General features: G+C 40.4%; 2 pseudogenes; both read right to left on the reverse strand.

Annotated features, from left to right (window-relative positions):
- Positions 1–32,948: 32,948 nt before the first annotated feature.
- Positions 32,949–34,089, reverse strand: LOC149119328 (uncharacterized; annotated as a pseudogene).
- Positions 34,090–43,860: 9,771 nt separating this feature from the next.
- LOC149119329 (heterogeneous nuclear ribonucleoprotein Q pseudogene) lies at positions 43,861–45,499 on the reverse strand (annotated as a pseudogene).
- Positions 45,500–72,089: the final 26,590 nt, after the last annotated feature.

The following is a 72,089-nucleotide window of genomic DNA, read 5'->3' on the forward strand; positions in this document are numbered from 1 at the left end:
CCTCTGCAACCACATGGGAGACCCAGAAGCAGCTCCTGGATCCTGGCTTTGACCTAACCCAGCCCTGGCCATTGTGGCCACTTGGGAAGTGAACCAGCAGATGGAAGTCTTTCTCTCTCTCTCTCTCTCTGCCTTTCAAATAAATAAAAAGATTTTTCAATATCATTCTCAACAGTAACATTTTTAGTAACAGTAATATTTTATTAAATTGTTCTACAAATATTTTCTTTATTTTCAAAAATCACTAGGCCACAAGCAAGTTACATGATGAGGTCAAAACATCGCAACTTCTTAGATTAATATCAATAATTCAACAATGTTTATGAGTCTTAAGTTTTTAAAAATGTCTTACATTTTAAAATTTTAAAAATGTCTTTCCATTTACATGGAAGTAGACTTTTAGAAGTTTGTTGAGATGTGCATAACCCATGCAAAGCACTACTTCCAATTCCAACATCCTGCTAATGCACACTTTGGGATTCAGGAGATGATGGTTTATATAGGTGGATCCTGCCACTAATTTGGGAGTTGTTCATGGCTCCCAGCTTCAGCCTGGCCCAACCTGGCTGCTGTTGACACTGGAGTAGTGAACATGTTGATGGGTGCTATCTGCATGCTTTTGCCTCTTCCTCTTTTCTCTCTCTCTCTCTCTCTCCCTCCCTCTCTCTCTCTCCCCTCACCTCCCTCCCTCTCATCTGTGTGTATGTGTGTGTGTGTTCTCTGTGTCTCTCAAAAAATATAAAATTTTAAAAATGCCTTGTCCAGGATTATTAGTTCCAGTATAATGTATCTGAATGACTATTGAAGTATCTGCAGGCTGGTGCTGTGGCTGACTAGGCTAATCCTCCACCTGCAGCTCCAGCAACCAGGGTTCTAGTCCCGGTTGGGGTGCTGTTTCTGTCCCTGTTGCTCCTCTTCCAGGCCAGCTCTCTGCTGTGGCCCAGGAAGGCAGTGGAGGATAGCCCAAGTCCTTGGGCCCTGCATCCGCTTGGGAGACCAGGAGAAGCACCTGGCTCCTGGCACACTGGCTGCAGTGGCCACTGGGGGGTGAACCAATGGAAAAGGAATACCTTTCTCTCTGTCTCTCCCTCTCACTGTCCACTCTGCCTGTCAAAAAAAAAAAAAATGAAGGGGGTCAGAAATTGAAAGCGGCTGTGCACACCAGGCTTTTCCAGGGAGTAGACCAGAGGCTGCAAGGGAGAGAGAGCACGTGGGTAGGAGAGCAGCTGTGGGGCAAGCCAGCAAGCAGGCTCCAGAGGCAGTCAGAAGGCCTCACACCAAGAGACATTGGGTGAACAAGGGCCATGTACAAGCCTTCACAGGCCAGAGCCACAGGGAGAGGAAAAACCGTGCAGGCAGGAATGACCACAAAACCACATGGTGTGGGCAAACAGCAGAGGAGCTGCTAAAAGGCTGTGTGACTGGAGGCTTGGGAGGGCAAGGGCAGGCCAGAGGGCTCCATGCTTTTTATGCACTCCCCAAAGGGGCGTGATTAGTTGTCTGCTTGGCAAGTTGGGGATAAAGGTGGAATACATAGGGGTTGGGGGCATAGTTTTCCAGCTCATGACTCTGGTTAACTTAATCTTGTATGCCTGCTCATATCAGGGGAAGTGCTTTTGCTGCCTGAAGACTTCCTTTTGAGTCCTTTCTCACTTTTTCATGATAAAGCTGTTCTCACACAGTCATGACTGTGGAACAAATCATAGTTCTGCAGTGTCTTCCTCAAAGGAGTGTTGTGGGTCAGAGAGTTGCGAGGCTGTGGGCCAGTTGTCATTCATCACTCCCTATGCATGGTCTCTGGCACATCCAGGACTGAAGGTGGAAGGCAATTAATCTTGCAAAGAAACTGCCACCTTTTGTGGGCCAGAAATAGTATTCTTTTTTTAAAGGTTTATTTGAAAAGTTACAGAAAGGGAGAGGCAGAACAAGGGAAGTCTTCCAACCTCTGGTTCACTCCCCTAAATAGCCACAATGACCAGGGGCTGGGTGAGGATGGAGCCAGAAGCTTCTTCTGGGCCTTGGACTAGGGAATAGGGATCCAAGGACTTGGGGCATCCACCACTGCTTTCCCAGATGCATTAGCAGGGAACTGAATTGAAAGTGGAGCAACCTGGATTCAAACCATTGCCAATATGGGGTGGGTGGCTTAATTCATAGTGCCAGGCCCCAGCATCTGCTATTTGGACTGTTTAGTGTATTAAGATATCTTTGTGATGGGGCTGGCACTGTGGCATAGTAGGTAAAGCCACTGCCTGCAGTGCTGGCATCTCATATGGGCAGGGGTCCAAATCCCAGCTGCTCCACTTCCAATCCAGCTCTCTGCAATGGCCTTGGAGAGCAGTAGAAGATGGACCAAGTCCTTGGGTCCCTGTACCCATGTGGGAAACCCAGAAGAAGCTCCTGGCTTTGGATCAGCACAGCTCTGACCATTGCAGCCAATTGGGAGTGAACCAGCGGATGGAAGATCTCTCTCTCTCTGCCTCTGCCTCTCTCTCTGCCTCTCCTTCTCCCTCTGTGTACTTCTGACTTTCAAATAAACAAATAAATCTTTTTTAAAGATATCTTTGTGATTTTAAGGTAGTTCCTATCTTTACTCTTAACATTAGTATCTACAGTGTGAGGAACTGAGGAAACTTCAGTAATTTGGATGCCAAGTTTAAATATTATGTCAATAAGAATGTTACTTGTTTTTATCTCATTTGGTTTGCCTGTGGCTACTAGAGGTTTGCCTGTGGTTTTATTGTATAAAAATATATTCAGCTGTAGTTGTGCTTTCAAACATGTCCACTTACTGAATTTTTCTTAAGATTAAAAGATTGGAAGACATGGTTGAGCTACTTCTTGCAAAGATTCTTCCACTGCTGGGAAGCCCAAAACCAGCAAGAAAAGCAAACAACAAACTTTCATTAATTAAATTGAGAATCCTGTGCTCACAAACATGAACAGCTGAGCTGGAAAGGGGACCTGATATGTGCCCTCTTAACTGCAGAACTTCTCTTGCAGGCCTCCCCCAGAGGAAGCACTGCTGTGGTCAGAAGGATTCGAGGAGCTGCTGGCCAGCAAATGTGAGTTAACCTTGAATTTGATCTACTGCAAATATTGCAAGAGTCTAAAAAGGTTGTGTCCCCACAACAAATGAGCAGCTCACAAGAGGATGAATGGACTCAACAGTCACAGGAGCCCAGACTGCCTTTTTCTCCCCTTATTTCTGAGCATATTGACTGCCAGTAAAGAAGACAAATTAGCCTTAAACAGTATAGTATAGTGGCTGTGTTCTCGATTGAGCTTGAGTCTGCTTTTTCATTGCATATAATGTTTACAAGATGCTTAGTTCTGAGAGAATTTGTGGTTCCCCTGTGGACATTTTTTTTGCATCAACAGCAAACATAAGTATTTGTCTTTGTACTTAAGCATTTTGCCTACCGGCATCTTTGTTTAAAATTTGGTAAAATTTTATGTAAGTTATGTAACTTTCATGTGCTTCATTTGTATAGGTTTTGGAACATAGTGATACTTCCCTCTCTACCCTCCCTCCCACCCATGCTCCAATTCTTCTTCCTTCTCCCTTTGCCGTTCCCACTCTTAATTTTTTACAACGAGCTAATTTCAGTTTACTTAATGATCATACAGTTAATCCTACACTAAGCAAAGAAGTTCAACAAATAGTATGAAGAAAAAAAAATACTGTTCCTCAATGAAAGACAGGCTGTAAGTGATTAATGAATCTCAAAATGTTAATTTCACTCCAATGCACTACATTTCAGGTACTCTATAAGTTACCTCAGATCAGGGAAAACATAGTATCTGTGTTTTTACAACTGACTCATTTGACTAAGTATAATGGTTTCCAGTTGTATCCTTTTTGTTGCAAAAGACATGATTTCATTTTTTACAGGTGATTAGTAATCCATAGTGTATACATGTCATGATTTCTTTATCCAGTCAACAGTTGATGGAGGGCTTGATTGATTCCATTTTTTAGCTCTTGTGAATTTTGCTGCAGTGAACATGGTGGTACAGATAAGTTTCTCATAGACTGATTTCTTTTTGTTTTGGTAAATTCTAGAAGTGGGATGGTGTATCATATTATAGATCTATATTCAGATTTCTGAGGTATCTCCATATTATCTTCCATAGTGGTTGCACCAATTTACATTCCCACCAGCTGTGGATTATGGCACCTTTTTCATGACATCCTTCCCAGTATTTGTTGTTTGATTTCTGTATGAGAGCCTATTGGGTGAAATATCATTGTGGTTTTAATTTGCATTTTCCTGATGGTTAGTGATCCTGCGCATGTTTTCAAATATCTGTAGGCCATTTGAATTTCCTCTCTTGACAAATGCCTGCCAAGCCCTTTGCTCATTTCTAACTGGATATTTTTGTTGGGTGATACAGTTTGGATCCAGGGACATGGCATCTTTTTCTTCTGAGCTGTCATCTCTTAACTCATCTCCTTGCCTCTAATCCTTCCTTCATGCTACTGCATGAATTATTTTCACAAACTTGAGATCCTATATCTTCCAAATATTGTCTGGTCTGGTCATGATGGATTATGAGCCAAAAATCAGACCTTTGCTTAATTCCATTTCCTCAGGTTACAGTGCATTTCTTACTCCAGGTGATTCCTCTTTTAATCTATAAGGCCAAGAAGAGGCTCTTTTGAGTTGTTACAATCACCTTGAATGACTGCAAACTTCACCTTAACTAAGATGCTAAAAATCAGGTTAAATTTGTGTGGTTGGGTCAGCACTGTTGCACAGTGGGTTAATTCTCTGCCTGTGGTGCCAGAATCCCATATGGGCACAGATTCTAGTCCTGGCTGCTCCTCTTCAAATCCAGCTCTCTGCTATGGCATGAGAGAGCAGTGAAGGGTGGCCCAAGTGCTTGGGCCTCTGCAAGACCCAGAAGATGCTTCTGGCTTCTGGGTTCAGATCAGCTCAGCTCTGGCTGTTGTGGCCATTTGGAGAGTGAACCAGCAGATGGAGGACTTTTCTCTCTGCCTCTCCCTCTTACTGTCTGTAACTCTACCTCTTAAATAAATGGATAAAATCTTTAAAAAAAGGAAAAGACATTGTAGCCACCATGTAGTAAATTACTTTCTTATGCTGTCAAAAAACATCTAAGCCATAATTGAGGAATCTGTACATGTCAAAGCTTACTGATTCAGTGGTGGGGATGCTCTATAATATCAGGCTAATTCCTTTAGCTGTGATTTTGGGCTTGAAGAAGCTCCTGGCTCCTGGCTTTGGCTTGGCCCAATCCCAGACAGTGTGGTCATTTGGTGAAGTGAACCAGCAGATAGAAGACCTCTCTCTCCCTCTCCCTTTCTGTCTCTCTTTCTACTTTCTCTGTATCTATGCATTTCAAATAATAAACCAATCAAAAATATATTCTCAAAATGTAACTGAAGGGGCTGGTGCTGTGGCATAGCAAGAAAAGCCACCACCCGCAGTGCTGGCATCCCAAAGGGGCACCAGTTTGAGATCTGGCTGTTCCGCTTCTGATCTGGGTCTCTGCTATGGCCTGAGAAAGCAGTAGAAGATGGCCCAAGTCCTTGGGCCCCTGCTTCAAAGGAAGGAGACCTGGATGAAGCTCCTGGCTTCAGATCAGCCCAGCTCTGGCCATTGTGACCATTTTGGGGAGTGAACCAGTGGGTAGAAGTCCTCTATTGTTCTCTGTCTCTGAATCTGCCTCTCTGTAACTCTGCCTTTCAAGTAACAAAATAAATCTTTAATAAAAAAAACATGTAACTGAAAACAAATCATGTAAATAGCCTAGGTGGGACTGAACAAAAATATCCTCAGGCCAAGAGCTTTCTTTCCCCAGAAGATCCATTGAAGGAATAGCCTTGATGCCTTGATTGTGTTCGCTTGTTTACCCTCCAATGTGAATTTGTTCTTTCCCCTTCATATATTCACCACCTCATCAAGGCTTCATTTGTGCCATGCCAGTTTTACTTCATAGTATTTTTGTGTTCTCTCAAATTAGATTGTCTTTTCCAATTCACCTTACATATGGAGCCAGATTTCTTGTTTTTTTTTTTTTTAAGATTTATTTATTTGAAGGTCAGAGATATACACAGAGAGAAACAGAGGCAGAATGGGAGAGGGAGAGAGAGAGGGAGTTCTTCCATCAGCTGATTCACTCCACAACTGCCCACATTGGCCAGAGCTGTGCCAATGTAAAGCAAGAAGCCAGGAGCTTCTTCAGGGTCTCCCACTCAGGTGCAGGGGCCCAAGCACTTGAGCAATCTCCTGTTTTCCCAGGCCATAGCAAAGAGCTGGATTGGAAGTGGAGCAACCAGAACTCAAACCAGTGCCCATATGGGATGCCAGCACTGCAGTTGGTGGCTTTACCCACTACCCCATAGCACAAGCCCCAGATTTCTTTTCATAAACACCCATTTTACCATGTATTATTCTCTATTCAAATATTTCCCAATTATCTTAGAGAAAGTACTAGATTTAAGTTAATGAATAAGATTCTGATCATACAGTGTTAACTTTCTAGTTAACCCAGTGACCATCACCCCTTAGGACCTCAGTTACTTCACTCTAAGGGAGTTCACTGGATCCCTAAAAACACTTCCAGCTCCAAAATCCTGTCTGGTTTTGGATGTTCCTTGGAATCTGTCCCTGCCCTGACAACTTTATTTTTTCCCCAAAAACATCTAACATAAAATCATAACTTCAATGTATTTGCTGCCCTCCCTATTAGAATAAACAAAACCATCAGGATTTTACTCATGATGACCTTCTGTCTGGATTGCTCCCCCTTTTCTTAATTTTCCCATATCTGATCCATTCTTCAAGACCCAGCTCATCTTCTTAAGGCACAACAGTTCATTAATCTCTGGCCCAAGCTCACATTCAAAATATATTCATTGAGTGCCTATTCAAACAAGGCCCTACTGACACCCAGAGGAATAAAAGAAATTTCTGTCTGTGTGAAACATATAATCCTGTGGGGTCAAAGGTCATGAACAAGTTACCAAATAAAGCAACAAGGTAGTTATGGATTATGACAAGTGCTTGTGAGAAAAAATAAAACAAACTAAGTGATGAGGCAAATGGGAGACTTGATTGCCTGGGAAGGCACATTCTATATGCTCCATGAATTTGTATTGACTGAATAAACTACAGGCTCTGCCTTTTAATAACAAATCCTCTTTGAATAGGATAGATGTGAAAGTTATTTTAGCTAGGTCACAACTTTTTCTTAGTTCCAAAACAATTTTTGTCTATAAAAATAATCAAAATATGTGATATTTTAAAGTTAGAAGTCATTTGTTTATTTACTTTTTAGAATTTATATATGTAACAGGAACAGATTTGATGTATTTCATATATACAATCTTAGGAACATAGTGATACATCTCATTCTCCCTTTGTTCCCTATCTCCTCTTCCTTATTCCAAATGGTGACATCCACCAAGGCTGGGCTGTGTTGAAGGATGCTAGGAGACAGTAGCTTCATCTGGGTCTCCCACATGGGTTCAAGGACCCAGGGACTTGGGTCATCTTCTGCTGTTTACCAAGTCACATTAGGCAGGGAGCTAGATTGGAAGTAGAGCATATGGGATATCAGCATTACTCCTAGCAACTTAACCCGCTATGACATAATGCTGACCCCTTTTCTTCATTTGAGTAGTTATAGTTGCTATTAGAGTTTTCATTTTGTTGCATGTAATTCATTGCTATTTTATTGGTTTCAGGATTTTATTTTTGTAGATTCTTGAATTTGTTTTATTTTACAAAGACAATCATTTCTTTTGCAAATATAGGCAGTTGAATGTATAATTGTCACCTTAAACCCTGTCAGATAATTCTAACATCTCTGCTTTCTCATTGTTGGTATCTACATATTGGGTTCATTGAAGTTGAGATTTGCCTGGCTCTTGGTATGACAAGTGATTTTCTGAGTCTGAGTGAGTAATTATGGTAAGAACCTACATCCTATGTAGCCAAACATGTGGCAGCTGGTTTGGGCTGTGCTTTTTCTATAGAGGTGGTCCTGCTTTGTTCTCAGATTGGAGATAAGTCCAGGTTCTCTGCTGGCTTATGTTGACACCCAACAGGGAGAGACAACCCTACGCAGATCTGTCTTGTGAGGCTGCTCCTTTCCTAATCATTTGGCTTAGGAAACATAGCTTTTGTTGGGACATTTTTTGGTCTTTCTCTTGGAATTTCTGGGTTACCAGTTGTTGGGGTCCAAGTGTGACATATATTAGGCAAAAGGACAAGCTAGACAACTTTCCACCATCTCATCTCATTCCTTGGATCTAGTCTCCGATTGTTTGCCCTACTTCTCTCTACATTTAAGTCCTTTTTTCTTTTTAAAGATTTATTTTTTCATTTGAAAAATGGTTACAGAGAGAGGAAGAGAGAGATCTTCCATCCATTGGGTCACTCTCCAAATGGCAACAATAGTCAGGGATGGGCCAGACTGAAGCCAGGAAACAGAAGCTTCTTCAAGGTTTCCCTTGTGTGAGGCAGGAACCCATGACCATCTTCTGCTGCTCTCCCAGGCACAGGGAACTGGATAAGAAGCAGTTGGGACACACAGTAGTATCCAGATGGGATGCCAGCATTGCAGGCAGCAGCTTAACCCACTATAACACAATGCTGGCTCCTACATTTCAGACTTTTTGTTTGTTTCCTCCATAATGTAAAAACATTTTAGTTGTATTCAGCAGAAAGAAATAGGGAAAAGTGTGTGTGTTCCATCTCCCAGGAAGTGAACATCTCTACCATTTTTTCTTTTTAATATTTTGCTTAACATATTTCAACAAAAATTGGTTTATTTTTCAATCCTGCATGTTCATTTATGCATTTCTGCATAACTGAATCATCAGATAGTCATAGTAGCCTATGACTCAGGACTACCATCTAAGAGAAAAAAATTTTAAAGATCCAAAGGGAGCAACACATAATTATATCCAAGAGTAAATGATTGGTTCAGCCCTTTCTTTAGAGCACAGATTAGCTCTTCTAACTTCCAGCTTCAGCAAGGCCACTTGGAGAAGGGAAACTATAACCAGAGACAGGGTGGTGGCTTTCTTAAAAGAAAAGATTAATTTATTCATTTGGAAGGCACAGTTACAGAGACAAAAGGAGACAGAGAGAGATAGGAGAGAGAGAGGAGAGAGGAGAGAGGAGAGAGGAGAGAGGAGAGAGGAGAGAGTAGAGAGGAGAGAGGAGAGAGGAGAGAGGAGAGAGGAGAGAGGAGAGAGATCTTCCATCTACTTGGTCACTCTCCAAAAGGCCGCAATGACCTGGGCTAGGCTAGGCTTAGGCTAAGAGATTTTTCCAGGTCTCCCACATGAGTGCAAGAACTCAGGGAACTGGGCCATCCTCTGCTGCCTCCCAGGATCATTAACAGGAAGCTGGATTAGCAGTGGAGTAGTTGAAATTCAAACCAATGCCCATATGGAATGCCAGAAGTGCAGGACATGCCTTAACCTGCTATGCTGAAGTGCTGGCCTCCCAGAGTGATGCCTTTAAGAGGGAAGGGATCTGTCCATCACAATTCAAGGCTGTTGCCCAGGGGACCCAAGTCCTCAGACCTTCCTTCAACTTCAGAACCACCCATCACTCTGGTTGAAAGGAAAGTTAGCCCTTCAGCTCACCGCCTTGTGTATGGGCTTGCAGTTGTCCAACATAGCTCTGCATCAATGCACTCCACTGGAAATCTCTGCAATGGCCCAGGATATTCACAGGCAAGCCTTGCACTCCACAGGATGTAGGTTTTTTTTCACCCTGATATAAAGTGGTGAGGCAGAAGGGAAAATCCACCCACTGCCATGTTACATCCCAGTTTACATCTACACTTTCACAGGCTGTGAATTCCTCAATGAATATAAACTTGGCCTTATTTTTCTTTTCATGCGCAATGTTAAGCACAATAAGAAGCACAAGTTTGATGACCAATAGAGTTCTGTAAATGAACAAATGTTAAGTCTGTCCTATGGAGAAATGGTAGATATTAGGACCTACCAAAGATTACCTGCATATTTCTATTTTGATTAGGAAAATATTCTTGGATTGCTAAAACATACTGTTAATCACTTCCTGGCTTTCATTACTAATTTCTTCTAATTTATCCATGACTACTAACCTAAGCTTACGCAACAAAATGTATGCACACTTTTCCTATTTCACAAATCAGCTGGCAAGGATGACATGCATGCTGCTAACTCCCTACTGTTTTAATGAATGACATAAGGCTTCCAAGTCAGATAATAACAATGCTACTCCCCTGCTCCACCTCTCAGCTCAACCCTGAGTCAAGGAAGCACATCCTGGAATAGTGTGCATAGTAGCATACTAGAAACAAGATTGATTTAGTGATCCTGCAATGACTGATTTTAGAAGCAGGAAAAAAGACAGAAATCTTAATCAGTCACATCAATCTTTAACCCATGTAACCCTCATCAACAGCAAACTCTTCCTGAAAACAATTAACAATATCTTTTTTTAAAAAATTACCTCCTATGAGTTTACTAGTTACTCAGTAAAATTAAAATAATGAAATGGGTATTACCCAGAGATTAAAATGAAATAACTAAGAATTGGGAAATAGTTCATAGCACCAGGTATGCCAGCTTGGAACAAAGACATTCCATATCTCCTCTCAGGGCAGGGCATGCTGGATAGCCTATTGATAAAACTGTACTTGTCTTCCTCCAGCCTGAGGCAAAGAAGGTCCACAGTGAATCAGATAGCTGTAAAAATCATTGTCCACTCAGCATGGTGTGCCGGCTGCAGTGCACCGGCCATGGCGGCCATTGGAGGGTGAACCAATGGCAAAGGAAGACCTTTCTCTCTCTCTCACTGTCCATTCTGCCTGTCAAAAAAAAATATCATTGTCCACATCTTTCTCTCTTCCTAATCCATTACATAAGTTTGATTTACAATTGTTCATTATTCAAATATCATTTACAACCAAGAATTATTTTTGCTGAATTTAACAATGAAACTGCTTTTAGCCATTAAGTCAGTCATTTTGTTGGAAGACATAGACATAGGTTTTTTGATTTGTTTTGTTTTGTTTTGTTTTATTTTGTTTTGTGTTTTGATTCTGTCAGTGAGGCTGCTGATGACAATAATGCATGAGTAACCCACTGAAATGCATCATCAAAGATTCAGGAACCACTGAGGAACTAAGAGATTGAGGTCTCAGAGGGGATACTGTCTGCACAACCCAGACAGACAAGGAAAGAGAATGTTTAAAGACAGATAGATATCAGTGCTTAAGTAAAAATATGTGTGAGCTCAATTAAAATAACTTTTAAATACAAAGATTTGAAAATACAAAATCATTTAGATGAATTATAAATGTAATGTGTACAAACCATGGCTGTTTTCTTTTGTAAATGATAAAATTTTAAAACAATCCTGCTTTACTGTAACATTAGCAAAGCTACATAAAATTGATAGCTGTAGTATCAAATTAAGTTGCCAAGAGATTAAACTTATCAGTGGATTGATTTCATTCCTAACCAGACTGTGTGTGTGTGTGTGTGTGTCTGTGTGTCTGTGTGTGACTGGTGGTGGGTAGCAAGGTGATTAACTACCTTCTACAATAACTAAAGATATAAACTTGGATTGACAATTATATTGGTGCCTTAAAAACCCAGAAAATAGAGATGTTACATAAACCTCTAAGGGTGAGTGTCAGTGACCAGTGCTCCTTTTCCTCTATACAGTTTAGGAGAATTCTGGGTTACATAATAATCTCTTTACTGTATAACAAATGCCTTTATCTTTTGCCAAATTGTTATACTTTCCAATTTGAATTTTTCCTTTTGATTGTGTTCAATTTGCAGTGGATAATATCTTTGTTTTATAAATTTAGTTATTTATTTGAAGGCAGAGTTACAGCAAGAGAGAGTGAGAAGGAAGAGATCTTTCATCCTCTGGTTTTCTACTCAAATATCTACAGCATCGCAGTGTGCCAGGCCAAAGCCAGAAGTGGATAATCTCTTTAGTCATTAATCTAAAATAGAAAGTTTAATGACATATGCTATGATAAAATCCAATAAAAGAAAAAAAAAAGCAATTAATGTTGCTACCTATAATTTTAGTTAGTCTATAAATATTGTATAACTACAATATACAATATATACTATTGTACAATATTATACACAATACTAGAAATATACTATCAGAAATGAAGCTACTGATATTCAACTATTATAAATAAAAAATTGGTAACTATACTGATTCTGAACAATAATAGAGTGATTCTATTTTTAAATTTAAACATTTTCATGAACTCAAATGATTCTTTGTAGCTCCTAATAAGCCCTGGCAGTCCTATGTTGTTTAGCACTTCATCTTCAGTGCCAGCTTGATATTACACTGCTAACAATGCAGTAGAATTGAAGACCTGACAGTCACAAAATGTTTCACAGTCATGTGAACCTTACTTTAAGTTAGGAATGTATAGAATAAATCCTTTAAATAGAAAGATGGTTTTTTTATGTTACAGGGAGAAAGAACTACAGAGGTAAAATGACTTGCTGGTGTCTCTTAGCTGTTTTGGGGCAGAAGCAGGATGATTTCTCAGGTTCTGACCACTTCCCTTTATACTACTTGCCTCAAGTAGATGGAGCCCATAATTTTAAGGGCAACAAACTTAGGCACAATGAACTCACATGGATTTTTTAAGGTTACATGACAAAGAAGTATCAAAGTGAAATGTAAAAATCATTGTCCACTCAGAGCAGTGTGCTGGCTGCAATGCACCAGCCACAGCGGACATTGGAGGGTGAACCAACGGCAAAGGAAGACCTTTCTCTCTGTTTCTCTCTCTTTCACTGTCCACTCTGCCTGTCAAAAAAAAAAATCATTGTCCACATCTTTCTCTCTTCCCAATCCATTACATAAGTTTGATTTACAATTGTTCATTATTCAAATATCATTTACAACCAAGAATTATTTTTGCTTAATTTAACAATGAAACTGCTTTTAGCCATTAAGTCGGTCATTTTGTTGGAAGACATAGACATAGGTTTTTTTGTTTTGGTTTGGTTTGTGTTTTAATTTGAGAGGCAAAAAGACAGAAAGAGAAGGGGTATTCACCCTCTGGTTCACTGCTCAAATGACCACAATGTCCAGAGATGGTTGAGGAGCAGTGAACCCAATCATTTGAGCTATCACACTGCTGCCTCTCAGAGGCCAGAACTGGGAATCACACCCATTAACTCCATTGTGAGACATCGGCATTTTAACCACAGGCTAAATGCTGTCTTCCAGACATGCTTTTTCATCAGTCATTTGAAAATGAAAGTTAAGTCAGACCTGAAATCTAAGATTTTGGAGCCCTCGGCATGTATAGGCAAGGTTATGAATGAGAGTTATTTAGGTGCTCAAGAGTCTGAAATATAGAGAATAAAAGAGACCAACATCTGTGACAGGATGTCAACATTTGGGAGATGTGTTGTGCTCCATTAAGAGACTGAGAAAGACAAGTGAACAGATAGCACTAGCACCAAGGGAGAATGCTATTCTAGATGCTAAGGAGAAAAATATTTAAAAATAAATTTATTTCTTAAAGATTTACTTATTTGAAATGCAGAGTGAGGGGGAGAGATCCATCTCCCATCTGCTGGCTTACTCTCCAAATGGTCACATTGGCTGGGGCTGGGTCAGGCCAGACCCAGGAGCTGGAACTCCATCCAGGTTTTCCATGTGGATGGCAGGGACTCAATGACTTGGATCATCTGCTTCTTTCCAGATGCATTAGCAGGAAGCTGGATGGGAAATGTAGCACCTGAGACTCAAGATGGTGCTCATATGGGATGCCAGCATCACTGGTGAGAGATTAACCTATTGTATCACAGTACCAGCTAGGGAAAACAATTCAAAATGCCAGAGAAATATAACTATCAAAGAAATGTCAAATAAAATGCCAGTGATTGCATTATGGTGCAGTGGGTTAAGCTACCACTTGGGATGCCTACAACACATATCAGAATGCCTGGGACTGAACCCTGCTTCTGCTTCTGACCCAGCTTCCTATTAATGTGTATGGGTGGCACCAGATGATGGCCCAAGTACTTAGGTCTCTAACACCCATGTGGGAGATCTGGATGGAATTCCTGGTTCCTTACTTCAGCCTGACCCAACCCCACCTGTTCTGGGCATTCAGTGAGTGAATCATCAGATGAACCACCCCCAACCCCAGGTTGCACTCACGCTCTCTCTCCTTTTCCTCTACCTCTGTCCCTCCCCTTCCTTTCCTCTCTCCTTCCTTCCATTTATCTCCCTCCCTGTCACTCTGCCTTCAAATAAACAATAGTGCCTGCGGTGCCAGCACTCTGGGTTCTAGTCCTGGTTGGGATGCTGGATTCTGTCCCAGTTGCCCCTCTTCCAGGCCAGCTCTCTGCTGTGGCCCAGGAGTGCAGTGGAGGGTGGCCCAAGTCCTTGGGCCCTGCACCCACATGGGAGACAAGGAGAAGCACCTGGTTCCTGGCTTCAGATCAGCACGGTACACAGGCCACAGTGGTCATTGGGGGGTGAACCAATGGAAAAGGAAGATCTTTGTCTCTCTCACTGTCCACTCTGCCTGTCAAAACAATGTTAACAGGCCATTGGATTTATGATATCCATAATCATCTGACTAAAGATTTGTATTTTATTCTTCATGAAATATGAATATTTTGTTTTCTTAACCACTTTTGTACATGAGAGTAACAACATAAAAACTGTTCTCCAAGAAGTTTGATCTAATCACTTCACATAGGATAGACTGAAATGAGAAGAAATTGCAAGACAGAATACAGTTGTGCAGATAAGAAATGAAAATCAAACTACAGTGATATCATTAGGGACAAAATGAGGAAGGAAATACAATCAATGTTTTGGCAAGAAATGCAAATATATTATTTATAGAAAATAATAAAAATATATGATTTGTTTTCAAAAACTTGTGGAGAATTGAATTAAAGGATCTTTTCTTTATACAACAAATTTTAAAATCCATACATGTAAACAGTTCTCAAAAATGTTATGGAAAATGCATATTATGCAAAAATGATACATAGAATACAAAATATTTTTTAAAAATCTATTTATGTGAACAGCAATTATACTGGCAGTTGGCAGGGAGAAGATACAGAAATTCCATTTATTGTTTCACTTCCAAAATGGCCAGAATAGCCCAGTCTGATCAGGATGAAGCTGGGGACCAGAATTCCATCTGAGTCTCCCACATGAGTGGTAGTGGCTCTAGAAGTTGAAACCTCTTCCTCTGCCTTCTCAGGTACACTAACAGGAAGCTGGATTAGAAGTGGAGCAGCTGGGACTCCAACTGTACTCTGATGTGAAATGCCAACATCACATGCTTAACTTACTGCAATTAACAGTAAAACTTGTCTTCAAACAGTACTTTATACTTTCTGTGTCTGTGTGGATGCAAACTGTTGAAGTATTTTCTTAGTATAGAGTTGAGCTCTGTATATAAAGATAATTAAAAATGAATATTAATGAAGAATGGGATGGGAGAGGGAGTAGGAGGTGGGGCAGTTTGGGAGTGGGAAGGTGGGAATGGAGGGAAGAATTGTTAAATTACAGAAGTTGTACCTATGAAATTTATATTTATTAAATAAAAAGCTTTCTAAAAATCTATACTAATAAGAATTATTATAATAAACTAATAAACTTAATAAATGGTGTAAAAATTCTTGAACACTTAGAAGACCTATTGCAATCCAAGTGCCAGAAGTGCTGGTATCAGGGATGCCTTGGTAAAGAAGTAGGGAACTGGGCAGGTCACTCAAGGGAGTTTTATGCACAAGCCAGGCAGCAATGTTTTAGCATTGAAGAAAAAAGGGTTAGTTTGAAAATTACATATTAACTTCCAACCGGGAAATCAGTAATTAAGTCAAGGTGGAGTTAGTCATTTTTAAGCATTTATTTTACTTAGTTGAAAGTTGAGAGAGGGAGGGAGAGTGAGGGAGGGAGGGAAGGAAGGAGGGAGAGAGAGAGATTGATCGATCTTCCATTCTGCTGGTTCACTCCCCAAAAGACTGCAACAGCCAGAGCTAAGCTCATCCAAAGTCAGGAGCCAGGAGCTTCTTCTGGGTCTCCCATGTGGGTGCAGGGGGCCAAGGAGTTGGGCCATCTTCTACTGCTTTCTTAGGACATAGCAGAGAGCTGGATCAGAAGAGGAGCAGCCGAGACTGGAACTGGCACCCATATGGGATGCCTGCACTTCAGGCTGGGGCTTTAACCCACTGCGGCACAGCGCTGGCCCCAGAGTTAGTCATTTAAACAGGCATGTAGTCAAATCAGTAATGGCAACCTCTTCATTTCCAAACACAGAAATTATTTTAAATGGCTTTAGAGATGTACTTATCTAATACTGTGGGTGAGTCCCCAGTGGTAACAAGTTGTAATGACCACAGGCCAGTACTCCCTGAGGCAGCATGGAGACTGCAGGAGAAGAATGCAAAACACCTGAACCAGCCAGCCCTAGATAAAAGTGTGTGTGCAGCTAATGCAAGACTCACAATCTTTAGATGACAGACGCATGTTTCACAACCAGAAAGAGAATAAAACTACCTGAGAAGAAGAAGAGAGATAGGAACAGGCACAGAACCTTGGGATTCTAGGGTGTAGCTCCTTTGGCCCTCTATGGTTACCTTCCCTTAACACACAGGCAGAGCCTGAAGCCTTATGATACCCATACCCTCACCCCCCATAAAAAAAAGTTAGGGAGCTGACACTGTGGCATAGCAGGCTAACTCTCCATCTGTGGCACCAGCATTGCGTATGGGTGCCAGTCCAAGTCCCAGCTGCTCCTCTCCTATGTGGCTCTCTGCTATAGCCTGGGAAAACAGTGGAAGATGGCCCAAGTGCTTGGGCCCCAGCACCCCCATGAGAGGCCTGAATGAAACTCCTGGCTCCTGGCTTTGGATGGGCACAGCTCCAGCCACTGCAGCCATTTGGGGAGTGAACCAGCAGATGGAAGATCTCCTCTGTCTACCTCTGTCTGTGGATCTACCTCTCAAAAAATGAATAAAATCTTTTAAAAAAGAAAAAGTCAGAGGGGCCCATGGAGAAGTGGTACATCCTGGATGAGTCCTTGGAGAAGAGGGCAGAGCAAGCCCAGAACTCACCCAGAAGTGCCTGGGGACAGTGTTTCCACTACTACATTTTAATGGGGACAGCAGCCACCTGACCAACCCCCACCACTACGCACACACACACTGCAGAGGCTAATTGGTGAATCCTTCCAGACACCAAGGATTGGGCTGGTAGAGCTGCAGCTGAGAGAACAGGTCCCACTCACAGATGGGGACAGGCCACCCCCCACCAAACACAGGTCAGGTCAGAAGCCTCTGACCAGCTGGGGGCTTTCTTCCCAAACTCATGGCCTGGGATGGATGCACTGAGGAGTTGACTTTGTAGCAAACCTAGGAGTTTGACTTGAGATACTGGACAGCCCATTGTGATCACCAAGTCTAACATAGTTGTGGGCAATACTAACAGAGGTATCGAAGGCTGGGGGAGGTGACAGGCATGCTCTGCTGCAGACCTGTGACATAGGAGCAGGGACTCCAGGCCAGGGAAAGCAGTCCCTGAGGTTCCCAGCCTTTCCTCTCTCCTCAGTGACCACTCCCCAGGCCACCTCTTCTCTGTGGCCACAGACAGTTTTGAAAGCAGTATCCTGGGGCAGGGGCATTTAGCCATTACTGAAGGGTACTGCAAGGGCAGGGAGGGAAGGGTGCAGAGCATATCTCTGAGTGTTTAGTCCAGAGGGAGCATTCCTCCTAAAATGTTATAGAACTGTCTGCCCCAAGCAGCCCTGCCATGTACCCATGGCTTTGATGGTAGTTTGTTAATGTCTCATTCAGAACATACTTCCGGCCATTGCTATTGGACAAGAGATGGTTGGTGAGAAAATTCTTCCTAGACTTTTTAAAGATTTATTTATTTGAAGGGCAGAGTGACAGAGAACAAGGAGAGATCGTCCATTTACTGGGTCATTCCCCAAATGTCTGCAAAGCCAGGGCTCAGCCAAGTTGAGGGTAGGAACTCCATGCTGGTCTCCCACATGAGTGGTAGGAACCCACATACTTAGGCCATCACCTGTTGCCTCCCTGGTGGGGACAGGGACAGGGTATGTCACCCATATTCTGGAGCCAGCCCAGCCCTCACCTGGTGGAGTCTGCAGAATTCAGGAGCTCCCCATGGGCGAGTCCAAGTTGAGGGACCAGGACAGTCAGTCCTAGCAGGATCCACCCATTCCACCTCCCCCTTCTCAGACACTGGGCCCTAAGCTCTCCACATTTCCTGCTTCTCAAGTCTCCAGCTCCCTCTTTGCAGAGGGGAGAAAGCTGAGCCACCACAGGGACACTTTGCCCAGTGCAGCCTGGAAGAGACTGTAATATGACAATCTCACGATATCACGTGGTTGCCCCTCCCCCGAAGGGTGCCTGGTTGGACAGTTTGCAAAGCGGGTGGGCATGGATGATGTCATAAAGCAGTAGCTAATCAGTATGCTCCCTGGCATAGTGGGTGTGGGGGACTGTTGCCAGGTGAGGGGAGTGAGGAACTGGGCTGGGGTCCGCAGCCGCAGCCTCTACTGCTGGATTCCCCAGTGGCGGGGTCACCTCCATGTTCCTGTGCAGCCCTGGTGATCTGAAGCCGCACTCACTTGGGTGAGATAGAATTTCCTGCCCTACTGGCACTTCATTGACTTCTGGGCCTTTGCCTTCTCCATGTTGTGGAGTCATTTCTCTGTTGTGTTGCTAGTGTGCATACCTGTGTGTTTAATATGCATTTGAATAATGTTGAAGATATTACATAATTTAAATTCCTCTTGTAGATATGTGTTTGCTAGTTTGCCATTTGTCCTTTAATGTTTTCTGTTTGTTTCTTGCTGTGACTTATAATGAATGTCTCCCTGGTAGTCTTGCTAAATTCACTTACCGGTTGTATTTGACTTGGGGTTAGAGTGGATTATCTCGCCATATAATGGTGTCTTCCACATATATTGAGTTTTATTGCTTAAAAGTTGATATTCAAACTTTATGTTTCTTTTTTGTTAATTTCCTGACCACTCCTCCAGTACAGTGCTGAAGAGATGGGGAGAGAAGGCAGTCACATCTGGGTCTGTTCCCAGGAGAAAGCTTTCACTGGCCCTGTATTAAGTAGTGTGCTGTGCTCCATTTTAGACTATCTTGATCACATGAAGGAAGTCACTGTGTTTTCCTGTTCTGCTATAAATTGATTTACTTTCTGATTGGATATTGAATTTTATCAAATGCTTTTTATTATTTAAGTGGTCATGTAATTTCCTCGTATTTTTCACCTACCTGGATGATTTATAGGGTTTGTTTGAGAATGCTAAAAATCTTCAGTTTTTAGTGTAGCTCATTTGTTATTGATCTATTATGCTTTCCTATATGATTGAACTCATATAATCATATTTTGCTCAGATATATGTACCACAGTTTATGAATACCCTGGTCTCATTTGCATCATATGTGTAACACTAGCTTCCCAAAACAGATTCAAAAACATTCTGTGTATGTCCACTTGGAACAAGTCAGGGAAATTCAGTGTTTTTCTATCTATCTATCTATTTATTTATTTATTTATTTTTCTCTTAGAAGTGTATAATGTTCCATAAGTCTGGGCCCAGATTTTTCCTTGTGGAACATTTTTCTTGATCGGTTGGTTTGGATTTCCAAAAATTTGTTCAACTTATTAAATTATATAGGAATTTTCCTATTTCATCTTATATTTGTGTTTTTAAAAATTGGATTTCAAAAAAATATAGCAGATTTTTAACTCTGGAGTCAATTTTTAAATAATTTTCTAGTTATATAAGGTAAATAATTTCATGTATTTCATAAATACAGATTTAGGAGCATAGTGCTACTTCCCACCCTATCCTCCTTCCTACTTCCTGTCATATGAGGAATCTCCATACTGTTTTCCACCAACAGTGTATTAGAGTACTCCCCTCACAATCTCCACCAGCATCTATTGTTTTTTGGTTGCTCTATGAAGCTGTTCTAACTGGGGTGAGGTAAAAACCTCAGTGTGGTTTTTATTTTCAGTTCCCTGATGGCTAGTGATCATAATCCTTTATTCATGTGTCTGTTGGCAATTTGAATTTCATCTCTTGATAAAAAATCTGTTTGAATCCTTTGAACCATTTCTATTTATTTATTTATTTATTTATTTGACAGGCAGAGTGGACAGTGAGAGAGAGAGAGAGACAGAGAGAAAGGTCTTCCTTTACCGTTGGTTCACCCCCCCAATGGCCGCTGTGGCCGGTGCACTGCACTGATCCGAAGTCAGGAGCGAGGTGCTTCTCCTGGTCTCCCATGTGGGTGCAGGGCCCAAGCACTTGGGCCATCCTCCACTGTACTCCCGAGCCACAGCAGAGAGCTGGCCTGGAAGAGAAGCGACAGGGACAGAATCCGGCGCCCTGACCAGGACTAGAACCCGGTGTGCCGGTGCCGCAGGTGGAGGATTAGCCTATTGAGCCATGGCGCCAGCCTTGAACCATTTTTTAAGTGGATTGTTTATTTTGTGGTTATTGTTGCATTTCTTTATCAGTTACATAGTTTGGAAATATTTTCTCCCATTCTGTTAGTTGCCTCTTTGGAGTCAAACTTTTATTCATAAGAATTTCACAAAACCTTAATATCTTGGTGAGTTCTATGAGCCCTGTAAAGAATAGCACTGTTTTCATTTCTTAAATGGCCCTGACCTCAGCCCCCAGACCCCAGACCCTCAGCCAGCACCCCCTCCTCAGTGCCAGCCCGGTGCCCACGAGCCCCCTGCCTGACTGCCGATTCACGGCAGAGCCTCCCGGGGTCCGACCATGGCTGCCCCCGTGTGCCCGGCCCACAGTTCCAGCCTGGGCAGCAGCCTGGCAGTGGGCAGGGGAGACTGAGGCTGGCGGCGGCCGGTGCCTGTCCTGGCCCCACACATCCTCGCTCTTGCCTCCTTCATGGGACTCCCCCCACCCCACGGAAGGGACAAAGCCACGGAAGCAGTTCTCATGGCCACGCCGCCAGCAGTTCCAGTTTTCCCGCCTGGACCCAGCCAGCCCAGTGTAGACACTGCTCCTGTAGAGGCCTCGGCCCCACTGGCCTCCGATGCTTCCAGAGACAGGGACCTCAGCCCTGCACAGCAAAGCCAGGTACCAGGGCAGCCACACACCGCACTGTGCTGGGGGTCTGGTGGTGGGGTGACGCAGCTCCAGGCTCCTGCCGAGGGCTGGGGAGGGGTAGGCACACAGGTGCCCCCAGGACGCACCTCTGCAGGAAATGCCCCCCTTGACAATGTGCCTCCCGGGCTCCCTGGGGGAGGCATAACCCCCCTGAACGGGAGCCTGGGCCTCTGCTGTGGGCACCCCCCAACTCTGCTCCAGCTGCACTGGCCTCCTAGCTCCATGCTGGCCCAGGGCCTTTACCCAGGCCCTGCCCTCAGCCCCCTTTTCTCTGCCCATTTCATCAACTGCCAGGTCTTAACTCTGAGGCTACCCAGGCCCACATGGGCCCCTGACCCCGGCCACCCCCACCTGTCCTTCTCTTGAGCACCTGAGATGGGGCCGGGATACAGTAGGTGCATGATAAATGCTGGCCAAGGGGAGACCGAAAGCTGAAGCTGACCCTGAACTCAGCACCAGGGACCGGAGACCCCCCACCCCCGCCCAGCAGCTGCAGGGGACAGGGCCCTGGTGCCACGGCCATGAGACCCAGGCCACTTCCCAGAGTGGGAGGAGACTGGGCCCTGGGCCTCCAGCTCTGAATCCCCAGGTAGAGGCCCCGGGCTTCTTCCCACCCCAAGTCGGGCCTGGAATCTCTCCCTCCCCCATTGGCGGGGGTCACAGCCCCGAGGGCTGTGGCCTGGCCCTCTAGAAGCTTCCAGAAGGGCGCCCAAGCTTAGCGGAGCTGCCCCATCCCTGCCCTACGCGTCCACCCCAGGCCCTGCCTGGAACCCCCGGGGCCACCTGCCCACAGACCCACACCCCCACACCCCCAGGCCACAGGGGCCCAGCCGAGCTGGCCACACAGCCCCGGGGCCACGACGCTGGCCCACGTGGGCCTGGTGCCCACTCACCATCCACCACATCTTGGCTGTCATGTCCTAGCCCAGCTGCCACTTTACCGCATCCTCGCTGGCCTTGCTGGGCACCTGGGAGCCGCTGACTCTACCCCCGCCCCGCCGTGGGCTTGGAGCACAGGACCCCCATGTACTGGGACCATTGGAGCTGGAGGGGGAGAGGAAGAGAGATGGAGAGGGCAGCTGCGATGGGAGCTCAGATGAGTGGCCACCCATGGCACCCTGCTGCAGGGGCAGCCACAGCTCTGATTGGGAGCAGACCCCCGCCCCCACCCCCGCCCCGGGAGGAGCAGCTGCTCCCAGCCCCGCCTCCTGCTCCTCAGCTCCTGTGCCAGGCCTGGCGCACAGGGCCCACTGAGCAGCGGGACCCCTCCCACCACCTCCCAGGGCCCCTTCCTGGAGCCCAAGGGCCAGGGCCGCAGCCGGGGAGGGAGCGCCCTTCATGCAGAGAGGGGGGTCCAGGGCCCCAGGCCGCGGGCGCTGGGAAGGCCGTGCACCCATGGGGCGCCAAGGGTGCGCCCGGCCTGCAGGGAAGGACCTCAGGGGACCCCGGGCGCTCTGGGGCGGCCACAGGGCTTGGGGGGAGGGGCTGGGGGCCGGAGGGCGCCCCCTACTCCAATGCCCACCCCAGGACGCGTCTCCCCCAGGACCGGCACCTCCTCCCTCTCGGGCCCGGGGCTCCAGAGCTCGCCCGGGGGCCCAGCAGGCAGCGGAGGCCTGAGAGGGAGGAGGCACCTGGCCAGCACCTAGCCCCGCACCTGGCCCCGCTGGTGCCTGCGACCCATTGAGGAGGCCCGGCCCCCCGCCATCATTTGCCTCTGAGCCTCGAGGTCGCTGCGCATGATGACCCCAGGGCTTTGCTGGCCTGGGGAGGCAGGGCCGGGGCGGGAAGAGGACACGGTGGGTGGGAGAGGAAGGGGAGAAAGGCGGAGGCCACTGCCCACCTCCTCCCTCGGCACATTTTCCTCCCGTGGAGGCCGCGGCCCAGCTGCAGGGCCGGGTAGGGCGAGGACCCCAGCCCAGTGCCTCGCCCGCGCTGCGCTGCACATTCGCTAGGGAGACCGCGAGCATCTCCTAGAGGGGGAGGCGCGGGCGGCCCCCAACTCTGCGGCCTGAAACCCTCCAGGGGCAGAATCCACGAACTGGGCGGAGCCTCCAGGCCGCACTCAGGGCCCGGGGTTCGAACAGCGCCCGGACCGAACGCGGGCCCAGAGCAGAGCGCAGGGCGAGTGGAGGTTTGATTAAAGAGGCAATGGCTCCAGGAGCCTGCAGGGCCGCATCCCACGTGGGTGCGGGTTCAAGTCTCGGCTGCTCCCTTTCCGATCCAGCTCTGCTGTTGCCTGGCAGAACAGTATAGGATGGCCCGGGTCCTTGGTCCCCTATGCCTGCATGGGAGACCGGATGGAGCTCCTGGCTCCTGATCTGCGTGGCCATCTAGGGAGTGACCCGGTGGGTGGAAGACCTCTCTCTCTGTCTCTGTCTGTTTCTCTCTCTCTTTCTCTCAATTACCACTTTCAAATCAATCACTCTTTAAAAAGTCAGATCATGTCAGCATGGTGTGCCAGCCACAGTGCACCAGCCGCGGCGGCCATTGGAGGGTGAACCAATGGCAAAGGAAGACCTTTCTCTCTGTCTCTCTCTCTCACTGTCCACTCTGCCTGTCAAAAAAATAAATAAATAAATAAAAATTAAAAAAAAAAAACTCTAAAAAAGTCAGATCATGGCCAACAATTCCCAGCCACAGACCCCAGAAGTCGCGGAAACTCAGACAGCAGAGGCCGGAGAGAAACTTCTGGGGGTGGGGGGAAGGTGGAGAGGCCGCGGGGGGCACTTCGTAGGGGGAGAGGCTGTCCCGGGACCCCAGCTCCCTCCCAACCAGGGCCCCACCCGGACCGGGAGCCTGCAGGGAGGTCAGGGGTGACCACGGCAGGCAGGACAGGACAGGGCAGGGGCGGGGTGGGGGCAGGTGGGCAGCAAGCGGGGACAGGGGGTTCCTCCCCACCCTGCCTCCGGCTGAGGGCTTCTCCGGGGAGGGCAGCGCCAGTGGTGTTGTGCAGGGATTGGCTTCCTTGGCACTCAGGCGGGCGTGGGGCTGGAGCCGATGTGGCCAGGGCCCAGCAGCTGGCCTCTCTCTCCCTGGCTCAGGACACTCTGAATGGTGGCCCCTGGTGACCACAGCCCCGCAGCCGGCTCTGCTCAGCCTCAGCCGGGGCACGGACACCTGGCCCTTTAAGGAAATGCTGCGGGGGTAGCTAGAAGTCAAACTGGCACTCATGATGTTGGGATTATGGATGGTGGTTTAACCTGCTATACCGTGATGATGGCCTTTTATCCTGCCCTCTTGCTAGGTGACAGACATTGTGGTTCTGCCAGGCACACTTACAACAGTTGGAACTAAGTTCTCTTCACTTACACTGTCAACATCTATTTCCCAAAGTATCCTTAGCAGGGATTAATCTGAAGCATCACAAAGGATATTTTTTTCATTTAAAAATGTTATTTTGATAATATATTAACAAGTAATGACTCCCCTATGTAATCCCACTTAGATTTCTCCTTTTCTCCTCAGATTCTAGAATTTTCAGAGTAGCTATTAGTTTTGCTGATGGAATGACTGAAATGATCTGAAAGGAAAACAATACAGTGTTCTATTGGAGCGACATCATTGTGATATCTTTTTTAAAAGACTTATTTATTTATTTGAAAATCAGAGATACAAGGAGAGGGGAGGCAGAGAGGGAGAGCGAGGTCTTCCATCCACTGATCCATTCCCCAATTGGCTATAAAGGATTGGAGCTGCACTGATCCGAAGCCAGGAGCCAGGAGCTTCTTCCAGGTCTCTTGTGTGTGCAGGGGCTCAAGAACATGGGCCATCCACAACTGCTTTTGTGTCACTTGAACACTCTCTACATCCACTGTTTTGTTATCACATATATGGCTTTGCTAGAACTTTCTCTACTGGATGATACTGAGGCAGGGGAGAAAATGAGAAAGTGATAAGCAAAAATTTCCCTTTACCATTACAACTCTGATGGACACTGCTGCCCTGCAGCATCCAAACCGACCTAGTGTTCCACTTCCTGTATTTCCTAAGGTTCCTAGCATTAAATAAAACCAACCACACTGTTTTACTGTTAGATTCTGAAAATTGATGATGGTAACTGCCAGGATTTTTTTTAATCAATTATTTGTTTATTCTATAAGATGATTTATTGGGCCCAACAATTAGTTTAAAATATAGTGAATCCCTGCTCTCTTTTCTTTGCTCCCCCATCATCCTAGGGAGTAAATGCAAATCTGTGTCTTTAAGTCATTTGCAAAGATGCTCTTTTCATCCAATGCAAACTTGAACCTCCAGTGTACAGCTGGACTCTGACATACTCATAGTATATGTCCACAATTGGGAAGGAAGAAAGTCATCCTACCAGCACCTCACAGGTGCACTCTGCAAGCTCAAGGTGACAGCACATAGTTGCTCTGTGGTGATGTGATGCTATCCAGCACTATGAAAATTTCTTGAAAAGCATACACGGCTAATTTTCTCATTGTGTTGGGGACACATAATGACATAGGGATTTGCCTCACATACAATAAAATTTATGTTAACTAATGTTTGAAATGACATACTCAGTGTTTCCTCTATAATCTCATTCCCAATACACTGGAGAAGTGATTCCTCTGTGAATATTTGCAAGGAAACTATGTATTTGTATTAATTATATCACTTTCATTTATGATATTTTCTGCTCCATCATTTACCAAATAGAGAATAAAGTCTGAGATTTCTATAGCAGCATTTTGACATATTTGATACAATTGTACTTGGACAATAGAATTTCTTAAGAAACATTTTAGAAAGGTTTTAATGGGATTTTTAAAGAGTTAGAAATACGTAACTAGTCCTGTCAATTGTTTTATCATCATTCATTCAATGCTCACTGCATGGACATAAGGGTAAGTGCCAAATCATACCATTGAAAAATCTTTTGCTGTATTTATTTTGTACTTTTTTATTATGATTAGCTGAAAGTTGCATAGAATTAGCTGATTTCTGGGTCAAAAAACCAAGCCATTCATACATTTCTTGATGCCCCTCTTCCAGTCCAGCTCTCTGCTGTGGCCCAGGAGTGCAGTGGAGGATGGCCCAAGTCCTTGGGCCCTGCACCCACATGGGAGACCAGGAGAAGCACCTGGCTCCTGGCTTTGGAGGTGAACCAACAGTAAAAGAAGACCTTTCTCTCTGTCTCTCTCTCACTGTCCACTCTGCCTGTCAAAAACAAACAAATAAATTTACAATATTTTTCCTGGCATTTCTTTTTTAAAATGCCATGGTAAAACCATGCTTCCCATTTACATTCTTATATCAGTATTTAGAAATGAATAAAATATAAAATATAATTACTCTTCTATTAAAATTGAAACACAAGATAAAGGGTGGACAGTATGCTTTCCCATAAAACCCTCTCTTGGATTTTCTTCTTATACCTTGACCTCATTGAATTGACTACTGAAGAACTTGACTTTTGTTTATGTTCTTGCTTTGTTCCCCTGGCTACAAACTGTAACATAGTGGTTTCAGTTAAGCTTTTGATAATGTCATCAAATCAAAAGCTGTCATTGATGTGTGACTTAGTTAAATCATGTTTCCATCTCTAATTTCCATCTCTGCTGATGTTGGTCACTCAGATGCCTTATCTATTTGACTCTAGTGGCTCCAGGCTTTCATAGGGCTCCTGTTTTTCCAGGCATAAAGAGTCAGTAAGTTCCATCTTCCAAACCCTTTGAGATACTATGGTTTACTGAATAAGATCTGGATGGCAATACCTTCAAAATCTATACAATTCACTTGGAAGATGCCTTTAACTTGCTGTGGTTTCAGTAGTCATCTGTGGCTGTTGAAGTCAGATGCTATTTTATACTTCCTTTGAATTATGTTTGATTTTATAAAGCAATATGTAAAGGATACTGTGCTATCAAAGAAAATCCATTGCTGAATGAGGAGAATGTCTGACCCAAAGCTTCAGTTTAGTAAGCTACACAGTTAAGAAAATAGGTAAATGCTGCATAGTAGACTCCCTGACATGATACAATAGGTTACAGGAAGGCCCCAGTTAAACCAAGCTTAGGAGTGTGCTGGCCTGCGGCATAATGAACTGGGTTTTCCTGAAACAGAGAGTGGGAATGCGGGGGACAAGGAGGCAAAGAATGGAGCCATGACAAGTCCTGATCAAGGCTCCTTTATTGAACAAATCCAGTAGTATTTAAACATGACCAGTTATTTACAAGAAGGAGCACAAAAGATTTACATATCAAAAAATGCTTTTAAGGTTACAATAAAACACTTAGGTGATAAATGCAGGTTTCAGGTGTGACTGATTATCTATATTATCTCTTGTGAGAGGTTTAGGTTCTTCCTGCCTCTTCCTGGAATCTCCTTAGCCCAATTATCTGTGCCGGGAAGTCTCCATTCATATGTTTAAGTGTAAACAAAGGGACTGACTACCTGTGGCTGCCCACAAGGAGACAGTAAATGGCCTTCTGTATGATTCAAGATGATTAATATGGAACTATTTCACATTGTGTACACATATATATTTGTTGGTATCTTCTGTCCATCTTAGAGAAAAGCTGATATTCAGTCAGTACCCATTGACTAGCCTCTCCTTTGAGTAGTTGAGCTTCTGGTTAGTATGATTGCTACCATACTAGTTATGAAATACATTTCCACTTGGTATACATGCCAAATTACATGCATGCTCAAGTACCCAACATAAAATATTAGAGTTTTTGCAAATGATCTATGCATATCCTCTTGCATACTTTAAGTAATCTCTAAATATATTATGGTGTAGAATACCATGTAAATTCTTTGTAAATACTTTTCAAACTGTATTGTTCATGACATACTGACAAGATGAAAAAAATCTGTATCTATTCAAAACAGATGTAACCACTGCAGGCCTAACTAAATAGTACATGTTATTAACAGTGCAACTTAATTTATTTGAATATCTGTTCTTTGTGGATGATTGAAGTAAATGATGGCCTTCATAAATATCTATGTATGTATGAACTCTGGGACAATTCACATTTTATACCTAAATAAACTTTATAGTTCTCTGGTTCATTTGTATGTTTTTAATTTCAGCTACAGATTAAAATTCTATGAAGTCACATATGATTGAAAGTAGAAGATACTATTTAAAGGTGAAAATGCTACTATAATGTCATTTTCATGAACTGTTGAAAAAGTTTCAAGATTTGGAAATATTTTGAGCACCACTTAAATTTGAGAGTAGTTTACATAAGCACTTTCTGTGAGGTTATTTTTGAAATTTCTTTCATGTTTTGATGAATTTTAAAAACAGGATACAAATATCATTTCAGAGTTTTCTTCCAAGGATGCATAGGTATTTAATGCTCTGTGAAGTTCATTGGATCTAAGTTCTAACCTCAAATATCATTTCAGTTCTAAGTGCTGCCAAATTTTTCAGTTCCATCATAAATCATCCTAGGATGAGGGTTACAAATAAATTGTTTGGTTAATATAGTATCTTCTGTTTTTTACTGTCTTTTAATTTTAAGACCTTCTAGCAATTGTTTCTTCCCCAAATTCATTTCAACACACAAAGATACATAAAGGATTCGCAGAATTTTTGGTGGTAAACATCATGAAACACATACATGGAATAGCATTAAATTTTAAATTCCTATTTCTCATTATTCTAAGGAAGATTAAGATAAAATTACACTGGTGCCACAGCTCACTAGGCTAATTCTCTGCCTGTGGCACCAGCACCCTGGGTTCTAGTCCCAATTAGGGCACTGGATTCTGTCCTGGTTGCTCCTCTTCCAGTCCAGTTCTCTGATGTGGCCCAGGAGTGCAGTGGAGGATGGCCCAAGTCCTTGGATCCTGCACCTTTGGGCCCTGCACCTGGCTCCTGGCTTTGGATCAGTGCTGTGTGCTGGCTGCAGCACACTGGCCGTAGTGGCCATTTGGGGGGTGAACCATCGGAAGGAAGACCTTTCTTTCTGTCTCTCTGTCTAACTCTGCCCATCCAAAAAAAAAATAAATAAAATTACACCATTTTAGCTTCATAAAATCTTATCTAAAGCTTATAAGACATAGACACACAATCATTTTTGTATTAATTATCAGAGTTAGACATGATAGTTTTCATCATGTTGCTTAAATCTTTAATTTCACTTAGACAGTTCTTTTAATCGTGTTCATTTAATTGACAGAGAGAATGAAATATTGCTATTCACAATAGCTACAAAAGTTACACACCTTGGAATAAATTTAACAAAGGATCTCATAGTCCTCTATGAAGAAAATTACAAACATTAAGGAAAGCAGAAGACATAAAAATGGAAAAATCAGCCATGTTTATAGATTGGAAGAATCAATATTATCAGATCTTATAGAAGAAACACAATTCATTTATTAATAAAATATATGTGATGCTTAGATATATCTACCTATATCTATATGTAGTCTTAATCCATGACTTTAATCAAATACAGATAAAATGTATTCAAAATATATTTACATTGACATGTAATATATAGTTAGGCCTACAATGGTTGCATCTGTATTGAACAGGTACAAAGTTTTCTGTCTCATGATTATGACATAAAAGATGAAGTATGACAAATACTAATGATTAATATTGCCTAAGTTACTCATGGTATTTTAGAGATTATTTGATAGTCAGGAGGATGCGCATATACTTTAAGCAAATACCATGCCATTTACTATCAAGTACTAGGGTATCCATGGAGTTTGGTGGCCCCAGTATCCTGGAACAAGTAATCCACAAAAATCAAAGAGAAATATTAGCTAGCAGCAAGCATTCTAACTATAAGCTCAACTACTCAAAATAGAGGCCATTCAATATGAACTGACTGAATGTCAGCATTGCTCTCTGATAAACATTCCAATAGTTAGGTGACATAAATGTACACAACAAAAAATTGCTCCATATTAATTTTCTTTAATTATACAAGATGCATTTTATTGGCTCCCAAGTTTGTGTTAAGGGGTCAATCCTGTGACCTAATGTGCTCCCTAATTGTATCATATCACTCATACCACTATGCGGTAAGTGCCCATTTTCTTACGTGTGCACCTTATTTGACTGAAGGTTAGGGTCAGAGACTCTTTTCATTTAGCATTGAATCACCATTTTGAAAACAATTGTTTGCTTTTTTGTCTACCTTTTTAAAGCTTTTATTTAATGAATGCAAATTTCATAGGTACAACTTTAGGAAAATAGTGAATTTTCCCCCTATAATCACCCTCCCACCCCCACTCTTGTCCCACCTCCTATTCCCTCTCCTATCTCAATTTTCATTAAGATTCAGTTTTAATTAACTTTATATATAGAAGACCAACTCTATACTAAGTAAAGATTTCAGCAGTTTGCACCCGCATACTCATACAACATATAAAATACTGTTGGAGAACAGGCTTTGCAGTTAATTCTCATTGTATAACTCATTAAGGGCAGAGGTCTTACATGGGGAGTAAGTTCACAGTGACTTCTGTTTTCAGTGATCACTCAAGACTCTTGAAATGAGCTGCCAAGGATACGGAAGACTTTTGTGACCACAAACTCCATCAGTATTTAGACAAGACCATAAACAAAGTGGAAGTTCTTTTCTCCCTTCAGAGAAAAGTACATCCTTCTTTGATGGCCCCTTCTTTCCACTTGAGTATCACTCAAAGAGATCCTTCATTTAGAACATTTTCTGCCACACTGTCTTGGCTTTCCATTCCTGAAATGCTTTCATGGGCTTTTCAGCCACATGTGAATGCCTTAAGGGCTGATTCTGAGATCAGAATATTACTCAAGGTGATTGTCATTCTGAGTCTGCTGTGTGGACCGCTTCCCATGTTGGATATTCGCTCCTTTTTAATTCTGTCTATTATTATTACCAGGCACTTGATGCTATTTATATGATCTCTTTAAAATTTAATCCTATTTATATGTTCACTTTAACACTTAACATGATCACTTTAACAATTAAGATGGCATTTTTACCACCAATTCTAATGGGGTATGGGGTCTCATGACAATTTTGTAAACTGTACCCTTAGAAGTAAGTCTGTAGGAATGTATGCAGAAATATACAGCATTACAGCTACAGATTTCCTCCTCCCTCTCTTATCCCCACTCTTATTTTTCACTGATATTTTCAATTGACTTTATATACATCTGATTAGCTCTATGTTAAGTTAAGAGTTCAACAAATAACACGAAGAATAAAAATTGTTTATTTGAAAGTTGGAGCTATACAAAAAGAGAGAGAGAGGTATAGAGGGTTCTTCTATCCACTGATTCACTCCCAGATGACTGGAACAATTAAGGCAGGGCCAGATCAAAGCTGGGATCCAAGACAATCTTCCAAGTCGCCCACATTTTAGAAGGGATCCACAAAACTGGCCATCTACTACTGCTTTTCCAAAGCCATTAGTAGGGAGTAGGTTCATAAATAGAGCAGTCAGAACATAGACAAGTGCACATATGGGATAATGGTATTGCAGGCAGTGGTTTTACTCACTACCCTAATATGGTAGATTCTTGAAGCACCTTTCATGTCATAGTATCCTATATATATCATTTTATAAAGTCAGTTATAATTCCAATGTCTTATAAAAAATCTGACTTCAACAGCCACAGATGAACACTGAAATCATTGCAAGTTAAAGTCATTTCTCAAGTGAATTGTAAGGATTTTGAAGGTATTGCTCTCCAAATCTTATTCAGTAAACCATAGAATCTTAGAGGATTATAAAAGATGGGATTTAATGACTCTTCAGACCTGTATAAACAATAGCCCCATGGAAGCCTGAAGTTTACTGGAATCAGTTAAGACATTGTGAGTCACTACTAAGAATATAAATTGATTTTTACACATTTTTCCAGAAAACTTCAGGTACATATATTTTTAGCAAAATATTGAAGAAAAAATCTGTTAAATTATATCTGAGTGGTCAAAATTAGCAGAGATGAAAATTAGATATGGAGGTATGGCTTAACTAAGACACAGATCAATTCCCATTATTGATTTGATGGCATTTTTACAAATTTAAGTACCACTTGTATTCCAATCAATATCTTGGGAATAAAACAAGGATATAAGCATAAGTCAATTTGTTCAAATCCAAATCAATTAGGTCAAGGCATAAGAAGAAAATTCAGAAGAAAAAATTAAGGAAACAACCTTTCCTTCTTTTATTGTGTACCCCAATGTGGTAAAAGAGTAAATGAATTTGTAACAAACCAATTTTTTATATAATTGGAATTTCTAAATGTTGGTGTCCCAATTAAATTAGAAGATATAGTAAAATTAACATAAACATCTTTTTTTTTTTTTGCATTCTAACCCTAGGTTTATTCAACACAGTTCTCCCACTATACACAACAAAGCACTAACACAACAGTTATCTAAAATGCTACAAACTTACAAAACTCAAAACAGGAATTTGATAGTACTTTTATTGTACAGTACTATCAATACAATAAAAGCCAAAAAGAGCAATGTACACATTGCCAAGGTAACCAGCAAGCCCACCATGAGTGGCAGGTGCCAATGGGGGGTTTCTATGATGAACCTGCAGAGCGGGCTCTCAGCTCACTCACCAATGTCAATGAGTGATGGGATCTGGAGAGGGGTGTGAGGAGTATGTGGAGAGACAGAGCCATTCATGGCCACCCCTCTGGGTCAACAGTAGCTGGTTGTAGGACAGCGGTGCCCAGCAAGGGTGTGAGCAGGCTACAGCCTGGCCCAGGCCACCTGTGGAAGGGTCACTGCAGGTGGAGCTTCATTGTACCAGAAGTCTCACTTGTCCCTGCTGAAGGGACTCTTGGGAACCAGGAATGGGTGAGCTTTCTGGCTCTGAAACTGGAGGGCATCTTCCCAGGCACAACCCCACACCCTCAAGGCTCTGCAGCCAGAACTCAACCTGCAGAGAAAATGACTCCACTGTGGACACTGAAGCCTGCCTGCGTGAGGAATTCCCTTTCCTATGCAGCCTTTTCTGGCTAGAAAAGCGACAGAACTGAGGTGGCTGAGATACAAGTTACAGGGGCATGAGTTTCGCTGGGAAGAGTTGGAGCTGGAGCTGCTCCTGTGATGGCGGTGGCCAGAAGAGCAAGATCGCCAGTGCACGGGAGACCTGGCCTCGGGGAGGAGACCTTCTCATGCGTGGGGGGTGACCCGTGCCACATAGGAGGTGACAGAAGCATTCTCCTGGGAGGACTGAATCCCCAAGGGGGCGGCCTGGGCCAGGAGGCCAGCACAGCAGTAGCAGTGATTTCCTGGCCATCAATTTGTGCTCCATTCATGTGCTTCAGGGCCTTCTCAGCCTCCTCAAACCCCACACAGGCATAGCCTTTGGACAGATGGGTGCATCCTGTCGACAGGCATGTCAATCATTTTAATCTTCCCATAGGTGGAAAATATCTCCATGATGTGGTCCTTGGTCATGTTCCTGGTGAGCCTCCCAATGTGCACTTTGGTGGGTTTAGGGGATGGGTTCCATCTTTTCCTTTGCTTTCCATCTCTTTAAGGTGGTTTGGATTTGGAGCCCAAGTGCCTTCTGTTGTGCCTGCACCAGGAGGCGCTCCAGGAGCCAGAGGAACTGCTGGAGCTGGAGCTGAGGAGCGGCTTGAAGCCGAGGTGGAGCTGGAGCCCTTGCTGGTGCTGGAGCCCAAGCTGGAGCTGCAGCTGGAAGGAGACCTGGTGCTGCTGCTACCGCTGGAAGCGCTGCACCGCTTTCACGCCTGGTCCTGGCCGGGGTCCTTCTCACTGGACTCCTTGGTGGCCCTTTTATCTTTGGAGCGGTCCTTAGACTTCTCATCAGAGCAGTCTTTTTATTATTTCCTTTGACTCCTAGCAAGCTCTTCTTTTTCACTCCTGATAAATCCATTCTGCCCTTCTGAGGTGCTCAAAGCAGCAATGGTGGCCTCGCTTTTCTGAACTTCCACTTCTAACTCAATTCTGAGAAACGATCCCTAATTGATTGCAATTTATGCCAAAGAGCAGCACCTTCCTGCCACCGCCACCCCCTCCCGCTCTCATGGGCCGCTCAACATAAACATCTTTAAAATGAAATGTCTGTAAGATTTTTCATGTGTTTTTAATTACTTCAAACGCTACATGGAGAAATGAAATATCCATGAGAATATAAAAGTCAAGAAATATATGAATGAGATGATTACCTGTCTGAGAATTCTGCTAATTCAGTGCACCTTTAATCTTAGCATGATAAATAAAAACAATAGAAATGCAACAAAAATCTAATTCAATGTAGAACTACTTGGAAATGATGCTTGAATTACATTCCATACCCTCTCTTAAAATATACAAAAGCTGAATAATAATTATTTTCTTATTGTTATTGCCTACATAAATATCTTACATTCAATTGTCATATAACTGCTACCAGTACATTTAATGTAGTTTTGTGCTATTATTAATAATAATTATTAATCACTATATAGCTGGCACTTACCTGAATGGATAGTGACCATGCAATGTATAATAATGGTTAACTAGAAAATTGGTTGAGTCTCTAGTACTCTTATAAGTTCACTCAAATGTTTCCCAAAGAGCTTCACCCTTTATGAAAATTTTATGTAATGTTTATTAATTTAAGTAGTCATCAATGAATAAGTCAAATGGAGTGTTTCATATGAAGTCAAAAGCATCACTTTTATACACATATTACAGAATATTTATGCAGTAACACTTGACTAACTAGAATTTATTGTAGTTGTATTTGAATTTTTAGAAACAAGATCTATTATGGAGTCTTTTCATACACAAATGCCAATATCAACAGTTACGTTTTAAAAAATCTTCTAATTTCAAAGCAGCAAAAAGCTGGTATTTTGATCATGCAAAGATCAGCAAGTGGATAAATTAGCTCTATTATGATACATCATACATAAAAGCCTGAATTTTACAAATGTCAAACCCCCAAATTACATAGTACTACAAAGTCATGCCACTGTTTTACACTAATTCTACTAAAATAATAAAGTTACATATAGTATCAGAAAATTTCTTACACTATTGGCAGGGCATCATCCTCCTGATGGGGGACTCCTATGTATTTTTGGAGAGCTTTCCCAGACTTATTTCCAATTTGTGCACTTAATGAAAGGCACAAGACGTTTTACTTTAGAAGTTCTTCATGTTTACATCAAATGGATTGGCCACCCTCAAAAAGATCAGTGCTCTGGTTTCTTGATATCAATGTTAAACTTTCAAAAATACAACCTTATCCTATCCAATCCTTCTTGATAATTGAGTGTTCTCTCTCTGTCACAATTTTAAGTACAAGAGCTTTTGTGCTTGTGTCTCAAAACTATCAGTTTGACTCTTAATATAAGATAACTGGGTCATTCAAAAAACATACTGAACCACAACCATATGGCTTCAGGAAAATGTTCTGGTTTTGCTCCATCGAAGTGATAGCTAATGTTCATGATATTTCCAAACAATGTGGTTCCTTGGGTCTTTGTATGATCATCTAAATTATCTAAATTTAAATTGAAATGATTTAAATCCAGAAGACTTGCATGTTCTTGACCTTTTAGTTCTTGTTTAGAAGGGGCCAAATTAGCTGATTTGAAGAGAATAATGTTTCTTTTTTCTCCTCCATACAGTGGATCCCCTCTCTCACCATTGCTACTTAATATAGTCCTGCTAGTTTTAGCCACAGCCACTAGGCAATAAAAAGAGACTAAATTGAAACAAATTAGCAAAGAGGAATCCAAACTACCCCTATTTGATGACATGGTTCTATATATAGAGGATCCAAAAGACTTCACTGAGAGTTTGGTAGAGTGGCAGGATATAAAATCAACACACAAAATTCAATAACCTTTGCATTCAACCACAATACCAGGGCCAGTGCTGTGGCAAAGCAGGTAAAGCCACTTTCTGCAGTGCCGGCACCCCCTCTTGGCCCCACTTGAGACCCTGCTGTTCCGTTTCTGATCCAGCTCTCTGCTATGCCCTGAAAAAGCAGTAGAAGATGGCCCAAGTCCTTGGGACCCTGCATCCATGTGGGAGACCTGGAAGAAGCTCCTGGCTCCTTCCTTTGGATCAAGGCAACTCTGACCATTGAGGCCATCTGGGGAGTGAACCAGTGGATGGAAAACCTCTCTCTCTCTCTCTCTCTCCCCCCCCTCCCTCCCTCTCTCTCCCTGCCTCTCCTCTCTGCAACTGTGACTTTCAAGCAAAATAAATAAATCTTAAAAAATAATGTTTGTGGTCAGCAAGATAACATTTCTTAAAAATACAAACACAATACCAGGGATGAGAAACTACTCATAAGATTAATCTCATGCATAACAGACACAAAAAATAAATTATTGGATTGAATTTAACTAAGGATGCCAAAAATCTCTAAGAAGAAAATTACAAAATGCTAAACAAAGAGTAAGAATATATAAAATGGGAAAAGTTTTCAAGATTAGAAGATTCAATATTATCAAAATTCTATATGACCAAAATAATTCTAGAGATTCAATGTGATCAGCATCAAAATATCAACATCATTCTTATATAGGAATGTTCTTTCTATACATAATTTGCATAAGGCTTTCTTCATAAAATGATGTTGTATTTTATAAAATGCTTCCTCTGCATCTATTAAGATCATCTTTTTTATTTTGTTCATCAGTTTGTTAATGTGATATATCACATTTCTTTACTTGAGAATGTTGATTCATCCTTGCATATCAGGGATAAATCCCAATTTGTCTAGGTGAGTGATCTTTCTGATGTGTTTTGGATTCGATTGGCTAATATTTGGATGGGGATTTTTGCATCTATGTCCATCTGGAATATTGATCTATAATTCTCTTTCTCTAGAGTATTTTTTTCTGCCTTAGGAATTAAGGTAATATAGGCTTCATAGAAGGAGTCTGGGATGATTCCTGCCCTTTCACTTGTTTGAAGAACTGGAATTATCTTTTCTTTAAATAGCTGAAAGAATTTCACAGGGAGAATCTGTGGTCCAGGGCTTTACATTTTTGGGAGGGTCTTTATCACTGATTCAATCCTTGTCTAGGATGTTGCTTTGTTTAGGTTTTCTCTGTCTTCTTGACTCAATTTGGTATCTTGTATGTGTTCAGAACTCTTTCCATTTCTTCCGGGTTTCCTGATTTGCTGTCATACAGCTCTATGTAGTAATTTCTGATGATTATTTTTATTTACACAATATCTTTTGTTAATTTTTCTTTTACACCTCTGGTTTTATTGATATGGGTTTTCTCCCTCTTTTTTTGCTACGTTAGCCAATGGTATATCGATTCTGTTTGTTTTCCCAAAAAATAAGCTGTTCATTTTACTGATCTTGTGGAATTTTTGTTTCAATTTTTCTTCTCTAATTTCAATTATTTCTTTGTTCTAGGTTCTTTATATACATGGATAGAGCATTTATTTGGTACCTTTCCAGTTTTTTTCATGTAGACAAAAATTTCTATAAACTTCTATCATAATACTTCTTTTGCTGTATCCCCTAAGTTTTGATAATTATCATCTTCATTCATTTATAGAAATTTTTTATTTCCCTGTTGATTTCTTCTATGATGCAGTGTTCATTCAGGAGCATGTTGCTCAGTCTCCATGTGTTTCTATATGATCTGGAGATTCTTGAGTTGGGGTTTTTCAACTTCATTCCATTCTGGTCACAGAAGGTACATGGTATGATTTCACTTTTTTTTTAATTTGCTGAGACTTGCTTTATGGCCTAGCATATGGTCTATCCTAGATAAAGTTCCATGTAATGATGAGAAGAATATGTATTCTGCTGCTGTGGAGTAAAAAGTTCTGTTGGGGCTGGTGCTGTGGTGCAGCATGTAAAAGCCCTGGCCTGAAGCATTGGCATCCCATATGGGAGCTGGTTCTACCATGGCTGCTCCTCTTTTGATCCAGCTCTCTGTTATGGCCTGGGAAAGCAGTGGAAGATGGCCCAAGTCCTCGGGCCCCTACAACCACGTAGGGGAGCCAGAAGTTCCTGGGTCCTGGCTTCAGATAGGCATAAATCCAGCTGTTGTGGCAATCTGAGGAGTGAACTAGAGGATGGAAGACCTCTCTATATATATCTCTACCTCTCTCTGTCTTTCAAATAAAACAAAACTTTGACATTGTATCAAACTCTTTTTTCAAATGATGTTCCATAACAACATTTTAAATGACTTTATGCAATCAGTAATATAAGAGCAGACATTACTACTAAAATTAATAAGTAGACTAAAAAAAGCCATCAAGACAATAATGTATTGTTGATAAAATATCTTAGATTTCATGAAAGAGATACTTTAAAATGAGATAAAAATATCAAGAAAGCATGCATTTATCTGCATCATTAGAAAATGAACTATATGTTTTGGTGAACATGACCAGAAAAAAACCTTATTTACTGTTTGTTCTCACAGTTTTAGTTACTAAAATTCATTGCACTTACAAAAACATAAAAGTCAACCTGTAAAGTCTAATTATAACTGTATTTGCTTCTGCACTGGTCACATGCTATTAAATAATTTTTTTTAACTTTTATTTAATGAATGTAAATTTCCAAAGAACAACTTTTGGATTATAGTGGTTTTTCTCCCATAACCACCCTCCCTCCTGTAACCATCCCATCTCCCACTCCCTCTCCCATCCCATTCTTCATCAAGATTCATTTTCAATTATCTTTATATACAAAAGATGAGTTTAGTAGATACTAAGTAAAGATTTCAACAGTTTGCACCCACACAGAAACACAAAGTATAAAGTACTGCTTGAGTACTAGTTATACCATTATTTCACATAGTACAACACATGAAGGACAGAGATCCTACATGGGGAGTAAGTGCACGGTGACTGCTGTTGTTTATTTAACAATTGACACTCTTTATTTTTTCTTTCCAAATCTTCAGAGAAATTTTATTTGCCAGTGATAGAAAAGAACACTGCACAGTGGGCCATGTTCCCAGAAAACCAGAATTAAATTACCATTAACTTCAAATCCAAAGACATGTACATGACCACAGGATATTTCCATCAACAATTAAAATTAAGTGAAGACCAGCCCAATATTTATTCTATACACCTCCCATTCACTGCAATTGAGGATATCTTGGGATTTTTTTTTAACCAATGACTAGATTCTGTGAATATATAAGATAATCCAAAAGCAAGACAGATCTCTAATGACTTCCAAATGTCTATTTAAAAGCTATTAAGTGAAAAATGAAATGGAGGACACTCACAATAATTCTTGGACTCCTGGAGATCCTAAGACATGCTACAAAAATAGGTCTTTATTCTTAGGAAAATAGTCAGAGCTAGCTTCTTTATGCTATACATAAAATCTTAATATCAGAGGCAGTACAGATAGTACAGATAGTTTTGAAGTGATCTCCAAACAAGCACAAATCCACTACGTTTAAAAGAACAGTTAATTTGAGGTTTTTGGCAAAAGACAGTACTTCACACATCTAATCCAAATCAAAGAGCCTGCAGACAGTTTTCAGTGAGATGAAAGGAATGAAATAAATATAAATTCTATGGATAAATAAATGTCAGACATTTTAAATAAGCTAACGGAACTAATATTTTTAAACAAAAATACTAGTCAGGTAACAAGCTTTTGTTTCTCAATGTCAGATTCTAAATGTTTACCAGACTACTGTTAATATCATTAAAACCCTAATCTTTGACCCAGAGTGTTGGTAATACTGATTTGCATTTGTAAAAAGATTGTTTTTCCAACTGCATGCTTCTGGTACTCAAAGGTATTTTAATGTTACTGAAGGCAGGTTGTGGTGCTAACAGAATTTAAGTCTCAAGTACTTTTTTTAAAAAAGTGACAGACTCTAAAGTCAGTCTAATAATTTGCCCAGGTAAAAAATGCAAGAATTGGTTATAACTAGCATATTTAGTGGCATGCCCTATTGAGTGGTATGGTTACTAAGTAATAACTACACCTTAAACACCATCCCAGTCTGTTTCTTTTATGTATTGCTACTTATTCATTAACTTCATACCCACCACTGAGTTCCTATGGTCAGGTAAAAATTTTATGGTATGCACAAAAAACTGTCATGGTGGGTACTGTTCAAAGTTCTAGAGACTGGAACAATCATTTATTGTAGGATTAGCTCCCTCTCCTAAATGCATGAAGCCGTTCTACTTTTCTGTTTCTCTCCTTAAAATAAAGGCTACATGTCATGGTGATCTTTTGCCATATTTTTGATTAACTTTTGGCTACGTGAAAAAACTTGTAGTGAATTTGTCAATTTTGCTCATCTAGCTTGAAGTTAACCTAATTCTTTTTAAATATCTTATACAACGGAATGCCCCAGATTACCCCATTAATCCATTTCTATGTTGTTCCTATTTTATGAGGAAGATGTTTTATGTTTTTTGTTAAGATTTGTTATCAGTAGAAAAGTTTGTCATGTTACACATGTTACCATGAGAGTGCAACAGCTCTTGTTTGTGAATTCTCCCTTCTTTTTAAACATCTGATTAAGTTGCAAAGGCTGAAAATCTTTCACAAAAAGCATGCTTGGGGTATAGAGACAACACAGTTTTCTCACAAAGTAACTTTCTGAAAACTGATAAAACTAAATTTATGAACACTTTTGATTGAAAGTAGTCTGCAGAAACAAAATCTTGTGTATGTTTGGGTTAGGTAACTCAAGTATTCTTTTTAACAATCAGAATGTTTTAAGGAAACATTTTAGATCCCAAGAAAGGGACCTGACTCTTGGATTTAGGACCCTTTCCTTGACAATATGTACAAAATTTCTTTAACTTGCCATGTGTCCATTCTTTGAAGCTGTCAAAGCCAAGAACCCATAAACAAATCACAAATAGCAATAACCTACATTCATTAACATCCCCCCTTTAACATGTTGACATTTTTACTAAAGGATTATTTTTGCATTTCCATTTCTTATATCCCATGACATTCCATAAAAATTGCATTATTGCTTTATAGGCCACACAACATTCAAAAGTATGTTTATATGCATTGCCTGTTTTCCTTGATGTCTGTTAACAGTTTGATACTCATTTTACTACAGAAATTTAAGGTTGAAAATACCTGTATTTCTTGCCAGAACTTAATTGTTCACATCACCAATCACTACATGCATATTTAGCTCTGATTATATTGCTCAAAAACTGTACCCATTATCAGAACAGTGCAAATGATATTTAATTTTAAAAGTAATTATAATGGCTTGAATTCAAAGTTATTCAAATGAACACTGTCAAGTAATTTCACTTGAGTGTATACATATTTCATCATCAATGTTTACATTACCCTTCTTTACGTATAACCATCAATTCTTCACAATTTCTTTACATCAGTTTTCTTTCCCAAGCCCCCAAACTGAGAATGCCAAATAGTCTTGGAAGTTCACAGCTTTGTATTTTAATGTTTTCTTAAGAAAACATTTGTGAACTCACAAAAGTGTTCATCTTTCAACTTTGAAAATGCAGTTTTTAGTTTGTCAAACAATCCTGTTCTAAAATCCCAACAAATAAATCTGAGAATTAACTTGAACACCTTGACAGTGTCCCTTAAAAATGGTATGACAGTAAAGTGCCCATAGGCATGGCAATGACCTCTTGGATGGGATCATTTAACTCCTTGGAACTGGAAAATACCAGTACCAAGGATTACACTGAGATTCAATTTTACTGAAGGCTACATTTAGTTTACCCACTTTCCACAACCTAGCATATTCATTATGGTAGAATGAAATGTAAATGTTTTGTGTAGCCCTCAATCTCACACTAAGATTTGAGAGAGATGTACTTTTAAAAAGCATGGGGTAATAATATATAAAATCAGTGGCAGAAAGTTTCATTAAGCACCAAGAACTAATTTTGTCACCCCATACTCATTTTGTAGGTAAGTTTCAACAACCGGCAAAGCACATTTACATATATTCCAATGAATACTTATTGACAAGTTTTTAAATTACACTCTATGTCCCAGTTATCCCAGTAACTGACATACAACATACCAAAATGGTTTATTAAGATAACAAAAAACAATTAATGTAAAACATACAGGCTATTGGCAACCACTCTTCTAAAATTATGTAAGTACAAATAAACATACTGAAATGTGTGCAATTCTAAATTTTTAAACCAGAAGATTTCTACACTAACACACATTTATATTAATACACATAAAAATAAAAACTTTATTACAAAAATAAGTTACACTCACCTCCAGCTTACAGTATAAAACAATTTTATTTGCAGGAATGTAAAATGATTGTTTGCCATGAGCATTTTGAACATATGACATGTCTAATTTTCTTGTTAAATTTGCATTTACTGGGGAACTGGTGTGTATAAAACCTTAATTAAGTATAAGCTCTGACCTTCATCATGGTGCCTATTGGGATTGTGTGATATAACTGCAGTATCCCTTTCGGGAAGGGGAGAAGGGATTTGTTTACACAAAGTCCTAATTAAACTATAATTTTACTTTTGACTTTAAGCTATCAACTTAGGACTTGGCAAAAAAATTTTTGAGGGTGATTCAATAGAGGATGCTTCACCACTGAATACTCACTGTCATCAAGGTGCTTTAGAAAATTAAAAACATAGCACAAATGATTGTACTCTACTCTATAAGTTACCATGACCTGCATAGGAAATGGAAAGCTGATTCACATTTTTACAGTGATCAGCAGTAAGAAATGCACTAATGAAACATAGCTTTTACCTAAAAAGCTAAACTACAGCCATATACTAATTTCTATGATTTATGAAAAAACTTCAAAATATCCAGATGTCAGGCTTTGCTGTACAATTGTCAGTTTTAGTCTGACTTTTTATAAAGGGACACTGCAGCATTTAGTACAAGTTCAAATGTACTTTTTTTGAACATCTGATGTCTTACAAAAGTAACATCTTGCTAAACTATTATACATCCAAATAACTACACTATCTGAAGAAGCAAGGCTGCTTTTTAAGCCACAAAATATGACAAAAGCAAGGCCTGTTATGATGGTCATGAGGAAGTCTTACAAGCCTCTGAAACTAAAGGCAACTAAGAATGTTACATTTGGTATATTAAAATCTTACCCTCATATCATATTTAACAAGCCTTGCTTTTATCTACAAAGATTTTTCTATGTACAGTACAGCCAGGGTATAGTTCAATCCTCTGCTACTGAGGTAGTTAACCAACCCTTTAAAAAAGATTCTGAAAAGAACCACTATCTGGAATGCCTGACTAACCAGCCCTGATGATTACACCTGAAGCTGCATATCTGAACACAATTCAAAAGTGATTATTACTATAAAAAGATATAGACAATCATGATTAACCTTGGTGAGCAGAAATAAAATTTAAGGATACCAATAGTGGAATTCATCTATACCACTGCAATAAAATTTAAATACACAAATTCAAGATAATATTTCAGAATACCACATCTGGGATCCTTAATTAAAAAAAAAAAAAAACAGGGGAAAAATCTACTTAGAGCAGATGTTTTAAAGAGAAGAACTTTATTCTTTAATAAGATATCATGATAGAAGTTATGAAGGATTTCTGTTGGAACACATTTGGAAAATAGAGTAGCTTTAGTTTAATAACTTGCACCACAGAGAAAATTGTTAAAGAAATTCATATCAAAGTCCAAGTATTAGTTCAATGTCCTGTATTTGATTCCATGATCTTCATAGGGAGGTCTTCTGCAATAGGATATGCTCCTATACAGCCGAGATATTTAAGGTTGCTTGATTTCCTTACCATTACTCCACTGCAAGCTTCTGGTGTAATCCCACATAGCAAGTCAGTCTTCATTGTAACAGGTCAGGACCGGCCTCGAACCCTTTTCCCTGACCGCAGCCTCTTTGTTGTTGGGCACCTCCTCTCACGCCACCAATGCCTCTTGCTTATCCAGGACCTCCTCTCTGTGAATAACCAGCTCTACCATGGGGAGGAGCAGCCCCATGACCTCTGGATGGAGCAGCACCCCTTGCTCCTCTACCACCCCTTCCTCTAGCTCCAACTTGAAAATCTTCATAACCATAGTATGGATCTTCATATCCACCATGATAGTTATGGTAATCATAGCCAAAATAATCATAATAATCTTCATATCCATAATAATCTGGAGGATACCCATAAACACTTCTACCTCCATGCCCTCGACCTCTTGTTGGAGGGGGCATATGAGTTGGACCATAATAGTAGTAATCATCATACATCTGATTCTTTGCTGCTTGCCTCTGAGCTTTTCTTTCTTTCCTTTTCTGATCTGGTGGCTTAGCAAAAACAATTTCAATGTTTTCTCCCTCCAAGTCTTTGCCATTCATTTCTTCCATAGCCTTAACAGCACCATCTCGTTCATCAAAATGAATGAATGCATAATCTTTCAGTTTCTTTATTCGTTCCAGTTTTCCAAACTGACTAAATGCCTTTTCTAAAATCTCTTCTGTTACAGTATTGGCAAGGTTACATACAAAAAGTACCTTCACCTTTGCCATAACCTCAGGATCAGGATCTTCTATAGGATCAGCCCATTCAACAGTTCCAACATTTTTCCAGACCTTGACTTTACCACTCATTAGCCTACACCTTGCCTGGGCAGCTGTTTTGTGATCTTCATATTCAAGAAAGCAAAAGCCTCTGTTTTTTTTTTTTTCTTGTCATCTGGTTGGTGGTATAAAATGACATCTGTAAGACCCTCTGTTACTTTGCTAAATTCTTCAAGAATCTGTTCCTTGGTTTTACTCTTAGGAATAGAGCCCACAAAAAGCCTATTGTTGGCAACCAAGATGCAGACACCAATATGTTTTCCAGAACAAATTTCATGATTATTATACAGTTTAAAAGCCTCCCGAGCTGCTTTTTTTTTTTTGTACAAAAAGTGACAAATGCATAACCTCTATTGAGACCTGTGAGAGGATCCATCATAAGACGAAGATCCCAAATAGGTCCAGCTTTCTCAAATAAAGGAACAAGCTCATCCTCAAATAGATCTCTTGGGATCTTCCCCACAAATATCTCAGTGCCAACAGAAGGCTGCTGACCTGAATAAACGGAATCTGGAGGCAGTCCCCCATACTTCCTCTGTCCAGTGGTCACATCAAGTGTGTAGCCTGTTCTTCCCAAGAATGCTTTAATTTTTACCTCATCTGGTCCTTTACTAGAGTCCACTACTTTGGTCCCCTGTTTTTCTCTCTGCCTGTAAGTCTTCATGACTCCACATAAAAAGGCACTTTTGTTCTGAACATGAGAGAGATCACTGTCATTAAACTGCTGAAAAATTGCCAATGCACCGTCTTCATTGAATTCTTTCAAAGCTTCAATAGCTCTTTCATCTAAATCACTATGTGCAACTAGCCCTCCCCTTTGGGCTGTGGCCAAGGAATCCTGTCCCAGGGGATCTGGTTGCGTGCTCACTGCTCCCTGTGTCCCTGCAAGTGGAGCTGTTGTAAAATGGCTGCCGAAGTTCACACCGCTGGCAGCAAACCTGATCCAGTTACACTCGCCTCTGAGAGTGCTCCCTGTGCGCACGCGTGCCCCCGCATGATCCCCCCCTTCCCTCCCCTCCCTTGTGCCTCTGCTTCTCTCACTCACTCCCTCAGCCCCTGCCCTCCGCCTGCTCCTCCTTCTCCCCTATCACCACCACCACCACCACCAGCAGCAGCCGCCGCCTCTGCCTCTGGCCGCCTTCTCCTCTTGGCCTTTCTTCTTCCCTCTGTGTTCCTTCCCTCCTTCCCCCACTCCCATCCACTGTGCCTCAGGCAGGAGTGGCAGCCTTGCCCCTTCTCGCTGACTCCTGGCATGCTTGCTCACTCCCTCCCTCTCTTGCTCTCTCCGCCCTGTCCCCCAGTCCCTGCCAAGTCTGCTCCTCTCTCTCTCTCTCCCCCAGTTGACACTCACTGGAGGCTCTTGTCATGAGCTGCCAAGGCTATGGATGCCGCTTGAGTTCACCAACTCTTATCTTATTTACACAAGGCCACAGCCAAAGTGGAAGCTCTCTCCTCCCTTCAGAGAAAGGTACCTCCTTCTTTGATGGCCCATTCTTTCCTCTGGGATCTCACTGACAGAGATCTTTCATTTAGGCTATTTTTTTTTTTTTTTGCCAGAGAGTCTTGGCTTTCCATGCCTGAAACACTCTCATGGGCTTATTAGACATATCTGAATGCCTTAAGGGCTGATTCTGAGGCCAGAGTGCTGTTTAGGACATCTAAAATTCTATGAGTCTGCTGTGTATCCAACTTCCCATGTTGTATAATTTTCTCATTTTAATTCTATCAGTTAATATTAGCAGACACTAGTCTTGTTTATGTGATCCTTTTGACAATTAATTCTCTCATTATGATCAATTATGAACTGAAACTGATCACTTTGACTAGTGAGATGGCATTGGTACATGCCACCTTGAAGGGACTGAATTGGAATCCCCTGGCACATTTCTAACTGTACAGTTTGGCACATGCTCTATTGGACTTACCCCAAATAAAATAAATCTTTAAAAAAATAAGTTCTGTAGATACCAGCTAGGTACATTTGGTCCAGAGTTTTGATTAGCTCTTGTTTCTTTACTGATTTTTTGTCTAGTTGATATGTCCATTGAAGAAAGTGGGGTGTTGTTGATGTCCTCCCTTACTATTGTGTTAAATTGATTGTCTCTGGCCGGCACCGTGGCTCACTAGGCTAATCCTCTGCCTTGCAGCACCAGCACACTGGGTTCTAGTCTGAGTTGGGGCACTGGATTCTGTCCCAGTTGCCCCTCTGCCAGGCCAGCTCTCTGCTGTGGCCTGGGAGTGCAGTGGAGAATGGCCCAAGTGCTTGGGCCCTGCACCCCATGGGACACCAGGAGAAGCACCTGGCTCCTGGCTTCGGATCAGCATGGTGTGCTGGCCACAGTGTGCTGGCCACAGCGGCCATTGGAGGGTGAACAAAGGGCAAAAGGAAGACCTTTCTCTCTGTCTCTCTCTCTCACTGTCCACTCTGCCTGTCCAAAAAATAAAAAATAAATTGATTGTCTCCCTTTAGATTCATTAATATTAATAATTTAATATCCAGATACCCTTTACTACTGAATTCTACAAAATATTTAAGAAGAACTAACTCAAACACCTTTTAAATTATATACAAAAATATGAATAGGATGTGAATCTGCCAAACCTCTTACAGATCACTCTGATACCAAAACAGAACAGGACACAATATAAAAGCAAAGCTACAAATCAATGTCCTTGGTGAAAATAGATGCAGATGTTATCAACCAAAGCCTAGCAACCCAAATCCAACACATCTACAAGATAGTTTATCAGATCAAGTGTGATTTATCTAAGAGATGCAGAGGTGAGTCAACCTTCACAAATAAAAATCACCATAAACCATGTCAATAGAATGTACAAGAAATATAAGCATCTAAATATATGAGGAAAAGCACTTCACAAAATTCAAGAACGCTTCAAGCTAATGGCCCATCAAAAATTTAATATAAGAGCTGACCTCAAAATTATAAAGGCTACCTTTTGGCATCTTGTCAAAATCATACTGAATGGGGAAATGCTGAAATCATTTCCTCTCAGGTCTGGAACAAAACATTATTAGTTTCAACACTGTTATTAGTTTCAACACTGTTATTCTGTATGATATTAGAAATATAAAGAGGATCAAATAGGGAGGAGAAAGAAAGGCCACAAAATTGGAATGGAGAAACTCAAAATATTCTTGTTAACAGATGATGTTATTGTATATGGAAAAATCTAAACCCTGCACAAAAATGTTCTTGGAACTGATAATTCAGTTCAGTAAAGGTGCATTTTACAAAAACAACATGAAAAAGGCAGTTGTTTTTTCATGTACTAGTAATGAACTCTGTGAAAGCAAAATCATGAATAATCACCATTCATAACAGCTACATTCAGATATTTTGTAATGAATTTTACCCAAAAAAGTGAAAGATCACTACAATAAAAATTATAAAATATAAATGAAAGACACAATAAGGGAACGACGTTCTTAACTGAAAACAAAAATTCTACTGCACAAATATCTAAAGCAGTGGTTTAGACATAGAAAAATACTACAAAATGATGATTTAAATTGAAATGTTTAACTGTATTTCATTCACAAATGATATGGTGATTTTTAAAGATTTTAAACAATTGACTTGAAAGGTGGAGTTAAAGAGTGAGGAAGATAAAAAGATCTTCCACCTGCTGTTTTACTCTACAAATAACTCTGGTGGCTGATGGTTGAGCAGTGACAAAAACAGAAGCCTGTAACTCAATCCAGTTCTCCCACATGGGTGACGGGGCCCAAGTACTTGGGCCATCATCCACTTCTCTTCCAGGTGAATTAGCAGGGGGTTGGATTGGAAGTACAGCAACCCAGATTTGAACTGACACTATGAATGGAATGTCAGGATCGTAATCATGGTTTACTCTGCTGTATTACAATGCTGGTCCTGACAGTTGTGTTTTTTTAAGCAATGGGGTATACATTTTAAAAACATATATGAACAGCTACAAGTCTGGGCAAGGATTTGGGAGGCAGAGTGGCAAAGAACACATTTCAAAGGTTACCTCAGTATTCCTGGTGATATATAGCATACATTTGACCTTGGATAAAGACACAGGAGAAGCAGAATCAACAAAAATGGCCGAGAATGACATTCACACTGAGAAGAACACAGAATACACTGGGAAGTATCTTAACTCCTTGTATGAGAGTTATAATACACAATTCTCATTCAATTTTAATATAAAGCAAATTTCTGAAATGGCCAGCACTAATGTATCAGTGTTCCATGTGCAGTGCTAAGCAATGTGCGTAGATATTTTATAACTCTAGCATATATAAAAAGTGGCCTTATATTCATTCAGTATTCTTACCTTCACAAAACATTTCAAGTGGTTCAGGCATCAACAGAGAAATTTAAAGTAAGACCACTCATAATAGTCTGGGGCATTTCAGATGACAGTGAGGTCACCATGGCCATTTGTAACAATCATTTTGTTGTTGTCCTTTAACAATAGTTATACCATATACTTAAATGATAATTATTTTATATGAGCAAAGCCATATGAATTTCTTCAAAGAATGATTTATTGTAAAATGATACTTTCTTTATGAAATTTTCAAAGCTATTATCTTTGATGACAAGGTTATTTTCCACTGTACCTTTCATGATTTTTTTATCTGTACTTTTTAAAAAAACAGTTATTTATTTACTTTATCTAATTGAAAGGCAGAACAAAAACAGAACTAAAAGAAAGGAACAGAGATCTTTCATCTGCTAGTTCACTCCTCAAATTACCACAACTGTCAGGGTTGGAAAAAGCCATAGCCAGGAGCAAGGATCCAAGATCCAGGGCTCAGATATGTCTCCTTGTGGGTGGCAGTAGCACAAACTGTTGAGGCATCATCTTGAGCTTTAATGTATTGTTTAACCAGGGAGCTGGGTTGGGGTGGAGGTGCCAGGACTGCAATCAGCACTCCAATACCAATGTGTGCATTTTAAATGGTGTCTTTTTTTTTAACTTTTATTTAATGAATATAAATTTTCAAAGTACAGCTTATGGATTACAATGGCTCCCCCTCCATAACTTCCCTCCCACCCGCAACCCTCCTCTTTCCCTCTCCCTCCCCCCTTCCATTCACATCAAGATTCATTTTCAATTCTCTTTATATACAGAAGATCAGTTTAGCATATATTAAGTAAAGATTTCAACAGTTTGCACCCACATAGAAACACAAAGTGAATAATACTGTTTGAGTACTAGTGTCTTACACCACTGTGTGAAACTTACCCCTGGCTTATATTCCCCGCAATGTACCATTTTACCTTTTTAACATTTTGGGCTTAGGGAAGTAATTTGCCTTATTTTATAAATGCATAATATATTACCTCACCTAATTTTGTTGTGTGGATTAAAATTATTTTAACACATCACATGTATTGCTTGTGTAGTAAATCATGAAAAAAGACAAAACCATAGATCGCTAGGATCTTATGCAGAGAAACACATAAGAATTATTTTCCAAATAGATTTAAGTACCCATAAAACTTGTTCTCAGGCTGGCGCTGTGGCATGGTGGGTTAAAGCCCTGGCCTGAAGTTCCAGCATCCCATATGGGCACCAATTCTAGTCCTGGCTGCTCCACTTCCAATCCAGCTCTCTGCTATGGCCTGGGAAAGCAGTAGAAGATGACCCAAGTCCTTGGGCCCCTGCACCCATGTTGGGGACCCAGAAGAAGCTCCTGGCTGCTGGCTTCAGCTCAGCTCAGCTCTGGCCATTGTGGTCATTTGTGGAGTGAACCAATGGATTGAAAACCTCTCTCTCTTTCTCTGGCTCTACCTCTCTCTCCTCTAACTCTGCCTTTCAAATAAATAAAATAAATCTATAAAAAAAAAACTTGTTCTAATTGAATACATTAAACATATTCAAGGTTGCGCATTTGGTATAGTGGCTAAGATACTACTTAGGACATTTGCACCTAATGCTGGAGTGTCTGGATTCAATTCCTGGGTCTGCTTCCAAGTCCAGTTTCATGCTAACATGTACAATGAAAGACATATTGTGGTCCAAAGACTTGAATTCCTGCCATTCATGGTGGGAACCTTGAATGAGTTCCTGCCTTCTGGCTTCAACTTGGATCATCCCTGTCTGTTGTGGGCATCTGGAGAGTAAATAAGTGGGCAGAAGATGTAGATCTCTCTGTATGTCTCTCTGTTTTTCAACTACAAATAAACAAACTTTCAACTACAAAAAACTAAAAAGTTATACTTGGCTCCTTACTTTGCATCAAACTCTACATGTATCCTGTTTTTCCTTTGGCTATGACTATTGTAAAGCTTGGTCTAAATTTGATTGTGTGTTGTATTGTTATAAATTATTTTGTCCCGTAATGTTATTATTTCTGTTTGGAGCTTATTCCCCATTGTATAAAATTCTTCTATTTAAAATATGTTTAATTTTTATCAATAGAAGAAACAACTTACAGATGCAGAGAATCTTTGTAAGAGATAGTTTTGGTTAGGTTGAACTTCTCAAATTTCTATTTTTGTCTCATCCCTCTTGAAACTTTATCAAAAAAAGAAACTTTATCAAAAAATTGAAGTCTTGGGCCATAAATTGTAAGTCCTAAATAACAGAACTTGAATCATTTCTCTCTGGATGCATTTTCAATTATGCATGATATATGCATGTTTATATTTGTGAAATCTGTGTTTTGTTTGCAAAAAAATAAATAAAGAAAATTGTAATGCCCTCATTTTTCTGTCCTAGACTTGGTTCACATGAAGTCTAGATATGTCAGGGTCTCATTTTGTCTGTACATGATAAAGCTTTGTCTCCCCAGGAGAGAGATTATACTCTTTGCTGTAATGAAAACTCTAAGTCCTGTTGTTTTAATTCCTACTCCCATATTTCCTCTAATAGAAGAGGGAAAAGGTTCTGGGGCTAAATTCTGGGATCCGTAATCATATCTGTCTCCTTACACAGCTTAAAATGGGGCCCAGAATGAGCATCATGGGAAGAGGAGCCAAGGGAAGAGGGGTTTAAAAATATGGAAAGGCTGAATGTACCGCACATCCTGATTTATGAACAAAATTGAAAAAAAGCAAAAATGTAAAAAAAAATAATGTAGAAAACGTTCTTATTCTGCTTAAACAGATGACATATATTATGCATCTACCTCAGGAAGTCCCAGTGTTTCAGGGAGATGTTGTCTTAGTAAGCTTCCTTTATAAGTATTGAAGTCAGAAACTTCAAGAAAGAAATGAAGCCAATTTCAAAAAACCCACTTAGTCTGACAAAACATTTAGATCAATTCTTGCAACTCAGCTACTATACCTGGGTTGCAGTGATGCTTTTAATGAACATATTATCTGCAAGAGAGAAAAATGGGATGATCGGGAGGGAGGCTATGAAAATTTGGGAAAGAGAAGACATTGCTGGACTGGGAATCTCCTCACCTAAGGACAACATCCCAAAGATCATTAATGTGATAATTCCCCAGAGTAAAATTGTAAGGCGTAAGGGAGGTAATGATGAAAAAAATTTTAAAAAATCAAGCTTGAGATCACAAAATGCATCAAAGACATTTGAACTTCAACATCAAAAGAAAGAGAAAAATCCCTCAGCATTCTTACAAAGGCTTAGAGATCAAATAAGAAAATATGCTGGGCTCAGCCCTGAGAGTCAGCTGAGACAATGTTTTTTAAATTAGATATGTCAAAATTAAAGTTAGCCACATAGAGACACACAGAAACTCAAAAAATCTTTGTGTGAAGGAAGGAGGATTAAAAAATAGCATATGGAAAAATTCATATCCACAGTGGAAAAAATAATACACAAAATGTTAAAAACAAGGCCTCTTCAAAGAGACATGAAAGCTCACTGGGGCCAGCAAACTACAAAGAGGGAAGGAGTGACTCTAAAGCCAGTGAAAGCTATTAGAGCCACGGCATTTTACCACTGTGGAAAGCCAGGGCATTTCCAAAAAATGTTCAGAGTTAGAAAAATGAAGATAATTCACTTCTTGATCTTTGATGAGGACTGGGGTGGTGGTGGTCAGTGATTCCTTTTTGAGAGGTCCTTCCTGGAGCACTTAATATATCTAGAGTTGGAACCAAAAGAGGAGGATTAAATATTCCTTGTGGATTCCAGGTCAGCCTAGTTCTCCCTTGCTTGCCAAACATAGGATATAAAATTATACAAAGAAAAATTAAAAATGTCTGGGGTAAATAAGGATGACTTTCAGGTCCTATTTTTTTTAGTTTTAATAATTTTTATAATAGTGAACAAATTTCATGTAATCTTATGTACAGATTCAGGAGCATACTGATAATTCCCACCATAATATCCACCCTACCCAAGCTCCCACTCTCTCTCCTACATTCTTTCTTATTCTTTTTTTAATTTTTACTATGACATACATTCCATTTATTTTAAAATCATAAGCTTAACCCTCCACTAAATATTCAACAAATGTAAGAAAAAATGTTGCTTTTGAAAGAAAAAGTTAAATTAGGTACAGGAGAAATGTGAAGTTCCTTCCTATGTATTCCAGAGGTGGGAACCAATCACTTCAGCAAATCTAATTATTAAAATTAGGACAGATACTCACAGTAAATAATGGGCAGCTATGAGTCCTAAAATTTCCAGAGAGAACAACAACAACATCATATTGACTCTTCAGTATGGGCAAAAGAGGGAAGTCGAGGAAGGTTAAAATTATGCCTCTAAAAATTAAGCTGAAACAGCTTTACTAGTAAAGAAATCTGATGTGTTTTATAGATTATTACAGGAATTAAGAGCTATCTACTAAATTGCACAGGCTTGTCACACTGTGGTTTACAATTCTTATACCATTCTCAGTAAAATTCCCCATGACCACACAAGTTTTAGTGATGCTGACTTAAAATGTGATTTCTAGATCTGCCCACTAGACACAGAAAGCAGAAATCACTTTGCCTATCAGTGGAAAATCCGAACGGGGGAAGAAAACAAAATAGGTGGACTGCATTGCTTCAATGATTGACTGAAACACCCAAATTATTTGGTCAAAGCCCTGGCCTGAAGAGCTAATTTCCCATATGAGCGCTGGTTCTAGTCCCAGCTGCTCCTCTTCTAATCCAGCTCTCTACTATGGCCTGGGAAAGTGGTAGAAGATGGCCCAAGTGCTTTGGCCCCTGCACCCACATGGAGACTCAGATGAAGCTCCCGGCTCCTGACTTCGGATTGGTGCAGCTCTGGCTGTTGCAGCCATCTAGGGATTTAACCAGCGGATGGAAGACCTCTCTCTGTTTTTACCTCTCTCTGTAACTCTATCTTTCAAAAAAAAAATCTAAACCAAAGAGATAAATATAATTGACTAATTCCAGAATTTAAAATAGGAGGTCATTCTTTTGGAAAAGATTAATTTAACAATCAATGCTGTACAAACCTAGCTGAATTTTATAAAAGGTGGGAGCCTGTAAAACAATACCTGACCATAACTGTTAAGGTATTGTAGAGTATGAAAGCAGATATGAGAGATGGTCCTTTACATGAGGGGATGTGGCTCTCTGTGATGGTTAAACTTGAGTCATGGAGGGGAAATATAATGATTATGCAATTATGGATGGTAATAGTCATTCAATATGTGAAAATGACAGATTACCTATAAACCTATCTGCTCAGACCTCTGAGTTGTATATCCTCAATCACACTCTAAAGCTTCTTGAGGGCCAAGAGGGGATGTTTACATAGACTCCAGGAATGCTTATGAAGTGGTACAAATTTTGCAAAAATCTGGACAGAAGGGGTTTTATAAATGGAAATGGAAATGAAAATTGAAAATAACTGTTTCAGAAGATTTTCACAGATATTCAAGTCTCTTGCTTCCCACTGAAATACCTAATTATCATGTAAATTGTCACCAAAAATTAAAGTCATATATATATATATACACACACATATATGTAAAGTTCTTAACATACTTATTAGAATATAGCAATAACTCAACAAATTCTTTCTAAATGAATAAATTAGACCTTGTACTGATCTGATGTACCAAACTAGTATTTTTATTTTTTCCCGTTGTATGAATTATTCATGTTCTTCATAAGATATCAGAATAATACCTGAAAGAGTAAAAAATTATCTGGAATCTCACTACCATGAGAAACTCTTATTTGTTGGTATCTCCTTTAATACTGACTGCAGAGCATAACACAGGTGAGCCCAGTCAATGGTGTTAAATTTCAGCACTGCCACATACTCAGATTGCCCAAGTGATAATAGAATTCCCAGGTCTTATTTTTCTCATCTGTAGAGTGGAGATAACAATGGAACCAATGTCAAATAGTTATTATGCGATTAAACAAGTGAATATTTACAAAACAGCTAAAGTAATTTTTGAAATGTTATACGCATTACATAAATAATGTATTAGATCTTATGAAAATTTGTGCACTCTTCACTCATCTGAATGCTCACTCCAATGTTAACCAATGTTAGCATCTATTGTGGGTCCTTATGTGCTTTTTTCTTTATCCATATAATCACATATGGTTGCTGGTTATTATTATTATAGAACCATGATCATATACACACTAATCTAGAGAACATTTATTTTATTAGTTTTAGAGCCTGTTCTGTCAAGTTAATTGCTTTCTTTTTTTAAATTTTATTTAATAAATATAAAATTCCAAAGTACAGTTTTTGGATTACAGTGGCTCACCCCCAAAAAACTTCCCTCCCACCCACAACCCTCCCATCTCCTGCTCCCTCTCCAATTCCATTCATATCAAGATTCATTTTCAATTAACTATATGTACAGAAGATCAAAGTTAATTGCTTTGAACAAGTGACTACTTTATTCCAAGGAAGAAAAATAAATCATTTTATTGAGCCATACCTGACTAAAGGCCATTTTCTTGGTTTGTTGGAAATTTATGAAAATTAAAATAGCATATCAGGAAGACAGAGGAGAAACAAAACTGACTAATTATGCTCCCAAACTTGAGGGAACTTTAGGGGCTGAGCTACAGATTTGACACATGCAGTGGAGGCTTCATTTTGAGATAAGTAACTATCTGAAATCACCCAGCAGTTGATAAATGACCTAATTTAATTTTCCTGTAGAAGAATGGCTGCTGATTTGTCTACCTGTTCTATAGTTATGTCACTGCATGTATTACAATCAGTGGAGTAAGCATGAAACTATTCGTTAATAATGAAAATCACTTCTCTGAAGAGCCCTGACTTACCCCATCTTACTAGCCCACCTGGCACATTACCTGGGTTTCACCACTTCATGAGTGGTTAATGTGAGCCACGAATCAATAAATCAATTAAGAATCATTACTGGGATTCCAGACAACAGGGACCAGGATCAATAATTTTTATTTAGTGAAAATAAATGCAGTTGTGAACCCAATATTTAAAACCTATAGAGATAGACAATGGGGATATACATTAAAAGCCATTGCACTCTTTCTAGCCACAGCCACTGTAGACATTTAAGGAGCAAACCAGTGGATAGAAGTGCACTTTCTCTCTCTGTCTTTCTATCTCTACCTCTCTCAAATAAATAAAAATAATTTTTAAAAATAAAAACTCAAGGTCAAGGCCTGATGCCAGCCATTAAGTCCATTCCTTAAGAACCAAGGTCCTGGGAGTGTGGCCAGGTTAACCCAGTGGAGTGGTTGGAAAGTACATTTCTCTTTGGCCCATCTTGCACATGGATGAATTCCTAATGAAGCAAATATATTCTGAGTTTTGACTGAAATAAACTCCCTGGCCTTGGGACTATGTAAAAATCTATGCTGACTTGAAACAGACTTTTCTTTCACTAAGCACAGAGCATCAAAGCCATGGGGCCAGAATCATGTGAAAGTGAGGTTTCTCTGCATCTTAGGCTGGTTTGTTCTTCTCAGTGTGATAGCTTTTTCATCATTCAGCAAATATTTAATGAGCACCAGCTCTGTTTCACAAACTTGACTTTATAACCTTGATTGAGGCTTGTTTATAGTACAGGTTTTATTGTATTAGGATAGGCTAGATGGAAAGAACAAATATCACCAGATGTGTGGCTGAATGCCACAATGAAAGTCTATTTTTTAGTATGTAACTGTCAAATAGGTATTCAAGTTAGGGCAAAGATCTTGAAAAAGAAATCTAGGCTCCTTGCACCTGAGTCATTCCCATGTACTAGTTCACTGCCCAAATGCCTATAGTGATGTCAGCAGCCAAAAATGCAATCCATGTCTCCCAAGAGTATCAGAAATTCAACTACATGATCCATTGTGGGTTGCCTCCCAGGATGTGCATTAGCAAAATGCTAGAATCAGGAGACAAAGCTGTCATTTGAATCTACATACTCAGTATGGAATGAGTGTATTCTAACTTGATTCTTAATCACTAGGTCAAATACCCACACTCAAACATTTTAATGCCTACAAATATTTCTTTAAGTAGTGTCACAATTTAATTAAAATGTTTACTATATGCTTTGCTGTATGAAGCATCTTTTCACATTTGATAGGAGAGAGAAGGGGGGAGAGAGAGAGAGAGAGAATATCTTCCATCCACTGGTTTACACCCCAAATGCCTGCAATAGATGGGACAAAGATGGACGTCAGGAGCCTGGAAACCCATCTGGATCTCTCATGCTGGCAGACAGGAACCAAGTATTTGATCCATTATTTGCTGACCCCTGGGATGTGCATTAACAGGAAGGTGGAACAGAAGCAGGGACAAGACACAAAACCTAGGCACTCAGACATCGGATGTGGACATCTCAAGTGATGACTTAACCCTCTGTGCCACAATGTCTGACCCTAACTTTATCTTTGAATTCCATTTTCAATAAAATTTTTGATGTACACATAATGTAATTTATTGGTCTACACTCTAGTGACAATAAAACACTTTATGTAGAGTATTCATGCAGGCTCCTTCTGACATTTATGGTTCATGATTATTGATTATTTATCATATATATATCATATAATTTCCTTATACATATTTTCAAAAAAGTTTTTGTTTGTTAACAGTTAATTATGTTTCAGAAATATTCAAAGAATATGAGATAACCTGGTACATTTACTGTCAGCTCTCACCAATCTTTTAAGTAGTCAAGTATTTCCATCTGGCATCATTTTCCTCTTCTGGAAGAAACTTTTGAACATTTCCTGGAGTGCAGCTCTGATGGAGATTAGTTATTTAGGTTTGTATTATGTCTCAAACTGTTTCTGTTTTGCATTTGTCTTGAAAATAATTTTGTATGATTTATTTATTTTAAATGCAGAGCTACATACAGAGAGGAATGGAGGGAGGAGAAAGAGAGAGAGAGAGAAAATCTTTCAGCTGCTGGCTCAGTCCCCAAATGTACCTGGATAGATTAACTTGGGATTGTGTTTTTTGGTTAAAAGTTTTCTCAGTTACTATTTAAAACTAACTATACCTTTTTCTTAAATTTAAATAGGTATTCAAATTCATTTCAAATAATTGAATACGTCCAAAGGAATCCTGAATATGAAGAATGACAAGAAAGCACTGTGTTACTGTAAGAGGTATTAGAACATTGAATATTTAAACATTTTAAAGAAAGTATTAGAGAGAGAGAGAGAGAGAGAAAGTTGACAGTGAGGGCTCTTCTATTTTCTCATTCATTTCCCCAAATACCAGCAACAACTGAGACACAGCCAGGACAAAACTGCCATGGTCCAGCCGTGGCAGGTCCAAGGGCTCCCGAAGGAGGGGGGTGCCAGTGAAGAGACAAGACAAGGAGATGAGATTTAGTTAGCAAGGGGAGACATCATACTGCTGTTCCATCTCACAACTTTACCTTATACTCTTTTTACACATATTTTTCATTAAGCCTTCTTCCTCCTAAGCCTCTATTCTTTAGAGAAAGAGCACATCACAAGTGATTGTCTATGCATAACCTTTCTCTATTAATCATGTTTTGTTTCATTTTCCTTTCATGGCCTCATCATAATCTTCCCATTAATCTTTCCTCTATGCATAGTGGATGCCTCAGCTATATGAAACTTGCTTATCTTATCTAAAGTTGCTAGACAAAAAAGTCTAAGATTTTTAAGGTTAATGGATTTATTTTAAAATGTTTCTTACAGGATGTGGGGAGAAACTTGGACTAGACTAAGTTACCGGAATTAAGACTTATTCTATGCATCTGCTCTCGCACAATATGGCACTGAGAAGGGAGAAACAGCTTCTACACAGCTGCCTCCAGTTCAACCAATAAACTGTAGGACTTACTCCTGATTGGAGGAGAGCAGTGTACTCGGCGTGTGGGTAGCAGAGTTGGGATTGGTGGAAAAGGACTATAAAGGAGGAGAGAGACAACATGCACCAGGAACATCTAAGGGGAACATCTATCTGAAGGAACACCTGTGCTGCCCCCGAGAGAGCCGGCCGGTGGTGTGACGCTCCCCCATGGAAGTGGGGAAAGTGGCCAGGGGGAACCGCCCTTCCACGGAGGTGGAAGGGATGGTAGCCAACCCGGGAAGAACCAGCAGCAAACCCTGGGAGGGCCAAGCAGACAGAAGAACAACACAGTGTCCTGTGTCGTTCCTCCACGAAGATGGGGAGCGAAAACAGGACCTATTGCATTGCCTAATGTTAAAAGTTCTTTGTTCCTTTATTCTATATTTCCAAGCAGGGGCATAACATCTAACCTTTGTAAGAATGTCAGTACTTGTACATCAGTCCACTTGCCATAGTATTAACTACGTACTTACCAGTTTCATCATACACTCCTGTGTAAGGCAAGGGAGGGTCGGTGGGAACAAGCACCTGCATGCTCTTTCTATTTTCTCATAAAACTCATTATACATGTTCCTAATAACATTTTTCTCTATACAGTTTTTAGGACATTCCCCTCTCATTTCTCTAGTCACCTCCTGTATTCATTTTTTTACAAGAAACAATTTTGCTTAGCATTGATATTCATGATCCCCACACCCAAACCCAATAACTACATCATTCAGACTATTAAACACAGCAGAGAATGGCTTCAGTTTAGTCATTGACTTCTTGCTTTGCAGAGTTTCCCCTCTTCCGGCTGCAACTTTGTTACACAGCATGGATGACAACGCCTTCACCACAAAACTAGGAGCCTAAACTGAATACCAGAAAACTATTAGTACTATATTTGACATGGGCAACTTCAGTAGCCTCCTAACATGTATTCCAAGCAGGTTGTTCTAGGGCAGACAGCAGGGAATGGAAGTGTTTGCAGGGAGGAGGTGGCTGGGGTTGCAAGGCAGAGGTGGTGATGTGAGGGTCCTCTCAAATCTAGAGCCAGAACCCCATGCAGAATGTTAGACAAGATCTGCTGGGCCTCCTGGTTCAGTGAAGTGAGCCAACCTGTTCTGATGGGGACAGATGGCACCTGCAGAACCAGAGGATTTGATCTCTGCTGGGAGTTCAGGGTGGACAGTGGTGCAGGTGCATCAGGAACAAATGTTGGGAATTCAGGGATGCATGAAACCCTGTAGAACCACCTGAGTGAGTTCCATTTCCTTCCTTGTGGGGAGTGGAAAGTCTCAGTATCTCAGGTGGGCCTGCAGCTCCCCCTGGAGGCTCTGCCCCAATGACTCCAGCCCTCTGCTCCTGCACTGGTGCCAGCATGTGACAGGGGGCTCAGGTGGTGAGCTTGGAAAAATGCTTCATGCAGCAGGAGACACCATGTGGGGATGGGTTTGGCTGCCTGGCCTGCAAGCTGACCTGGTCTCTTCTGGTCTTCCCCATGTTCCAAACACACCAGGCCAGAACAGCCACACCCTGAAGGCAGCTGGACACAGGGTGCCTGGGTGCCTGACTATACCAAGTCACCCCTGTAGGTAGAGAGCTGCTATGCACTGTAGTTCTCCCATCCACTTAGGGCCTTGTCTAACCTCACATGGGAATCATGTGTGCCCAGGCTGAGCATGGTACTGTCTCCCTGGGACCACCATCACAAATGGTCTGACCTCACTGGTGATGATAGGCAGCATGGCTGTCATGGACACACACCTGGTGGAACAGAACCAGAGGCAGTCAAGATCAGCAAGTGCAACCCTGTGCTGGGTGGGTGACTTGAGCTTCTCCTGGCACTGAGCTAGGTGGCCCTGAGGGCACCACGATGCACAGAGCCAAGCATGGCTATGCCGTGATGCTGTGGTTTCTGTACATCTTCATGCTGGAGATCAGGTTCTGGTTCACCTTCCAGAACTACAGGTCCACATAGGGCAGGGTGGCCTGGCTGACACAGGTGAGCAAGGGCCTGCTTCTGCTGTCATTCTGCATGCCCAGCCTCTTCCTGCTGCTTGTGGCTTAAAATACCAGTTTAAAAACTACTAGTGGTGAAGACAAACTGCTAAATTGTACTCTTCTTAAAGCACCAGGGAAACAGTTTGTACCCCTGCATTGGGGTGGCATAGCTGAAATGTGGAGCTGTACTAGAAGTGAGAATGACCCAGCTCAGTCTCTGCAAGGCATAGCCGCATTCTTTTGTAGCTCAGTAATCAGAAGGAACTGAACAAGAGAATGCACAGTCACAAAAGGCTGAAAATACTGGGAATTATAATAGAAAAATAAATAATGTATGGCCATTTTTATTTTGTAATAATTCATTTGTTAAATTTATATACAATTCTGATAATGTTGTTAAGTGAATGTAATTGTACTGCAGAAATTTAAAAGCTTAACATCAAAGTTTTTTTTTTTTATTTTTAAATCTTTGCTGCAGAGATGGCTGGCTTTGTGGTGCAGTGGGTTAAGTCAACTCCTGTGATATAGGCATCATGTATGTGCTTTTTTTTTTTAGAGTCCTGGCTCCCCTACTTCTACTCAAACTCTCTGGTAATATGTATGGGAGAGTAGCAGAGGATGGCCCCAGTCCTCAGGCCCCTGCATCCACATGGAACACTCAGAAGAAACTCCAGGCTCCTGGCTTCAGGCTGGCCTAGCCCTGGCTGATGTGACCATTTGAAGAGTACACCTGCTGATGCAAGATCTCTCTCTCTCTGAAATTCTGAATTTCAAATAAATAGAGAAATCTTTTTTTTTTAAAGAAATCCTTGCTCAAAGTGATGTTCACTCCAAATGAGCTACAGCATATTTAGTCACCATATTACAAATTTTTCAATAAAGATAGGGGTAAATACTGTGTGTGCTAGAGAATCATAAAATCTCAATCTTCAAGTGTGGTCACAAACACACATATTTATATTGCATACTTTTTACAAAATTACTAATTTCTCTAGTGTAATTTAGATTACAATAACTTTTTAGTCATACCTCTATATTGTCAACATATTCAAGGAGTGACAGTCCCTTATTAGATGCTTGCACGGAGCTGCTTTGTCTGAAGTGCATCAACCTATCTTTAAATATGAAAAAGAAACATCATAATTTGGAATTTGAAACCATTAAAATATTAAGTTATTCTCTCTCTGTAAGATTCTGTTGAAAGTACATATTTGACAGTGTTAATGAAAAAGGTTAATTCCATTGTGGGTGTGGGAGAGACAACAGACCCAAGATTCATGTAGAAGTTTACCATGCATTTCCTATCATTTTATATTGGGTGTGCTTGGAGGGCTAAATTTGAATTTTTATTTCACACATATAGAGATGAAGAGGGGTGGAGTTAAGGAGTTATAATCCTGTAAGTTCATCAGAGAAGCTACATTCAACCTGACCCGTAACTGTTCATGCCACCCTCATTTTCAAAATTAAATTAGTCGCTTAAAATATCCCTAAGAAATTGTTGCATCTGTTCAAAGTCTCAGTTTTTTTTTCAGTGCCCGTGGATAATATCAAAGGAATTACATTTAAATTTCTCATAAAATTATTTGAATAAAATCTCATGACTCTTCAAAAAGGAATATGTGGTTTATATGGTAACGAGAAAGGTTTAACATTATTTACCCCAGTGTGGATAAAGTTGTTCTCTACCTCCTAATTTGAAAGTTGTACATTGAAATAACTTGTTTTTGTATTATCCATTTTAATATATGCTGTTTATATGCTTTACTGTATATATATATGTATACATATATATGTATACATATATGTATACATATAAACACACGTACATATCTGGGGATACTTCAAAATATCTATGCAAAAATAGAAAAATGGAATTAAAAGAAGTTGGGGGCAGATCTTGCGGCTCACCACAAAGGACACCTGCAACCCATATTAGAGTGCTGGCTCATGTCCTGACTGCTTCACTTCTGATCCATCTCCCTGTTAATGAATCCTGGGATGCTGAAAATAATGCCAAGTATCTGTGCTCTTGTGTCCCTAGTTGGAGAAAAAGATAATGTTCATGGCTTCTCTGGCCTGGACAACCCCTGGTTGTTGAAGATAATTGTGAAAGAATTAGATGATGAAAGATCTCTTTCTTCCTCTCTTTTCTTTACAAGTAGTTGAAAATGAAGAAAACTTTTTTAAAAGTTTATTTTTATGCAAAATACATTTTAAGTCCATTCACAGTTTATATCAATAGGTGCCTACATCAAGAAATTGGAAAGGCACCAAATAGATGAGCTTTCAATTCACCTCAAGGATCTGGAAAACCTACAGCAAACCAGACCCAAATCTAGTAGGAGAAGAGAAATAATTAAAATCAGAGAAGAAATCAACAGGATTGAATCAAAAAAAAAATTCCAAAAAATCAGCCAAACGAGGAGCTGGTTTTTTGAAAGAATAAACAAAAGTGACACCCCATTGGCCCAACTAACTAAAAAAAGAAGAGAAAAGACCCAAATCAATAAAATCAGAGATGAAAAAGGAAAGGTAACAACAGACACCACAGAAATAAAAAGAATCATCAGAAATTACTACAAGGACTTGTATGCCAGCAAACAGGGAAACCTATCAGAAATGGATACATTCTTGGACACATGCAACATTCCTAAATTGAACCAGGAAGACGTCGAAAACCTAAACAGACCCATAACTGAGACAGAAATTTATACAGTCATAAAGGCCCTCCCAACAAAGAAAAGCCCAGGACCAGATGGATTCACTGCTGAATTCTACCAGACATTTAAAGAAGAACTGACTCCAATTCTTCTCAAACTATTCAGAACAATCGAACAAGTGGGAATCCTCCCAAATTCTTTCTATGAAGCCAGCATCACCTTAATTCCTAAGCCGGGAAAAGATGCAGCACTGAAAGATAATTACAGACCAATATCCCTGATGAACATAGATGCAAAAATCCTCAATAAAATTCTCGCCAAGAGAATGCAACAACACATCAGAAAGATCATCCACCCAGACCAAGTGGGATTTATCCCTGGTATGCAGGGATGGTTTAATGTGCGCAAGACAATCAATGTGAGACACCACATTAAGAGACTGCAGAAGAAAAACCATATGATTATCTCAATAGATGCCGAGAAAGCATTTGATAAAATACAACACCCTTTCATGATTAAAACTCCAAGCAAACTGGGTTTAGAAGGAACATTCCTCAATACAATCAAAGCAATCTATGAAAAACCAACAGCCAGCATCCTATTGAATGGGGAAAAGTTGGAAGCATTTCCACTGAGATCTGGGACCAGACAGGGATGCCCACTCTCACCACTGCTATTCAATATAGTTCTGGAAGTTTTAGCCAGAGCTATTAGGCAAGAAAAAGAAATTAAAGGGATACAAATTGGGAAGGAAGAACTCAAGCTATCCCTCTTTGCAGATGACATGATTCTTTATTGAGGGGACCCAAAGAACTCTACTAAGAGACTATTGGAACTCATAGAAGAGTTTGGCAAAGTAGCAGGGTATAAAAGCAATGCACAAAAATCAACAGCCTTTGTATACACAGGCAATGCCATGGCTGAGGAAGAACTTCTAAGATCAATCCCATTCACAATAGCTACAAAAACAATCAAATACCTTGCAATAAACTTAACCAAGGACGCTAAAGATCTCTACGATGAAAATTACAAAACCTTAAAGAAAGAAATAGAAGAGGATACCAAGAAATGGAAAAATCTTCCATGCTCATGGATTGGAAGAATCAATATCATCAAAATGTCCATTCTCCCAAAGCAATTTATAGATTCAATGCAATACCAATCAAGATACAGAAGACCTTCTTCTCAGATCTTGAAAAAATGGTGCTGAAATTTATATAGAGGCACAAGAGACCTCGAATAGCTAAAGCAATCTTGTACAACAAAAACAAAGCCCGAGGCATCACAATACCAGATTTCAGGACATACTACAGGGCAGTTGCAATCAAAACAGCATGGTACTGGTACAGAAACAGATGGATAGACCAATGGAACAGAATTGAAACACCAGAAATCAACCTAAACATCTACAGCCAACTTATATTTGATCAAGCATCCAAAACCAATCCCTGGCGTAAAAACAGTCTATTCAATAAATGGTGCTGGGAAAATTGGATTTCCACGTGCAGAATCATGAAGCAAGACCCCTACCTTACACCTTACACAAAAATCCACTCAACATGGATTAAAGACCTAAATCTACAACCTGACACCATCAAGTTACTAGAGAACATTGGAGAAACCCTTCAAGATATTGGCACAGGCAAAGAATTTCTGGAAAAGACCCGGGAGGCACAGGCAGTCAAAGCCAAAATCAACTATTGGGATTGCATCAAATTGAGAAGTTTCTGTACTGGAAAAGAAATAGGAGAGTGAAGAGACAACTGACAGAATGGGAAAAAATATTTGCAAACTATGCAACAGATAAAGGGTTAATAACCAGAATCTACAAAGAGATCAAGAAACTCCACAAAAACAAAACAAACAACCCACTTAAGAGATGGGCCAAGGACCTCAATAGACATTTTTCAAAAGAGGAAATCCAAATGGCCAACAGGCACATGGAAAAATGTTCAAGGTCATTAGCAATCAGGGAAATGCAAATCAAAACCACAATGAGGTTTCACCTCACCCTGGTTAGAATGGCTCACATGCTGACATCTACAAACAACAGATGCTGGCAAGGATGTGGGGAAAAAGGGACACTAACCCACTGTTGGTGGGAATGCAAACTGGTTAAGCCACTATGGAAGTCAGTCTGGAGATTCCTCAGAAACCTGAAGATAACCCTACCATTCGTCCCAGCCATCCCACTCCTTGGAATTTACCCAAAGGAATTTAAATTGGCAAACAAAAAAGCGGTCTGCACCCTAATGTTTATTGCAGCACAATTCACAATAGCTAAGACCTGGAACCAACCTAAATGCCCATCAACGGTAGACTGGGTAAAGAAATTATGGGATATGTACTTTTTAGAATACTATACCACAGTAAGAAACAACAAAATCCAGTCATTTGCAACAAAATGGAGGAATCTGGAACACATCATGCTGAGTGAAATAAGCCAGTCCCAAAGGGACAAATACCATATGTTCTCCCTGATCGGTGACAACTGACTGAACACCAAAAAGGAAACCTCTTGAAGTGAAATGGACACTATGGGAAACGGTGACTTGATCAGCATAGCCCTGACTGTTAATGAACAACTTAATACATTATCCCTCTTAGTAGTTTTTTTGTCTGTTCTACTCAATATGACTGGTTTAATTCTGTAATTAATACACAGTTATTCTTGAGTGTTGAAATTTAACTGAAATGTGATCCCTGTTAAACATAAGAGTAGGAATAAGAGAGGGAAGAGATGTACAATTTGGGACATGCTCAAGCTGACTTGCCCCAAATGGTAGAGTTAGAAACATACCAGGGGACTCCAATTTAATCCCATCAAGGTGGCATGTACCAATGCCATCTCACCAGTCCAAGTGATCAATTTCAGTTCACAATTGATCATAATGAAAGGACTAAGAGTCAAAGGGAGCACATAAACAAGTCTAGTACCTGCTAATACTAACCGATAGAATAAATAAAGGGGAGAGTGATCCAACATGGGAAGCGAGATACTCAGCAGACTCATAGAATGACAGATGTCCTAAACAGCACTCTGGCCTCAGAATCAGTCCTAAAGGCATTCCGATCTGGCTGAAAAGCCCATGAGAGTATTTCAGGCTGGAAAGCCAAGACACTCTGGAAAAAAAAAAAAAAAACCCTAAATGAAAGATCTCTGTGAGTGAGATCCCAGTGGAAAGAACAGGTCTTCAAAGAAGGAGGTACCTTTCTCTGAAGGGAGGAGAGAACCTCCACTTTGAATATGACCCTGTCTAAACAAGATAAGAGTCGGTGAACTCAAGCTCATGACTGGTGCATAGGAAGATTACTGATGCCATAAACAGGACTGTCAATTTGTAAAGTCAACAACAGGAGTCACTGTGCACTTACTCCTCATGTAGGATCTCTGTCCTTATTGTGCTGTACATTGAGACTTAATGCTATAATGAGTACTGAAACAGTATATTTCGCTTTGTGTTTCTATGGGGGTGCAAACTGTTGAAATCTTTACTTAATGTGTACTAAACTGATCTTCTGTAAAAAAAAAAAAGAAGAAATTATTAATTCCCAACTTGACTCTCGCTGGGATTAAACATGACAATAGGTCTGATCTGATTTCATCATCATCATTTAAAAAATCATCTATTATTTTTCACTTTATGTTTGTGTGGGAGCTAACTGTTTAAATCTTTACTTAATGTATGCTAAACTGATCTTCTATATATAAAGAGAATTGAAAATGAATTCTCATGTGAATTGAAGGGGAGAGGGAGTGGGAAAGGGGAGGGATGCGGGTGGGAGAGATGTTATGGGGGGGAATGCATTGTAATCCATAAGCCGTATTTTGGAAATTTATATTCATTAAATAAAAGTTAAAAAAAAGAAATTGTATTGCATGATTGCATATATATTGATATTATAATAACATATTTAAATAGGTAACAAAATAGAAATCATTCACTTCTAAGATTAACAAAACTTATTCATAAGATCTTGTCTGAAAATGTGGTTTGGTTAAAATATAACTTTTTGAGAATGAAAGCAAGTTATTTAATTATTCCATTTATATTGCAATAAAATACATGTAACATAAAAGTTACTCTACTATCCAATTTTACTTGCACATTTCATGGGTTAAAAATACACTAATAGGGGCTAGCTTTGTGGCAAAGGATGTTAAACTGTCCCCTCCTTACTGGCATCACCTAAAAGCACAGTTTGGGTCTCAGTTGCTCTGCTCCAGATTCAGTTCCCTGGTAATTCTCCTGGATAAAGAGTAGATGACCCAAGTACTTGGGGCCCTTCTCTTGTGTGTGAAACCAAGAAGCAGTTCCAGGCTCCTAGCTTGGGTCTGAACCATTCCCAAACATTTTGTCAATTTTAGGAGTAAATAAATAGATGGAAGATGAATTTCCTTGGACCCTCTTCTCTCTCTGTTATTCTGCCTTTTAAATAAGTTTTGATTTATTATAAATATATAAATAAATATATTCATAACATACAACTATAACCACTTCTACATTATAAAAATACATATTTAAAGGAATTGTAGAGGGCTAGAATTGTGACGCAGCAGGTTAGGTCATCATTTGCAATGCTGGAATTCCTTATCAAATTGACAGTTTCAGTCCTGAGTTCTCAGCTTCCAAACCAGCCCCCTGATAATGCACATGGGAAAGTAGTAGATAACGGCCCAAGCACTTTGGGCTGTGCCACGCATGTGAGAAACTAGGATGGAGTTCCTGCCTCCTAGCTTTGGGTTGACACAAGGCTGGTTGTTGCAACCATTAGGAGGTGTGATTCAGCAGAAGGAAAATAAATCTCTCTCTCTCTTTCTCTCTCTCTCTGTAGGTGTGTGTGTGTTTCACCATGTCTTCCAAATTAATGAATGAATCCTTTAAAAATTAAGGAATTGCAAGCAAATTTAGCAAGAAGTCTTAAAACTCAATCATAAAGCAAATTCTCTAATTTAAAAATGCATGCATAAACACATTAATGTATAAAATATACAGGTAATAAATAAGCACATAGAACATCTTTAATATTAGAAAATTAAGAGAAAAAAGGAGCACATTGAACATTAAAGAAAAATACACTTAAACAGCAACAAGATAGATTGCGTCATGTATAATGATAATTACCCTTAAACAAAAAATAAACATGAGAATACAAATAATACAAATGCTTTCCCAGAATACAGAATAGCAGGAAATCTCATTCACTGCTGGTGAGAATGATTAGTAGAATATACACTTAACAGACATCATGACATGTTCCTAGGAAGACGATCATAGCATCACCGCTCCATGCAGCACATAGGTTTCTATGTGTTTTCCCAGCTAGTATGAATCTTATACTGACATAAAATATAACATAAAAATATACAAAGTAGCTTTATTCACAACTAAACCTTGTATGAGACCCAATTGCCATTCAGTAGTAGCAGAAGAAATGAAGACAAATGAGAAACTTGGAGTACAGGCCCTGGTCATGGAGATACAAGAGAAAACCATGGGTTTCAGTCATAGGGGTTTAAGAGACACAGGGGAGATAATGAATGACATGTGAATGACAAGTGAATGACAAGCAGGCATCTGAGGGAACACACCTCAGGCAAAGGTCAGAGAGTTATCCAAAGAGAGCCATGAGCTGCAAGCACAGAGAATAAAGTCACTCTAGACTAGTGATGTAGACATATGAGGAGAGTCACAGCTACATGAAGATAGGCTGAAGAACAGGAAGACTGACACATGATGCAGGCATGGGAGAAATACTCAAAGAAATATGTGCTGTAGACAAAATGATGGAACTGTAGACATCAGAGACTTTTGAGAGCTGTCATGGATGACAGAGACTTAACAAATGACAACATGTAAGAGCAAATGTGGGTTACAATTGTTTGAGATGGTGACACTGTGGAGAACATATGAGTTTCTGGCACCAGAATGGAGACATATGAAGCCTGGTGTGGCTGCAGCCACACAGGGTTGGATCCACTGGTACAGGCAGAGCCTGCAAGACAGGATTTGAAATACATCAGGGAATAAAGGAGAGGCAGATCAATCAGTGTTTAGAGGAAATTTTATTTTCAAGTGAATGTCAGAATACTGAAAACCAGTGCTTTCAGTTCCCAAGAAATTAAAAAGAAAAAAAAATAAAATAAATTTGGAAAAAATAGAAGATACCAATGAAATGTTGACAATACAAAAGTACCAAAGGAACAGGCAAATAAGGATAAAACACCTTAAATATTAAAATTAATCAGTTAATAACCATTTTCAGGATTTAAAACAGAATCATTCTTTATGAGCTCATAGAACTTACAAAGATACTAACAGGATTTTATGACACCCTTAGGAGTGAAAATTGAACTACAGAGACAAAAATTCAGTACATTTTGAAAGCTAACTTCCCAATACACTAAAATATCATACATTTTTAAGAAGCCATCCTATATAATCTATAGAAGTTGAACCAAGTTTTGAAAAATTTGAAAAAAATCTTTGAAACAAAGTTTAAGACCTAGACTTAAGGAATATTTCATATTTTCAAGGAATTAAAAAAAAAACACATTTCCCACACTTGCCCCAACTGAACATAAATGAAACACTTCAAAATTTCTTTTGTGAAGCCACATATCATTCAGTTTGGTGCAGGATATAAAATAAAAATGAAATTAAATAGCACCTGTTTCATAAGGAGATAAAAATATCTTAATCAAAATATTATTATATAGAAGGGAGGCAAGATGGCGGAATAGGAAGGGAGCACACTGATAGTCTGGGGAGAGACAGTTTAATAAAGTGGAGATACTGCAGGTTCAAGGAAGAGTAGGGGAAGAAACAGCACAAGAAACTCTTCCAGAACATGTAATTCACAGTGGTCCTGCATGGAGAGCATGGGAGTCCACAGTTTGGGACACCAGCGGCAGACTCAACACACCAGCGCTGGAACGCGAGGTGAGCCAAACCTCAATAGCCCGAGACACCGAGACACCGGCAGGCAAGCGGAGAGAGGAGACTAAAGGGAACGACCCCCAGGGGGGGGAAGTTCACCAGGCTAACTGGAAGAGAGAGAGAGGGAGAGAGAAAAGGGTGACTGGTATGGACACGGGTTTCTCTCTCTCTGCTCACATCTCAAGGGCAAGCAAGACAAAGAGCAGGCACCGTCTTGGACATACATCATAAGCAGAGCGACCTCAGGTCTGCACCGGCCCTGAGCCTAGCAGAAAAACCTGACTGTGGCAGGGGCGAATTAACAGGAGATTAGGACCTAGTAAATCTGTGGTGCTACTGAACTGAGACTGTAAAAAAAGAGATGGTGGGGGAGAAAACTCATGGAATTCACGTGAGTACTCTCCAGAGATGCTACAATTCTGTAAATTTGGCAACACAGTGGGAGACTGAAGGAGAATTTGAGCCCACTCTGAGGGCAGAACAGATTCCCTGCATGGTCCTTGGGAAAGAGCTTCCGATCTCTGGCTCCTGTGGGTATATCATTTGCCTGCTAACTACCTCCAACTTCGTTCAGCTGTGTGGAATTACTTCCCTTTTGAATCAAAAAAAGAAAGAGAGAGAGATCTGCCATGCCTAACATGGGAGTGTCACCTTTGGCACAGCAAACAGAGATCTCAGGCCACACCCATCTCAAGCCTCTAAGGCTCCATCAAAAACAGATAGTCCACTTAATTTAGAGTCATAGTATAACAAGAAAAAGCACCACAGTGAAGAAACCAAATATCTCCAATATGCCAAATAACAAAAACTGAGGTAATAAAAACAAGGAAGTCACCATGACGCCCTCAAATGAAAAAGACACCCCAATTCAAGATTATGAAGATGATGACATAGAAGAAACGCAAGAAGCAGATCTCAAAAAATTGATAAGAACAATAAGGATTTCTCAAAAACAAATTCTTGAACTACAGAAATCCTTAATGGACAAGATAGAACATCTCTCTTGTGAAAATGAAATATTAAGGAGGAATCAAAATGAAACAAAACAACTAGTACAACAGGAAACTGTGATAGTGACTGAAGTGAAGAATTCAATAGATCAAATGAAAAACACAATAGAGAGCCTTACAAACAAAATGGGTGAAGCAGAAGAGAAAATATCGGACTTAGAAGACAGAGAACAGGAAAGGATACAGTCAGACCAAAGAAAAGAAGAGGAAATTAGAAATCTAAAACATATTGTAGGGAATCTGCAGGATACTATTAAAAAACCCAACATTTGGGTTCTAGGAGTTCCTGAAGGGATGGAGAGGGAGAAAGGATTAGAAGGCCTTTTTAGTGAGATATTAGCAGAAAATTTCCCAGGTTTGTAGAAGGACAGAGACATTCTAGTACAGGAAGCTCACAGAACCCCTAATAAACACAACCAAAAGAGATCCTCACCATGACACGTTGTAATTAAACTCTCCACAGTGAAACCGTAAGAAAAGATCCTAAAATGTGCAAGAGAGAAACGTCAGATTACTCTCAGAGGATCTCCAATCAGACTCACAGCTGACTTCTCATCAGAAACCCTACAAGCTAGGAGGGAA

This window comes from Oryctolagus cuniculus, chromosome Y, assembly GCF_051225735.1.
Source record: "Oryctolagus cuniculus isolate XC-2025 breed Fujian yellow rabbit chromosome Y, ASM5122573v1, whole genome shotgun sequence".
NCBI lineage: Eukaryota > Metazoa > Chordata > Mammalia > Lagomorpha > Leporidae > Oryctolagus > Oryctolagus cuniculus.